This window comes from Amphibalanus amphitrite, unplaced genomic scaffold (genome assembly GCF_019059575.1).
Source record: "Amphibalanus amphitrite isolate SeventyFive unplaced genomic scaffold, NRLGWU_Aamphi_draft 001905F_arrow, whole genome shotgun sequence".
Lineage (NCBI taxonomy): Eukaryota > Metazoa > Arthropoda > Thecostraca > Balanomorpha > Balanidae > Amphibalanus > Amphibalanus amphitrite.
Genome location: NW_024883398.1, coordinates 110 through 72,198, shown reverse-complemented (window position 1 = coordinate 72,198; position 72,089 = coordinate 110). Strand labels below are relative to the sequence as shown.

The 72,089-nt window shown below is 49.0% G+C and overlaps 1 protein-coding gene across 1 annotated transcript; it reads left to right on the top strand.

Moving 5' to 3' along the window:
• Positions 1 to 25,538: 25,538 nt before the first annotated feature.
• LOC122375728 (mitogen-activated protein kinase kinase kinase kinase 3-like) lies at positions 25,539 to 70,434 on the top strand (the record flags this gene model as incomplete). The annotated part of the gene is made up of 8 exons (XM_043355227.1): positions 25,539 to 25,803; positions 27,023 to 27,200; positions 36,368 to 36,509; positions 57,484 to 57,541; positions 68,224 to 68,379; positions 68,616 to 68,719; positions 69,604 to 69,732; positions 70,171 to 70,434. Coding segments are annotated over exons 3-8 (819 nt in total), but the record flags the coding sequence as incomplete, so codon positions are not given.
• Positions 70,435 to 72,089: the final 1,655 nt, after the last annotated feature.

The following is a 72,089-nucleotide window of genomic DNA, read 5'->3' as shown; positions in this document are numbered from 1 at the left end:
ACGAAAAACGTTTTTTTTCGGTAATAACTTTTGACTCAAACGAGCCACGACATTACTTTTGCCAGCATCGTGTTCCTCTCGTCGAGACGCGTCGAATGAATTATAGGTTGACCTTGAAAGGTCATTTAGAAAATTTTACGTAAGGTGGTCATGACCTGACCGGAAAGGGTCATGCTGCATATCAGTCGATCCGTATCGTCGAGCACGAGCTGAACACATCTGACGTGTTTTCACCGCTCTAGCACGTCTCTATCAAAAGTTATAGTAAAAAAATCTGCTGGTGAAGTGGTGACCGTTTTCATGTCACTGTTTACATGTAGGTAGCCCGATGTTTGAAGGTGCTAAGAATGACCCGCCCAGACCAAATGAGACGACTTTCAATTTTCTCTTATTGACTTGTTATTAGTATTATATATACGCCCGGTTATATATGACAAGATATAACCGGTTTTTCCGCGACACTACGAGCGTCTTCTCAGTTCTCTGGGTCGGCCCCGGAGCCGGGCCGGCCTCTGCGAGCAGCGTTCGGCGGCAGGCGGGCGGCCGCCTGCGCCCCCGGGCGGCAAGGCTGCAAAGTGCAAGGCGGCGGCCTCCTCTGATTGGCGGAGCGACTCGTGTCACGTGACGGTGACGGCGCGGGGTTTGAGTGCATTTGCGCGGTCACTCTGTTCTAAGCCGCCCGGTCTGACGCAAGTCAGCAGTGTTCTCGCTCTGTAATGTTTTTGCGTTTACTGCGGTCGTGTTCAGTGGAAACTGGAAGACATCAAGGGGAGTATAGGTTCAGTTTTTATATAAATGCTATATTGATTGACGAGGATGTTTTTTTTCCTTTCGGGGTTTTTGTTTATTTTTTACTGGTTTGTTGTTTCTGTCTGATTTTTTTTTTCATTTTCGGCATGAGGTTTGGTTATTTTGTGCTAATGTTATGCTATCACGTTAAGAAAAGGGTCGATGAGCAATGGGTCGGCAAATGCCCGGTATTATAATTTATAGGTTCTTTGAAGGTTAGATAAAACAACGAAACTTGGACTGCTGGTAGGAATAGGCTTGGTGTGTTTTTTTCAGATTTTGGGAGATTGAGTGTAGGTATTTGCTAGGTGAAACATAGCTGTAACTGTTTTTTTTTTCTTCCCTGGAACGGAACGCCCGGACTTTGCCATTCTACACTCCGTGTGAGTGAAATCAGCTCATGCTTTCTCGGTGTAGCAGCTCAGAGTGCACGGCCTGGCCGGCGTAGGGTTTGGTGGCCACGTGGTGTTGGCCGGTGGTTGTGCAGAGAGTTGGTAGAATTGCCGTTTTGTGGTGCCTGGTGTTGGTTGAACTGTGGTTCCCATACAGGTGAACGGTTACTGGCGTAAGGTGTGCCAGGTGGGCGTACCCCGTGGAGAATGAGCTGCTGGTGATGTTGGCTCTGTCCGAGCGTGTCCGAGCGGGGTTTTCATTAGTGGGTTAGGTATTGTTGATAACAAGGGTACCAACTGCCGGGTGAGACTTGAGAGGGTAAATGGAGTTCATTGTAAGGATAACCAATGCAATGGTATTGGTCTAAGATGGCATTGTTATCTGATGTTAGGTTGGGATGAAAGGTTTAGTGGGTGATACAGAGGTACAGAGGTGATGATACAGTGGAACCCAGTTTGGGTGTGATAAGTCTCGGCGGACTAAGATATTATGGATTAGATGGGGAATTATGTAAGGTGGTTTTGGGATGCATTAGCGATAGCCTAGTAAGTTACAGGCTATTGCCCAGAGGAAGTTTTCACACCCATGTTTAAAGGCTGCAGTAGGTATGCCATTTTCTAGTATGCAGGTTTAGGATAGCCCGTGATTGTGTGGCTCTCAATCTGCATTGAGGTACGAGTTAACTGTGTTTCGTTTTTTATGGTAGTGGCGTTTGTAAATCGTTTTTTTTTTTTTGCCAGAGTGAGGTGCCTTCCTTGTCGTTGGTCATTAGGGCATTGCCAAGGCATGCATAAGCGACATCTGCAATATGCATATCCGGCCGATATGTCATCACACGCATTGTCAGATAAATGGCGCCAGTATACTCGTATATAGCCCCTTTTTGATACGAGATTTCGGCTAAAAATGGTTATGTGACACAATCGGTTTTTTTTTTTTCTTCCATGGCTTGATGGTTGGCATCAGACTCTGAACGGCGACGGATCGGCACACTCGGCGGGGCCGGCCCGCTTTGCCAGAGTCTTCTTCGGCCGCTGGAGGATTCCTTCACAGCTCCCACGTCAGCTGAGGGAGTCCGACCCCTCCCAGCTCATCTTGCTCCAGTGGTGCTGCCTAGCAGGTCTTACGGGACATCGTCAGGTATAGGCCAAGGTGGCCGGGGTTTTGAAAGGTACGTTATTCCATGTACGGGGCCCGGAACATATCTGTTAATGGAGGTTCTAGGGGACCCGATAGGGTGGATAGTAAACGCTTGGGCATGGCGATATCGGCATTTTTGAGGGGATATCTGGTTCCACCAATAGGGACATGAGGGCAATGCTGGTGGAAAGTAAGATGCTAAGATAGTAATAACATTGTGATAAAATCGTTAGGCGAAGCCCGAAGAGAAAAAATGAAATCTAGTCAACTCTAACGTTAGACGTGTTTTCAACATTAGTTTGCTGCTGCTGCTGCTGCTGCTGAGGGTTTTTAAATCGTCTGTAACTATCTTCAAAGCGGTCTATTTCTTAGCAAATTATTTCTACTTGTCGCTATAGAATATGATATGACCTTTCTCCTGCAAAACAGCGAATGAACATTGAACATACAGGTCAGTTACTATCATTAACACGCGCAGTGGAAGGGTTGCGAGTACTACGCCCAGTGGAAGGGGGGGGGGGCGGATGTCGCCCCCCCCCCTAAGATCTCAGCTCCCACTGGAGCTAGAAAGACGAAATTTGGAGGGTAGGTGGGGGCTATGGGTAACTCTGTTGTGTGTGAATTTCATGACCCTAGGTCAATATCTTCAAGGTCAAATGAGGTCAAATGAGGTCAAATCTGCCATATTAGCGACTTTTTTGCGTTTACACGCCGATAACTCAAAAAGTTACCGGCCGATTTTCTTTAATCTTTCACTATACGAAAGAACAAACATTTGTGAGTATGTATGGTGAATTTCTAGATAATCCAACAATAAATATGGCAGTTAGAAGCCTGCTAAGGGTAAGATGTCGCCGGCTGAAGCGGGATCGGCCGACGCGGGAAACGCGGCAATCACAATTTTGTGTTTACACACTCATAACTCAAGTTGTTACCGGCCGATTTTCAAAATTATTTGACCATATGATTGCCTGTACATTTCTCAGTCTTCTCACCGAATTTGACGCGAATCCAATGTAATCAGCGGTAAGGAGCGTGATGTAAAGACGGAACCGTCCCGCCCCGGCACAGTCTACAATTCAGGCGGCGCGTAACGGCTAGCGCCGGCCGCCGCGCCGCCGCGCCGCCGCGGCGGCAGGATGTTTGACTTTACACCGCTATTATTAGAAAAGTTGTGAACCGATTTTCTTACTTCTTGCACGAGAAGATCCGCAATTCAATTCTGGACAGGTAGCCGAAATTTGACATTGATATTATGCTTGCGGCGCGAGTTATTGGCGAAAAACAGGAGGGGTGGGCGAAATCCGCCCCCCCCCCCTTCCACTGCGCGTGTTAATAGCTAAAATGAAGTAGGTCAGTATGCGTTGTTAGGACTGGGAGTTCCCCTCAGTGTCCCAAAATTGTATTTTGGCTTGGGTGTCAAAGGAAAATTCCTAGGGGCCCGGGAACGATTTTCAAGGGGGGCGAGCATATAAAATACCTGACATGATGCATATGAAACGGTGGCGGCTAGGGGTCTAAGGGGACACGTAGGCCATATCGAAGGGCCCCATGGGGCTCATTAGAGCACCTCATGGACCCTAAATTGCCACACTATTACTAAGATCTCTTTAAGGGCCCCACGCCGGATTCTGAGGGCCTCTTGTGCCTTTTAAGGGCCCTTCAGTGGTCTCCACAGGCCCCTTACTGGCCTCTGAAAGTTCTTACCGGCCTATGAGGGCCCAGTTCTAGGGGCATTTCCCGCCTGTGATGGTCCCACAATTATTTTTCTGAGAGCCCTATAACGGCAACTGTGGGGGCCCTCGTCGGCGCCTATGGGGGCCCACACCGGTTTCTCTGAAGGTTTAACACCCCCAATTCTGAGTGCCTACACTAGTGCCTATTAATGCCCTATATCGGCGACTCTGAGTGAGGACCCGAATCCCTACCCAACACCGGCGCATCTAAAGGCCACCCACTGGTGACTTCTGAGGGCCCCACACCGGTCCGGTGACTCTCAGGGCCCCACCGGCGTCTGATAGTACCATGCCGGTCTCTAAGGACCCCGCAGAACTTCTTCTGCTGGCCTAAGGGCCTCTTGCCGGTCACTGAGAACCCCCTGCCGGCTTGTAGAGGGTTCGCGTCCGCAGCTCAGGCCCCACACCCGTCTGTAACGGCTCCACACCAGCGTCTATGAGGGCCCACAGCAACGCCTGTAAGGACCCTCACCGGCGCCTCTGAGAGAATCACACTAGCACCTCTGAGCGCCCACACCGGCACCTGCATGACATTCCCACACCAGTGCCTCTAAAGGCCCCTTGCCGGCGGCTCTGAGGGCCCTACGCCGGTGATTCTGAGGATGCTAACGATATCCGAAGGCACCATACAAGCGCTTAGTGTCGCTGAGCTTTTAATCTCATACCGGCCTTCCAAGGGCACCACGTCAGTGCACTCATTGCCCCACACCCCTCCCTTACACCCGGAGCGGGTAAACTGTTATACCTATAGCAACGATTTTACCACAGTTGTACGTTAGGTATTTCTCAAGGTTGACTCAAAATGGTCCAATGTAAAAGCTGGCCTGCCAAACTTATGGCCAAGGCCAGGCCCAAACAAAAGCGGGATGACAACAGCAGATGTCAAATCGACACTGTAACAGCAGAAACCATTCAGATGGCAAGGAAAAGGCCGTGTGTTTATGTTTAGATATATAAAGGAAACGAAGTCCGGAAAAGGGAGGGAAGATCCTTTCTCGCTGCCTCAATGTTGAGGGGGCGCCGCCCCCTCGGCTCTCAGGTTGGGGGGGGCAAGCGCCCCTGCTGCCCCCCCCCCTGTTTCCCGGGTCTATGAAAATTACTCACCAAATAAGGGAAAAGGGTGGAAAATTGATGGTCAGATAAGGCCTAAAGAGTGGAAAAAGAATGTACAGCAAAATTTAATACAAGGCTGGTATGTGGGAAGTCAAATGGCTATCGGTCCATGCAAATGCTTTTTCTTGGCAAAATTGGGAGTGGAAAATGGGCTTAAATAATGGAGGCGAGTGAAAAGTGATTTTCATTTGGATGTCGTTTCCCACCTAAATCAACAAACTTTGGAGCACTGGTACGGGGTACCCCTCGCCAGCATCAGGGTTCACGCCACTCAGGACCTGCCTATGGTTGGTTGGTGGGTGAGTTACTGTACCTTCTATGGGTGACATTGAGCCAGCTCGGCGTTTGGAGGCAGTAAACACCTCCAAAACGTGTCGAGCTAGGAAGCAACGGCAACCTTTATACCCATATTGGCCTGTTTACAGCGTAGGGGCTGTCTGTATGCCGGTCATTTGGTCCCTGATCAATCCGGAGCTTCGCGGAAAGGCAAGCTTGTTGCCCGTGGCGGGTGATGCGGATACTATCAGATTTCAAAAACGGGTATTTTTGGTATTCAGGTCGGGTAATTGCCTTGAACATTCGGAGAATCTTGGGATGCCCAATTCTGCAAGTCCCGGGTGAAGCTCGCTAGTCTGCCCAGGGGTGTCCCCCTCTACAACGACCCCGTGGCAGCTCGCTAGTCTGCCCAGGGGATGTCCCCTTCTACAACGACCCCGGGGCAGCTAGCTCGCTAGTCTGCCCGGGGATGTCCCCTTCTACAACGACCCCGGGGCAGCTCGCTAGTCTGCCCGGGGGGGGGGGGTGTCCCCTTCTACAACGACCCCGGGGCAGCTCGCTAGTCTGCCCAGGGGATGTCCCCTTCTACAACGACCCCGGGGCAACTCACTAGTCTGCTCGGGGGTGTCCCCTTCTACAACGACCCCGGGGCAGCTCGCTAGTCTGCCCGGGGGTGTCCCCTTCTACAACGACCCCGGGGCAGCTAGCTCGCTAGTCTGCCCGGGGATGTCCCCTTCTACAACGACCCCGGGGCAGCTCGCTAGTCTGCCCGGGGGGGGTGTCCCCTTCTACAACGACCCCGGGGCAGCTCGCTAGTCTGCCCCGGGGTGTCCCCTTCTACAACGACCTCGGGGCAGCTCGCTAGTCTGCCCCGGGGGTATCCCCTTCTACAACGACCCGAGGCAGCTCGCTAGTCTGCCCCGGGGTGTCCCCTTCTACAACGACCTCGGGGCAGCTCGCTAGTCTGCCCAGGGGATGTCCCCTTCTACAACGACCCCGGGGCAGCTCGCTAGTCTGCCCGGGGGTGTCCCCTTCTACAACGACCCCGGGGCAGCTAGCTCGCTAGTCTGCCCGGGGATGTCCCCTTCTACAACGACCTCGGGGCAGCTCGCTGGTCTGCCCCAGAGTGTCCCCTCCCACAACGACCCCGCGGGGCAGCTCGCTAGTCTGCCCGGGGGTATCCTCTCCTGCAACGGCCTCGGGACAGCCCGCTAGTCTGCCCGGGGTGTCTCCTTCTACAGCGGCCTCGGGGCAGCTCGCTAGTCTACCCGGGGATGTCCCATTCTACAACGGCCTCGGGGCAGCTGTCTAGTCTGCCGAGGATGTACTTTTCTTCAACGGCTTCGGGGCGGCTTGCTTGTCTGCTTGGAGGTGGCTGCCGCTGGAACGCCCGGTAGCGCGGGTAACCTTACGGCGGCTTAGAGCGCTGATTCCTGGAGCGGGCCGAGAGCCCTCCCCTTTTTTGCTGGGCGGCTGTCAACGACCTTCGTTGATACTGTTCTAACCCCTTCCAAAGTTCTGGGAAAATTAATGGTCGCGCTGATAGGCATGTGGTGCATAGGGTTCAAGGTAAAGGAAAATACGGCTTCTGTTGTCAGATGCCTCAGAACTCATGGATGGTTGTTTTTTCGGCGGGTATATCGAGGGCCTTTAGTTGATGGAGGCTATCATCGCGGTAGTGGCTAATGCTACTGGTTGTTAGTCCTGCTGAAAGGGCTTCGGTATAAATGCCGTAATATTGTTCTTCAGTGGTGACCGCTGTGTCGCTCACATTCATGTTGGCAGGTTTTAGGGATCGTGGCGTTTATGGTAAGCTTCGGGCCAGGTTGAGGAAATAATTACCTACCTTCAACCAAGTACGTATTTGAGTGGGTTCCGCCGCTGGTCTCGACACTGGCGGCGACTATAGGTCTTTTGTGTTAATTTGTATCCCCCATTCGGTCTGCTGGTCTCGGGAAGGGGGTGTTTTATTTTGGCGCATTGGTGTCTGGGTGGATGTATTGAATGGGTGGGGACACCATTGCGCCGCGCGGGGGGAGGGGTGGCGGCCCGTTGGCAGGGCAGTCTCGGTTGAGACATGTATACTTGCTAGTATGTTTGTGTCGTGTTCATTTGGGCTGAATATACCAATAGCCCCTTTTTGTACAGCTACAGTGTTTTCCTGGAGGGACTTGGTTGTGAGGTTTGCGCTGAGATTGGTAACGCATAGCATAGCTAATTGTCTCTATGTTTGCTGGCAGCTCGAAGGGGAAGCGGAAAATACGCCCGGTTATATATGACAAGATATAACCGGTTTTTCCGCGACACTACGAGCGTCTTCTCTGGGTCGGCCCCGGAGCCGGGCCGGCCTCTGCGAGCAGCGTTCGGCGGCAGGCGGGCGGCCGCCTGCGCCCCCGGGCGGCAAGGCCGCAAGGCGGCGGCCTCCTCTGATTGGCGGAGCGACTCGTGTCACGTGACGGTGACGGCGCGGGGTTTGAGTGCATTTGCGCGGTCACTCTGTTCTAAGCCGCCCGGTCTGACGCAAGTCAGCAGTGTTCTCGCTCTGTAATGTTTTTGCGTTTCCCACCCACCCACCACTATTTTTGGGGCTTTTTTTTACACGCACCACACTCTTAAATAAAGATGGGTTTTTCCACAAAATGTGGTTTTTTCCCCAACTAGGTCCCCCGGTTTTTTTCTAGTTAGGACTTTTTCCGGGGGAGGACACACACGACAGGGTTTCTAGTTTGGGTGGGGACACCATTGCGCCGCGCGGGGGGAGGGGTGGCGGCCCGTTGGCAGGGCAGTCTCGGTTGAGACATGTATACTTGCTAGTATGTTTGTGTCGTGTTCATTTGGGCTGAATATACCAATAGCCCCTTTTTGTACAGCTACAGTGTTTTCCTGGAGGGACTTGGTTGTGAGGTTTGCGCTGAGATTGGTAACGCATAGCATAGCTAATTGTCTCTATGTTTGCTGGCAGCTCGAAGGGGAAACGGAAAATATTATTATATATAGAGATAGAGAGTATTGAGTATTGAGTATGAGGCAATATATAGGGTGCAAAATGACCTGACCTGGCTCTAAGCCACAGATATCTTGAGATGTAACACGTGGCTAAACCAGCCTCGGGGCCAAAGCTATAGTCACTGTTTAGCGGCACGCTGTTACCCAGTACCTCAGATCATCAGGTATGGGTGCCTCCGTTCCTATGGAAACGTAAGCAAACTTCACAATGTTACCAACGTCTTTATGGAAACCGGCTAAGTGTCGATACCTTGTAGCGGCGGGGAGGGTCGTATCGTGAAACAGGGGCCGAGATCCACCTATAGTCACGTTACTGGCCAGCTCGTTGGATTTGCTCCGATGTTATCTACTCCAACTGGTAGCCGGTGACCGTCTAGATAGGAGCAGGGGATGAACTCGTACTATGGGCAGACGGATGAGGAAAGGTCTTCGTGCACGGCCAAAAACGACGTTAAAGTTGCGAGGACGTGCTTCTTGCTCATACAACTGAAGCATAACTAGAAACATTTGGATCATTATGCATGCTCCAGCTGATTAGGGAATAAAGTATGTTAACATTTCCATGCTATGGTAACATTTCAGCTGTTAGAGAGACTCTGTAATTTAATCCGTTCACAACCTTTGTTTGTTTTTGTTTTGTTTTGTTAGGCCCTTTCGGTCCATTGAGACCATTGCAGAGCCGGAAGGATTATAGGAATTGGGGGAAACATTGGTCTGGACAGGCACCCTAGAGAGTCACCGGGGCTGAGCCCGTCCGAATGGACAGGCCGACCAGCCCCCCCCCCCCCCCCCCAGGCACACTCTGCGCCCGGCTACGGGTGTGCTCCCTCGGGAGCAGCGGTGCCGCTTCAAGGGAGCAGCCCGCATGAGATAAAGTTGCCTGTCCAGCCCGGATCGAGAGTTGCTGCGTGGAGAAGAAGGATTTGAACTTGATCTGAACATCCTGAGGATGGGAACGACGGACGGGTGTTGCGTTCACACCCGTTTCCCCGTGCCTTTTAACACTGGTTGCGGCGGGCGGCCGGCTCCCCTCCTTAGTGAAGATATCCGCGCCGCTAGATGGCAGCCCGCTCCGCGGGTACACCGATAACAATGGGAAACGGGGAGAGTTGCCGATCCGTTATGTGATCCGTGCGTCCACGTTGGCCGCTAAGAGCCCACATCGACCTCTGAAGCCCCACATCTGGCCTATGAGTGCCCCTAACCGGCCTCAGGGGCCCCAACCGGCGTCTGAGCGTCTCACACCGGTCTCTGGTGGCCTTATTTCTGTCTCTGGTGTCCCAAGACGAACCTTTAGGTGCCAATGAGGGCCCCGCACTGGTTGCTAAAGACCCGATGCCGGCCTCTAAGGGCCTGCATTGCCCTCTGAGGAGGGCCCATCTTGGCCTTTGAGGGCCCTCTGCTGGCCTCTGGGGTCCAACGACGGCTCATGCCGGTCTTTTAGAGCCCCACGCTGACCTCTGAGGGCCTCCTGTTGGTTTGTAATGAGTAAGGACCCTGCACATTAGCCTCTGAGAGCCCAACTCGGTCTCTGATGGTCTCAAACTACTGGCCTTTGCAGTTTGCAGGCCCTGTACTGGTCTCTGGGGGCCCTAAACTGGCCTCTAAGTGTGTTGCGATTCCAAGTTAAAGAAGGTATAAATACACCAGGCGGATGTATTTTTGATCATCCACAAAATTGACAACAACCATGGCAGGACAGGGCTCCGACTCGGCCCAGTACAAAAGCGGCACCAAATCCAAGAGAAACCTACTTTATGAAATGAGAGCCTCGTTCATGAATCATGGCTCCCCAACCCGTGAATATCCTCCCTGAATAGGCGCGTTGCCGTATGAATAGCGACCTTGCAAGGCACGCTCAAATGTTACGAACAGCTCCGTGAATATGCTCGCCGAACAGGCCGCTCAGACTAGTAAGGCTTACATATTCACGGCGCTGTGCTATCGGTGGTTGGGGCCAAAAAGCGAATGAGGAACGAGCCGGACAGACTCAGTCCCAGATTTAGACCCTCGAATGTATATGCGTCGCCGAGTAAGTCGACAGCAAGCCTCTCAGACGAGTCTGCCGACGTCCCCAGCAAACGCATATAACATTCGAGGTCCCAACGCACCAGCCGCGACAACAGACATTGCCCGACTGCCCTCCGCCGGCGCGCCCTCACCCGACCTCACCTCACAATCACGTGGTCAGCAGCCGACCAATCACTGCACGAGTCTGCGCCGCACAGCCCCGCTCCAGCGAGAGATGCTGTGCCGCAATACAGCGGCCGCGCGTCGGCTGGGAAGCTCAGCCGGCGGCCGGGCGAATCACTGATCACAGCAAGATACAAATATTACTTTTAAACCACTCATGACCGAATTTCAACATTCTCCCCACCAAAAATGGGGTTCACCACATTTTTTCACACTCAAAATTACTCGGGAGAGTACCGCTTCACTCGCATGGTCCTCTTAGTCGCGCCGAAATACCACTGTCCGTGACATTGCGATCGAGCTTTCTGGAGCGCCAGCGTCGCTCGAGCACCTTCGGGCGGAGAAGCAGTCACTCCGACGCGCCGAAAATGCGGCACGTTCAGGTGCGGCACCGGCGCATCTTGACACGGTGCGGCAGCTTTGTCGATTTAGCAGCACCGGGCGCTTGGTCGCATCCCTCGGGCGGAGAGGTGGTCCTTCCGACGCGCCGAAAAAGGCGGCCCGTCCAGGCGCAGCATCGACGGCGTCCCGGCACGGTGCAGCAACCATGCCGGCTAGAGATTGCAATCCCGGGATCGGGAACCCGGGATCCCGGCGGGATTTTAATCCCGCTCCCGATTCCGAAATTCCGCCAATCCCGGGATCCCGAAAAAATCAGTTTTTCACCATAAAAAGAATGTAGCCGCTGCACGAGTCTTGTTTACACTGTTCATAGTGCTGCGTGACATAAAGCAGAGAAACAATTTAGCTGGCACCCCGTATCGGCCGTCCACAATCGACCGTGTTGGTAGCTCCCGGGTATCACCCACAGCAGTTAAGCCGCTCAAATGTGTACGAAAAAGGGTCCCGAACGCCAAAAAAAAATGCAGCATCAGTGCTGCAACATCTTTATCAGGATCACGGATCGTTCAGCGATTCTGACTTGTCCGTGCGTGGCCGGAACAAAAGAGGTCATCAAGACAGTCTTTGAGCTCGTGTCGCAGAAAGATGTCACAGATGTCACGCAAGTGACGGCAGAGCTCACTGATTTAAACGTAGAAGACGGTAGAGTGGAGCTCTCCCAGTCAGTGACTCTGCCCTCAAAGCGACTTTGGAGCAAAGTCGCTATTAGTGATGAACGTGACCAAGACATTAGTGATGAAAGTAGAACCGGAAGGAGGTGAAGTGACCAAGCGACGTCTTGAAAATATTGTGAAATAGGGAGCTGCCAAATTTGGCGTACACTGGTCGCGGGTTTTAAAATAGACAGACCTACCAGCAATGACTTAAAACTGTCGCGCTAAATACGAGTAGCGTAGACGAAGAGTGAGTGAGGCGTGGATGTGCTGGAACGGCCGTCTTAATGACGAGATGAGGTAGTAAACGCACTGGTCGACGCGCAGTTTTAAAAAGGGCAATTGGGAATAAATGCTAATCAAATCGAAACGTTTCCTTCGCAAATTCAATCGTTTTTAATGCAAATGACATGATCTAAGGATGGCGTTTGGTTGCCTCTTTGTTTGTGGTAAGCTAAAAGACGCAAAATATGTCAGTAGGAAATTATTCTTACGACCTTTAGTGACTAGACCGGGATCCCGGGATCCCGAAATAAAAACTTTCGGGATCCCGGGATTGGCAAAACGTTCCGGGATTGCAATCTCTAATGCCGGCCCAGCAGCCCGGCGTACGGCGGGTAAAGGAAACTGAAAATAAGAAAGAAACAAACACTTCGTAAGTAGAGGGCAAACATAAACATTTTGAGGCAATCATGGCAACAGGGCCACTGCCAAATGGCCACAGACTCAGCCGCCAGACTGAGTTTGCCCTCACAAATAAACAACATTCATACACTTATCCTAAGCAATGAACAGATAACCCTCTTTCTCAGAGAATCAAACGGTCCATTCTCAGCTGGGGATCTGTCAGGGCACCGTGGTTCATGGCCAGTTCTTCCGGGAAGAACTCTTCCCCACAGCGCGTTTCACTGCCAGAAGCCTCCCCACCATGGGACAGCCTCGGGGATGAACCCAACTGGGGCGCGTTGCGGTGGGTTCACCCACGACGGCGCCACCGATGCCACCGCCAGATCCCGCCGGGGTGCTTCCTCCGCACGGACGGGATGGGTCGGGGGCCGACGATCGAGGGCGGCGCCTCACGGCACCACGACGGCCGGGAGCGGCGGCCATATGTCGGCCTCTCGTCAGAGCCCCAGATCGGGGGCGGCTCATGCAGCTTCTCACTCCACATCAGTTGTGAGTTGGAGCGAGAGTCGTTCAGCTCGGTATCACCGATGCCAGTTGGGCTCGCGTCCAGGTCGGCAGCATCGTGCCGACTTGGAACGCACTGGCTCATGTGGGGACCACCATTGTCTCCACCTTTACAACCATGGATCGTCTCGACGGCTCTCGGCCCGTCAGCAACCTCCAACTGATCCCGTGGGACGACCTGATACACGTTATCAGCCTCCACAAGGATGTCAACCTCACCACCCTGGAAATCATCAGCCGTCTGGATCTCAGACGGCAACCGAGGTGGCTGAGCAGTTGGGAGCGGTGAGCACAGCACGTCTGTGCTCTTCATGTCAAGTTTGACTGACGGTCCACCGAAACGACTTTCAAGGTCAACCTGATCTCGATCATTGGTACAAGGCTGCTCGGTTCTCTCATGGAACCCGATACAGGCAAATCCTTCGGAGCCCTTCTCAGGTAGTCCCAGCTCCTGAGCCAGGGAGCTCCTGACATAGGAGGCGTCACATCCTCCATCAAGGAAATCACGTGCCGGCGTGCGGCCATTGGGACCTGCTGCCACAACAGCAGCGGTTTGCAAGAAGCTCTTTCCTGTAGAGCTGACATTACATCGGTGACGGCTGGGCAGCTCAACACCGTGTGTCTCAGCCTCTGCACAAGTACCCGGAGCAGGAGGCTCATGAGGCTGGAGTGGTTCAGCATCAGGGCTCAACTCAGAAACTGCTGAGGGTGAACGCTGCTTTCCAAACTCCGCATCATGCAGCAGCGAGTGATGCTGGCGGCCACGCTCAGCACACGGACTGCCCAGACATTCCCTGGCCAGGTGTTCAGAGTCGAGGTCTCTGGTGGTCACCGAGAACGTTGCTGGTGGGTCAACAGCAGAGCATTCACTATTCGGGCCCCTAGCAAGCTCTCTGACCCGAATTTCCTCCTTCAAAAACACCAGGAAGTCATCAAAGTGGTGACTCGATCGCCGGGCCCACTCCAGACGCCAGTCTTCGGGGATATTGCCCTTCACCATGGGCAGCAGCAGGCTGGATAGGCTCTCTGAGGAGACACCCAGAGTGCTGAGAGCTCTCGTGTGCGCAGACAGGTGATCTATGAAGGATCGCATGGCCTTCAAGTCACCGTGGCGGACTGATGACATGTTCATCAGCTCCTTCAAGAGAGTCTCCCGTCGCACATTCTCGAGGTCAAATCGCGCTTTCAGAGCTGACACCGCCTGCACATACCCGTCACCCGTGACTGGGATGCCCTGGATGGCCCTCAATGCCGCTCCGGCAAGATGCGACTTGAGGACCACGAATCTCTGAACGTTTGCGTAGCCAGGATTGTCGTGAACAGAAATCAAAAACAGTTCCCAGAACTCGGGCCATCTCATCACATCACCATCGAATGTGGGAATCGCCACGGTGAGATATGATTTCAAATCGGCGCTACCAGCTGCCTTCATCGACTCTGTCCTGAACTGGGCCTCCTCTGCCTTCTCGAGGCGAGCCAAGAGGCGAGAACCGAGGAAGGCCTCATCCTCTAGAGTCTGAACATGATCCGTCTCATCGGCTTGACCCAGTTTGTCCAGCTGGACCTGCAAGCCCTGCAACTCAGTCTGGATCTTCTCCACGTGGTGGAGTTTTAGGGCAAGTTGGTCCGGGTCTAGCGCTTTCCGATCTCCCTCCCTGTAGGCTCGGAGATCATTGCACGCTTTAGTAGCCTTTGTGCGGAGACGCGACCTAGCAGCCAGTAACTCCTCCATGTTTCAGTGAAATGGGAACTAAATAAAAGTACAAAGTGGACTGTATGTTCAAAACAAACCATCAATTTACCCAGTGGACTCAACAAATTAAATGTCCGGTAGCCCTGGGGACTGTGTCCTCCACTGAATAAATGATCCGGCCCCGGTGGACTATGTTGCGATTCCAAGTTAAAGAAGGTATAAATACACCAGGTGGATGTATTTTTGATCATCCACAAAATTGACAACAACCATGGCAGGACAGGGCTCCGACTCGGCCCAGTACAAAAGCGGCACCAAATCCAAGAGAAACCTACTTTATGAAATGAGAGCCTCGTTCATGAATCATGGCTCCCCAACCCGTGAATATCCTCCCTGAATAGGCGCGTTGCCGTATGAATAGCGACCTTGCAAGGCACGCTCAAATGTTACGAACAGCTCCGTGAATATGCTCGCCGAACAGGCCGCTCAGACTAGTAAGGCTTACATATTCACGGCGCTGTGCTATCGGTGGTTGGGGCCAAAAAGCGAATGAGGAACGAGCCGGACAGACTCAGTCCCAGATTTAGACCCTCGAATGTATATGCGTCGCCGAGTAAGTCGACAGCAAGCCTCTCAGACGAGTCTGCCGACGTCCCCAGCAAACGCATATAACATTCGAGGTCCCAACGCACCAGCCGCGACAACAGACATTGCCCGACTGCCCTCCGCCGGCGCGCCCTCACCCGACCTCACCTCACAATCACGTGGTCAGCAGCCGACCAATCACTGCACGAGTCCGCGCCGCACAGCCCCGCTCCAGCGAGAGATGCTGTGCCGCAATACAGCGGCCGCGCGTCGGCTGGGAAGCTCAGCCGGCGGCCGGGCGAATCACTGATCACAGCAAGATACAAATATTACTTTTAAACCACTCATGACCGAATTTCAACAAAGTGAAAACATACCTACATGGGTGGGCTTCTGAAGATCAGAGGGCTTACGCAGACTCCTGCAACCTGCACAGCCTTACGTTGGTCCTGATCGAGATCACTTCTGATGGTCCCGCGTAGATTCCCTCATATTTCGACGTCGGGACCCCATGAGCCGTTGTGGGTCCTGGGGCTGGCAACGACAGATGAAATCCTAAGGGCTCAGGGCCAGTCTTTTTAGCATGAGGACTAGGCAGGTTGAGTGAGCCCCAATAGAGCCGTTGCGAAGCACGCAGGAGTCGCGCGTGGCCCTCAGATGCTAATTTTGAAAGCCAGGAACCTTTGGTCTCCACTTCTCCAGAGGTCGGTGTACCTACTCTCTCCCGCCGCCACACAACTATGTAGGTAGGTAGGTATATGGGTAAATGTCATAGTCTGAAAATGCTCTCTGGGTTTCACAATTCACATGCTTGTTCAAAGCAAGAGGTAGGTATCTGTACTTTTCCGAATTGTTTTATAGTGGTAAGGTAATGAATCCGCGTGCCCGACCTTCCAGTATATGTATGCTACACCGATCCGTCGCCATGGTGCAGTGGCCCGACCGGTGGAAACACCGTGGGACGGGAAATGGTACTGGTGATTTTGCCTTAAATTTAGCTTAAAGATTCCACGCAAGAATGAGAGATGGGTGAAGCATAAGTAGTGCCAACTGCGCGGCGCCTCGTGGACGTAAAACATTATCCGATAACCCCCCCCCCCTCCGGTGACGGATAAATGTTATGTCCCGCGAGTGTGATTTTGGCCCCCCCTTTTGCTAGCGGCTGCGACCGCCAGTGTTAGAGGTGGGTGGTAATTCATATCCCCCCCCCCCCTCCACTTAGGGCGAAGTTGGCTGAGACCGCCACTGGGGCGCGGGCTAAAGCTGGTATCTACAAATTCGCCGTGATGGTATATATCTGGGAGTTGGAACTCCGCGATTGTAGGTAATGTCCGTTGCCCTTATGAAGGAACAATTTTATGACAGCACTTGGATTTTCTCTCACGTTATTATAGCCAGAATGTGTTAATTTAACTGGAAAAGTAATCAAATGTTCCAAAAAGCGTCAAACGATCATTAAGCCGGCGTCGAATACCTACTGTCTACTTATGAAAGCGTCTAGGTTGCAGTCTTTCCTCGAGGCATAGGCCTCAGAACGGGGAGGGCACCGGGGCACCGTGCCCCCCTTTGGCATGGATGAGGTATTCCTCATCCTCCGTAGGAATAGCTAATCCATGCCTTTGATTTTGGCATTTTAACATTAGCCCTGTGGGCGTTGGATGGAAAGAATGGGACCAAAAGTCGGCAGTGCCGCCCCCCCCCCCTACAGTCAGGGGCGGATCCAGGAATTTTCGGGAGGGGGGGCGGCAAGTCGAGATAGGGGCGACCTGGCAATCCGGGGGCGCTCCATACAAAGGGGGCGCCAAACCGTCAAAATCGGGAGCTAAAAGCCCGCGGCGTGCTAGGGGGCGTTATCGCGCTCCCCCTAGTCAGGTTTTTCGCAAATATCTGAAAAACGGCTGCGCGCAGCGCCGCCATTTTCAGCATACCTTATCATGCATCTTTTTTGCACATGTTGTAAAAATGTCTGACGCGGGTCATGGAAGGTCAGGTCACCAGGTTATGCCAAGTGACCTAGCCTAAGAAAAAGTTCAAATGATTACCATTGCTATACCGACTGAACGATTGCTTTGAACCTTTCAGCGATTGATGAAAGCAACACTGTTCATGAAATGTATATCTCGGAATTTCGATATCTGTGACCTAAGGTCAGGTCAGTTGTGCGACGTCTCCATTAGGTAGGTAGGTCCATTAAGTCTTTGGAAGAAAACTGAAAAGCATCTCTTTTGGACGAGCGCCATTCTAGACAATATCAAGCATTGGGATACATATAAAATTAACACACTGAATAAGAACATTGCACCTAGTGTGACCACTCATTATGTCCCAGAGGTCATCCCATGTCATGAAAGGTCCTCAGCAGTTTTTTTTTAAAATAACTTTTGATGAATTCAAGCTAGAGCGATAAAAACACCTCAGCTGTGTTCAGCTCGACGATACGCATCGACTGCTATGCAGCATGACCTTTCCCGGTCAGGTCATGACCTTAAACTGAGGTCAAATTCTCAAAATTACCTTTCATAAGGTCAATCTTTAGTTTGTTCGACGTGTCTCGACGACAGAAACGCAATGCTGGCAAACGTAATGTCGAGACTCTCTTGAGTCAAAAGTTATTGCAGGAAAACATTGTTCGTAAAAAGGCTATTTCTAGAGTCTTTTGCCCTCTGAAGGCTAAACCGTTGACCTGAGGTCAAATCTGAGCGCAGCTTGCAGAAACATCTTTAAAAGGGCTATCGACTGCGCTTTTCTGCGGCGCTATAGCTCTAGTGGTTTCCGAGTTATGTGCCGCTGCTTCGAAAACGGAAAAATGTTGAAACAGGCAACATTTTACCTTTGATGACCTCTGGTGACGTGACATTCGACCTGGCCTAAAAAATGACCGTTTTGTTTTCGTCCTGTTTTTTGACGATCTTTCGAATGCCGCTTATCGCGTGTCACTACGCGGCCCAGGAGCCGAGTTAGACGAGGGAGTGTGCCCCCCCCCCCTCCCGAGCAGGACACGGAAAACTCAGACCACCAGCACGGCACGGGTTAAAAGTCGTAGATGGGCACCGCTACTCTAGCAAAAGATATTAGCAAAAAGGTGGTCTCCATTTACTGGTGCAGTCCTTCTTCTCCCGGTGATGCCCCCTCCTTTTTCTGGAAGCGTCTCACTTATGCTGGTATGCCTCACTTCCTGGGGGGCCCAACCTCTGCTTGGATCGCCTAATCCATTATGGAGAGACCCACTTTGCTTAAGTCGCCTCATTTCTTCCTTCTAAGAACGACCAATTTGCTGTAGGCGGCCCACTTATCTGGGACGCCCATCTTCTGCTAGAACTCAGAAGTGCCCCTCTTCTCATGGGCGTAACCACCGCGCTGGAACGCTGGAAATTCCAGCCCATTTTTGGGATGCTGAAATGCCGCCCCCGGTAGAGGAAAACTGCAATTGCGGGACTCGCGGACTTTAAAACCAAGAAAAAAGAAACGGCACTGCTCGGTCCACTATACGCCTGACGTCAACGTGCCGCTCCTCACTAAAATAACTAGGTGCCCTCTACATGCCGCCCCTCCCAGATGTCCTTCCGCCCCTCCGCACCGACTCCCCCTCAAGTTCCTCGGAGCTCTCATGTGCCGCCCCTCACAGAACCCCGCCGCACTCAATGTGTCGCCCCTCCGCATATAGCTCTATCGCCGTCTGTGCCGCCCTCCCCAGAGTACCTCGGCGCTCTCTATGTGCTGCCCTCGCCACAACTTCCCGCCGCCCTCAACAAGCCGCCCTATGCTCTATCGCCATATGTGCGCCCCCCCCCCCCCCCAAGTGCCTTGGCGCCCTCTATGTGGCGCCCCTCACCACAAACCCCGCCGCCCCCAATGTGCCGCCCCTCCCCACAACGCTTTACCACCGTCTGTGCCGCCCTCCATAAACGCCTTGCCGCCCTCCCCAGAGTATCTTGGCGCCCACTATGTGCCGCCCCTCGCCACAACACCCCGCCGCCCTCAACAAGCCGCCACTCCCCACAATGCTCTATCGCAGTCGGCGCCACCCTCCCAAGGCACCTTGCCGCCGCTACGTGCCGCCCCTCCCCAGACGCCTTTCTGCCCTTACGCGCCTCCCCTTCCCAGAATGCGTCAAAAGGTTTAATGATTCGCCCCTCCCTATAACGCTCCATCGACGTCTGTGCTGCTCTCGTCAGGCGCTGTGCCACCTCTCCCCGGAATGCTAGCCCTCGCTGGCCCGGGGGGGGGGGCGTTTTTCGCCCCTAACCCTGGCGAATATTTGCGATAGCTCAGTCAGGAGTGCTTAAATTGATGCTGTTTACATATAATAACTACGCATTGACTTGGCGAATTGTGCTGAAACGTCTCCGATAGGTGAACATCGTGCGGACCGGGGGATTCATAACTCCATGCCTAGGTATCACAGTTTGGTTGCTACTCTTAACGTGCGCAAATGAAGGTCGTGCGCACGTTTTGGCGGGCTCTGTATGCTGCCCAACACAAAGTGTTACATTTTGGGCTCGATAAGTCTAAGGAATTCGCCTATGCGAATTCAGCCCATGAGAGCGTCAGGTGAGACGCTCTGATCGCAAACAACCATCGAAGTCGCGAAAATGCCCTGTATAATTGCTTGATGTAAACATTCCGAGCCAACGAGTAGTGCCCTGAGCGCGCAGCAAGACTCAAGAGTAAAGCTGAGCACTTGAAAGAGTCCTCGGTCTACTGTGGGGCCCTTGAGTGGGTGAGGTCCTTGGCTGGATCCCGTCCTGCAGGCTCACGCCTGGAATGGGTCCTCTTTAGGCAGGCTCGAAAGCTTAGGGGCCATTAGAGGCCGGTGTGGGGCTCTGAGAGTTAAGCGTGGCTGCTTAAAAGTTGCGTACTGCTTTCAGAAGGCCTGTGCGTTGGGCACCCAAAGACCAGCGTGGTGTCTTAAAATGCCAGTGTTACGCCCTCAGAGATGCACTGGTCAAGCCCTTTGAGGTTCTCAGAGGCGTCGGCGTGGTGCTCTCACAGGCGGGTGTGTGATCCGTTGAGGTTTTGGCGTGATACCCTCAGAGGCCGGCGTCGCGTGGTGCTCTTAGAAGCTGGTGGGGGCTTCCAGAGTCTTCAGTGTAGGACCCTCAGAGTCACCGGTGAGGACTCTCAGCATCACCGGTGAGTGGCCGGGCCGCGTGGGCACTGGGCAATGAGCCGGTATGGGACCCTCAGAGGAAGGCACCGGTGTGAGACTCAAGAGAGGTCAGTGTGAAGCCTTTACAGTTGCCCGTGTGGGGCAGTGAGTGCACTGGCGTGGTGCCTTCCGAAGGCCGGTATGGGATTGAAGCTTAGCGAGGTGATAAAGGACTTAACCCTCGCCCGTATTTGTGTTTTTCCAGCCACGAACGTATAAGGGGGGGGGGGGTCCGTTGGCCCCCCTTGCCGTTTCGCCCCTGATCGACCTAGAGCTTCGCGGAAAAAAACGAGCGTGTTGCCCGTGACGAGAGGAAGCCGATGATACCCAATTTTAAGGTCCTAGATTATCGGTTGACCTTCCAGGTCAGGTCAATGACCCAAAAGTCGGGAAAATCGGGACCAGTTAGAACGTCGTAAAACGTGGTTACTATGGGGTTTTTAGGGTGCTGATTACGAATATCATGTTGGTTATGATAATAGATGATGTCTTAATGCATTTAGGCCAGGTCGAGTCAGGTCAGGTCAGGTCAACCAGTAAGGGTTTGCCGGATATTCGTAGTAGGTGGCAACCGCCTCTGACAGCTTCGTAACATGTTACGAAGGCACCAAAACTACTTGGTAAATGTTCAAATGGTTGCTAAATTCGAATTCAGCTAAAAAACTAGCCTAGAAACATGTAAAACTCGAAAAAGTGAACCGAGGTCATCAAAGGTCAATGACCTGACCTGACCTTCCGGTGACCTTGACACCCACCCTAATGCATGGGAGCAACATCATATCCCATGTTTGAAAGCTTGAAACCACGAAAAGACTGCAAACGCGCGGCTAATGCGAGCCGACATCAGCCGAATCGCGATTCCGGCCAAACATGGTCTCGAAAAGTAGGTCACAGGTCAAAGGTCATTAGGGTCAGGGTCATGAAATTTTAAGGGTAGGTGTAAAATTGATAAACGCGAGGGCACTCACAGTTTCGTCGCGATCGGCCGCTTTTTACGCGATTTATTCGCGAAAAACCATGGGGGGGTCCGTTCGACCGCCCCCCCCCCTATACGGGCGAGGGTTAAGTGGTGCCTTCGGTAGGACCGGTTCGGAAGCATTATTGTGGGGTCCTCAGAGGTATTATTGATGACTGAGGCCAAAGAGGTGCCGGTGTGGACCCTCAGAAGTGCTAGAAGCTAGAAGTGCTAGAAGTGCTAGGGCCTCACACAGGCCCTGAGAGACGCCAGTGAGGTTCCTCACAGGCGCCGTTGTGGGCCCTCAGAGACACTGGTGTGGGGCCGTCACAGACGAATGTGGGGCCCATAGGCATAGAGGCTAGAGCTGCTGGTCTGAACCCCTTACAAGCCGGCAGGGGGCTCTCAGAGACCAGCAAGGGGCCCTCAGGCCAGCAAAGGGCTCCCATAGGCCGGCGATACCTTCAGAAGCTCTGTGGGGTCCTTAGAGACCGGCACAATACTTTCAGACGCCGGTGGGGCCCTCAGAGTCGCCGATGTAGGGCACTCAAAAGTCACCGGTGGGTGGCCGTCAGATGCGCTGGTGTGGGGCCCTCAGAGGCGCCGATGTTGGGTCCTCAGAGCCGCTGATAAAGGTCCTAAAGAGGCACGGTGTGGGGCGGGCCCTCAGGAGTGCCAGCGTGGGGCCCTCAGAAGCACTGGTATGAGGCCCTCAGAGGTGGCAGTGTGGGGGCACTCAGAAGCGCCGGTGTAGGACCTGCACAGTCGCCGGTGAAGCCCTTCACAGGCGCCAATGTGGAGTCCCTCAGAGACACAGGGCCATCAGAGGCGCGAGCTGCTGTTGTGGACCCTTCATAAGCCGACAAGGGGATTTCAGAAGTCGGTGGTGCCTTGAGGAGCCCTGTGGGGTCCTTAAACACCGGCATGGTTTTCTCAGATGCTGCTGGTACCCTCCGAGTCACCAGTGTGAGGCCGTCAGAGCCACTGATGTGGGATCCTCAGAACCGCCGATACAGGGCCTTTAGAGACACTGGTGTAGGCCGTCAGAGTTGGGGGGGGACCCTCAGATACGCCGGTTTGGGACCTCATAGGCGCCGGTGAGGGCCCTCAGAGTCGCCGTTATGGGCCCTCAGAAATTTGTGTGGGGCTATCACAGGCGGGTTCGAGGCCACTAGAGGTGGCCCGTAATAGGCCGGTAAGGGCCCTCAGAAGCCAGCAAGGGATACTCAGAAGGTGGCGTAGGGCCTTTATGGAGAACTTAGTGTCGCTATTCAGGGGCCCATGGGATGTCCTTACGAGCCCTGTGGGGCACTTCTGAGTCGAAATATGACAGAAATATGGTCAGTAAACCCTCAACGGCCAATTGGCGCCACAGGGCCCCTCGTGCCCGTGTGAGGGACCTTCGGGACCTGTTTAGGCCCTCAGAGGCGCCGGTGAGGGCTATCAGTCGCCATTACGGGGCCCTCAAAGAAATTGGTGTGGGACCGTCACAGACGGGTGTGGCCTGGGGCCCCTAGAGCTGGCCCCTAATGGACCGGTAAGGCCCCTCAGGCTGGTTAGGACGCTCTGGCCGGTAAGGGCCCTTAGAGACCGCTGAGGCCCCCCCCCCCTCCCGCTTTCGACGCCCATGGTCAGATCCCATTGCAATTGAACTCACCTGAATGAAGTGAACTATTGAAGAGTGTGCCTATCATTTATCAATCCGGTGCGTAGTAGCAAAGTCAAACTGACAGCAGCGGGCTGACCACCCATCTTACGCATGCATATCTACCGCATAAAGTACCAGTATCTCGAACACCAGAGCTGTGGCGTGTTCTTTGCGTCTGCCCCTTATAACGTGTAGTCAGTTGACTGCTGATTATTGTTCGTATTTCACAAAGCGTAAGAATTTGACACACAACAGCGACACAGTAAATGCCCTCAAGTACTCACCTCTGGCTCCCGAAACACAAGTGCCGCCCTTCCCTTGGCATTTGATGCCGCCCCCGGAGGGAGCTATTTCCAGCCCATTTTTTGAGGAGTGATTACGCCCCTGCCTCTTCTTCCTGATGCGTCCCACTTCTACTACGAGTGCACCTTTTCTGTTAGGGCGCCCCTTTGCTGCTGAGGAGTCTTTTTCTACTGTGAATAGGGCGGCCCTCTCCTGTTGGCTGTTGGGCGACCCCAAATTCTGCTGAAGGCGCCCCACTTCTGCCCAACTTTTGGTGGGGTGCCCCTCTCTTGCAGGGGGCACTTCTCTTTTGCTGGAGACGCCTCTCTTGTGGGGGCGCCCTTCCACTGCGGAGAACGTCTCTCTTCTGCCAGAGGCACCCCTTTTCTTCTTATGGGGCTCCTGTTTTTTTTTTCTGGGGCGAGGCGACCCTCTGCTGCTCGGAACGGGGCACACCTCTCCTTTTACTGGGGCACCGCCCCTCTGCTGGGGTTGCCCTTCCGCTGTCGTCAGGGGCGCCCCTCTTGGTAGAATATACTCCTTTTCTTTTTGTAATGGGTCGCCCCTCTTCTACCGGGGGCGCCCATCTGCTGCTGGGGCGTCTGTCTTCTGCCGGATATTGTCAATGGGGCGCCCATATCCTGTTTGGCGGGCCCAACCTCTGCTGGAGGCTCCCTATTTCTGATTAACTTTTGCTGTGGCGCCTCTCTTCTGCTGGGGCGCCCCTCTTCTGCTTGGGGCGCCCGTCTCCTGCTGGAGACCCCTCTCTTCTGCTGGGGCGCCCCTCTTCTGCCAGTGGCACCCATTTTCTTATTATGGGGCTCCTTTTTTGCTGGGGCGCCCAGCTGCTGTCAGGGCGCCCCTCTTCTCGGAATGGGGGCGCCTCTCTCCTTTTGCTGGGGCGTCAGTCGCTCCTCTTCAGGGGGACACGTCTCCTGCTAAGGGTGCCCTTCCGCTTCCAGGGGCGCCCCTCTTGAACAGAAGGTATTTTATATTCTTGTAACGAGACGCCCTCTTCTGCTGGGGCGCCCATCTGCTGCTGGGGCGACTCTCATCTGCTGGGAATAGGCAATTGGGCGTCACTCTCCTGCTTGGTGAGCCCAACTTCTGCTGGAGGCGCCCTATTTCTGCTGAACCTTTGCTGTGTCGCCGCTCTTCTGCTCGGGGCGCCCTCTCTGCCGCGGGATATGGGCGCCTTTTTCGGATGGCGGGGGGGGGGGGGCGGCCGCCCCCGTCGCCCCCCCCCCCTGGTTCCGCGCCTGCCTACAGTGCAGTGAAGGTGTTTCGCCGCTACTGCCTCGAGGTAGGTATAAACTCACTTTTGGGGGGCCGGGGATACGTAAGGGGAAGATATATTCCTCAAAATAGATACATACATACATGACGCGATAAAAACAACGCACTGTTTTCATGCCGTGGTGCTTCGATTTTTTCAAACGACTCACATTTTTAATTTGCAGGTCACGTTTTTTTAAGTTTATATTTCATATATGACGCAAATGCTACAGACAGATTTGGAATGAAAGCAAATGAAAGCTATACGCAACCGAAGTCGTGACGTCACGATAAGTGGCTGGGGCATAATCAGCTGACGGCCCCGTGTTAAAGCAATGGGGCAATACTTTGCCGATCTTTCCTTAAAAAACTGGACCGAGTTAGATAGTTTTAGTAGCTGGATTTAGGACAACGATGTATGGTCTATTTTTCTATGGAAAAATATTGCAAAATCTAATAACGCAAAGCACAAAATTTGGTGAAAACCTAATTTGCGGCGAAGTTGACGCAGAAATACAAAACATTTCTGATCAAGAGGTTTAAAATGATAGATAAAAAATAAAAAAGATTTATAAAATAACTAATATTGTAAATTTTCTCCTTTGCTTTTTACAAATAAAAAATATTTAACCAGCTCAAACTCAAATCTGTCAAACTTTTCGCACCAAAATCCTACAACGTGGTCGCAGTTCGCGTCTTCAAGGTCATGTATTTGGTGCGTCAAGTTCGCCGCCGGTAACAAATTCCCGAAGTTCGGCCCTTTTCGCTTTAAAACATAGCATTTTTTGGGCGTAGAAAAATAGAATATACTCAGTTTACTTAGAAACTGGCCCCCAAACTATCTAACTAGGTCCAGTTTTTGCTAAAAATACCGATAAAATTTCGTCCCATTGCTTTAACACAGGGCCGTCAGCTGATTATGCCCCAGCCACTAGTCATGACGTCACACTTCGGTTGCGTATGAAAGCTACAATATCGTTCTCTCGCAACCTTCATGCGAACGATACCAAGCAAACGCAAATCAACGGGCGACATTGCAAAGCGTGATAACCAATTAGGAGAGCGGATAAGATATATTTTCATTGAGCTCTGCTGTCTAAGAACACTAGCAATATCGTCATGCGTTGTTATCAAGTTACAATGGGTCCGTGCCGTGCGGACTTTGATTTGGAGGATTTGGACTTACACCGCTTACACCTCAACTTTACTTCAAGTTGCTTGGTCGATTTTTAATGAAGGGTGGTTGGTTGCCGATATGAATTGAATTGCTGACGAATTCAAAGCTTGGTTGTTTTGATTTGATATCTTATGTCACTATGCAAATGTAAGTAACTTGTCTCCCCAAAGTAGGTACTTTCTTGACGGCCAACAGATCGCTTGTGTTGAGAGACACTTCAACTTGGACTTGGGCGTTACCATTGACTGCCAATTAAAGTTTCATGAACATATCAGGGATTTGGTTCGTAAATCTAGTGGTTTGGCAGTGTTGGTGTGGCACATAATCTGTTGAAGTTGTCTGCCGTTCGTGCGAGTTTATGCTGTTCCTGTTGCTTACTCGCATCCATCCAATGCTTGAATATTTTTTTTTCTACACAGCCACCCATAAATAGGTGATCAGGAGTGTGCCCTCCCTCTATCCCAGCGACACACAGAACCTTACGTTAACACCAGACCAAACTTAATAGGTATGACAAGTTGCGGCACTCCCTGCTAAGAGTAAGGAAAAAACGAAACAATAGAAAGCAAATAGCTGTGGAGTGAGCATGCTGTTAATATGTTAACATAAGAGAAGCAAAGTGGTCACAACTGCAAACAGTTAGTGACTGCCCTCCTACACCCCTGGAATGCCCACAGATACACACTCATACAGGGTAATGTTAGTGGGAGGAAGGTGATAGAGGGGGAGCAGTCATACAAATAAAGTGGATGGTTGAAAGTGATCTTTCTGGTCAAATTCGAGCAGGATCAGTTATTGAACCCTGCAGGGCCGTCCAACTAAGCAAGGCTTGTTGTCGGACAGCCCACAGAGGCCAGTTCCGAGGTGACAAGTGTAGAAGTAAAATTTAATTTAAATAAGTAAGTAAGTAAGAATATTGCTCTTGTGTCTGGCACACTGGCTACATGGAAGATATGCGACTCTTGGAGAAGGTTCAGCGTCGCTGGACTAAGCAAATCAATGCGCTAGCCTCATTGAGTTACGCTGATTGCTAGCGGTAGCTGCAGTTGTATTCGGTTCAGGGTCGATTGACACACGCCGATCTCATTCAGTGTTGGAAGGTCTTCAATGGAAAGTCTTGTATTGCTGCTAATGAACTGTTCCTGTGTCCCCAGACTCTCCCAAGAGGTCACTCTCACAAGATCTTTCCCTTGCAAATACGCACAGATGTTAGGAAGCATTTTTTTCATCGCGAGATGTGTTAATATTTGGAATGGCCTCCCCACGGAGGCAGTATGTGCTCCAAATCTTTCTAGATTCAAGCAGGCCCTGCATGACACTTTGCATGTGAGTTTGTTCACCTATGTCTAATCTTGAATTTTTTTAGGCTCGGCTCTGGCACAGGCTCCAGAGCTGCTGTTTGGTCCTGAGTCTGACAATGCTGTTGAGAGCTGCTGAGCTACCGCTCGGTCTGTGCGGCAGCCACGACCACCCGGTCCGCCCCGCGGAGGACGACCGCGTCACGCGGAGCTCGTGCCGCACCGGGAAACAATGCCGGACGGCAGGTGGGCACTGGGCAGCTTCGGCGGCCAGCTACCCAATCTTTGATGCACATCATATCAAATTGGATATCAGCACCCCGAAAACCGCACAACGTTCGTTTAAGAAGTTCTTGCGGGGTTCCGATTTGCCCGACTTTTGGGTTATTGACTTGACGGGCGTTGATCTGGAAAGGCAACCAATGACCTAGGAGATTAACCCGCGCATGACTGGGGGGGGGGGGCTCTACAGAGCCCCCCTCCCGTTTTTTGGCAATATCTTCTAAATCGTTTGACGGATCAACACGAAATTTGCAACAACCTGAGCGGCATCAATTTGACACCTTGTGTTAAAATTTCAACTTTCTAGCTACCATAGTTTGGCCGGAAATGACGTCAGAGTGACGTCATGTCGGCCGATTTTGATGCAAAATATATAATTACGTCAAACGCTCTCAGGAGCTTAGTTTTAAAGCTAGATCGAATTTCTTTGCATCAGTGGACTACAAATAGGTACACGTATCTATCAAACTACTGTCTCGATTTTTCGAAATTTTGAAAATTTTGAAAAATATATTTTTATAATTACAAAAAATATCTTTTTTGATTTTTTCAAAAAGTTTTTGATATTTCGCAAAAACCGGAATATATGTGATAGAAAACACACTGATAAACTACTCTAGCAAGTTTTAGCTCAATACCTTCAAAAATAGCCAAGTTATTTGCATTAGGTATTGTCAAAATTTTAAAATTATAATTTTTTCAAAACCATTTTCAGTACGTTTTTGACATTGCACAGCAATATAAATGGCACCATCGTGTTCCTGAACGCAAACAGCATCTGATAGGCACCTTTTTGTTGAAAGATTTCATTTTCGAAATTTGACCTTTTCTGACCTGAAAGTGACCTGACCTCCGGTAAATTCAGCTGAAATTGACCTCAAATGACACAGACGATATTGTTTTCGAAAACTACGAGTAGAATGGACCATAACACATGCGTTACGTGACCGATCCATGATATATAATTTTCGTGACCTAGGATGACCTGACCTTGACCTGAAAAATTCGAAGTAAAAGTTCGGTACCCTCAGGGTATCTAAGGCATATATCAAGGAGTGCGTAAACCAAAAATAAGCTTGATCGGACTTGTCAGCCGGCGGTCAGAGCCTAAATTGTGAACAAGCAAAAATGCTCATACTTTTTACTTTGACCTGATCTGTGAAGTCATCGGTGACCTCGAGGTCAATAAAAATAGGTTTCATTCGACAGTTTTTCCAGGGCTATCAGACGCCGTTTGAATTTTGACGATCGGCCCAGTAGTTTCGGAGATAGCAGGGGAGATAGCTCTGGAGCTCTGGAGAGCTCCAGAGCCCCCCTCCCCCAGTCACTCGCGTTATGGAAAATACCCCAATCATGCGTGGGTTAAAATTCGTTATCATCGGCTTTCTCTGGTCATGGACAACAGGCTGGCTTTTTATGCGAAGCACTAATTCGATCAGGGGGTGGGAGATATATTTATTTAGCCCTTGATGTGGCCTAGTGGGTAAGGTGTGGGTTTCGTGCGCCAAGGACTTCGGGGCCGGATACTTCCAAGGCGCATCACTGGCGAACCGGGCGCTGGGACTGGAAAGGTCGGGTGGTTGGTCTGTAGGGGCATTCGTAACAAGCAATGCCCAGCTGACACCACAGTCACCCTGTACCCACTCATCCATTCGGACTGGATTTGTATTAGAAATATACCTACCTGGTGTCTGATGGGCCGGGACAAAATAGATGCGCTGGCGCCGTGACGTGAATATGTGCCCGGCGCAGTACTACGCGCCTGGTGATATTAAAGACACGGTAGAATGCACGGGCGTAGGAACGTCATGAAAAGTGGGTGGGCCACCCTGTCAAGGGGCCTCCTTTTCCAGGGGGCCTCCTATTTTCAGGGGCCTCCAACTTTTGCCTCGTCCTGCTGGCTGCTTTCAAGTATGACCTCCAAATCTAGCTTCTGAGCTCGGGCAGATGTACCCAGGGGCGTAACCGCTTAAAGGAAGACTGCCACCTTCAAAAAGTTTTCTCAGATCGGCCTATGATTTATTCCCTGGACAAAACAAAATTTTAGAATTCACCTGACAAAGTATCATCACGTGAATCGCGAAAAAATTGTCGATTATCATACAATTATCAATCGGTTAATGTCTAGCGACAATGTTTACACATCACTAGACTTCAAGGTCATAAGATTATTACATTTTATTTGAAAAAGTAAGGTATTTTATGATTTACTAATATATGATTTCATAAGAAATTGGCCATGTTTAATTTATTTTGCATTTAAGTTCGTAAAACATTTAAAAATCATGGCTCATTTGGAATGGGTCTGGCCCATGTTAAACCCCATTTCCCACACTTTTTTTTTGGAAAAAATGAACTACTGAATATATAAGTTTAACTTTTATTTTGACACTCCAAAATTCTTCTCTGATCTCGAAACAATCAAAGTTTTGACATATATTTACCAAAAGATAAGAAAATTCATTTTTCAAAATTATCGATAAACAGTAGAGATGTCGGTTTTCTTGGACTAAAAAATGGCATCAAACTGAACTTTGGTCTCCGATTTCTCGCAAACGGGTTCGAATTTCGGAAAACCGACTTCAGTCTGGGACATAGGTGGCTCAGCTCTAGTGAAAACCGTTTTGTGGAAAAAAGGTGGCAGTCTACCTTTAAGCGAACAGTGCGGAAAGTCCGCGCACCATTTTTAAAACTTATTCCCCCTCCGATTTTTTTAGAATCTATTTGCCGCAAACGGCGCATGACCCCTGAAAACCCTTACACAAATGTCTTCCTCGTTTCCCAATCCCAGGTGCCCCCATTAGCTTCATAGGCGCCCTCTTTGGCATATAAGCGCCCTATGTATAGTCATCAGAGACATCCCTATATGTCCCACAGTCGCCCCGTTGTCGCATACAATGTGCGCTTATCATAGACGTCTCTCTTTTATGGACACTTGAAGGCGCCTCTCTTTGCCATGCCGGCGCTCCTGTTTCTTATGAATGCACCCCCAGGCCCCATGGCATTGATCAATTGCAGTCTGCAGATCTCTATTGCATGTGGACGCCCATATATGTAGGATTCAGAGGCGCCCCTCTTTCGCATTGAGGCGCCCCTATGGGCTTCATAGGCGCCCCTCTATTGCACGTAGGTGCCCTACTGTCTCAGAACCGCTCCCCTTTGGCGTGCAGACGCCCATCTTTCGTACGGAGGAGCCGCTGTGGTTCTTAGAGATTAGACTTAGAGGTGCTCCCAGACGCAGATGGGGCTCTCGGAGTCGACAGTGTGGGACCTTCAGTCGCTGATGGGCGCCCGCCAGATGTGGACCCTCGGAGACGCCGGTATGGGGCCCTCAGAGATGCCGGTATGTGGCCCTTAGAGACACCGCTGTGGAACCCTCAGATACTTCAGTGTGAAGCTCTTACAATTGCTGGTGTGGAGCTATGAATGCGCTGGCTTAAATCGCTCAGAGGCCGGTACATGGACATTAGAGCTCAGTGAGAGCTTGTGTGGTGCCTTCAGTGGCCTTGTGGAGCCGTTAGACATCAACATGGTGCTCTCAGGAGCCGGTGAGTCCTCGGAGTCACTGGGGGCCTTCAGAGCTCCGAGATACTGGTGTGGGGCCCTCAGAGGTGTCGGTGTGGGTCCTTCAAATGTACCTATAGAGCCTTGAGATGCACAGGTGTGGTGGCCCACAGTCCACAGAGGCGCCGCGCCGCCGGTGTGGGGCCCCCAGAGCCACCGATATAGGGCCCTAAGAGACACCAGTATGACCCTCAAAGGCGCCGCTGTGTGGCGCTCATAAACACTGGCGTGGAGCCATCACAGGCGGGTGGAGCCGTTAGAGGCCGGAAAGGGCCCTTAGATGCCTACAAGGAGCCTTCAGAAGCCGGCGTGGCATCCTTATGGGGATAAGCGTGTCTACTTAGGAGCCCTTGAGGTGCTCTCATGAGCTCTGTGGGGCCCTACCGAGCCGTAATATGGCCACGGCCAGTTGCCGCCGCATGGCTCTTCGGACTATCATTCTCAGGGGCCTCATCTGCTTAGTTTGAATAGAAGGGCCTCTCAGACCATCAGTCTCATGGGCCTCCTCTGGCTAGTATAAATAGAAGGGCCTGTTAGACCATCAATCCTAGGGGCCTCCTCTGGTTAGTATAAATAGAAGAGCCTCTCAGACCATTAATCTCAGGGGGCTCCTGTGGACAGTATAAATAAAAGGGCCTCTCAGACCATCAGTCTCGGGGGCCTCCCTAGAAAAGTGTAAATGTGGATAGAGGGCCCCCTCAGATTCATTAGGAGTGGACCTCTCTGACTATCAGTCTCAGGGGCCTCTTGTGGCCAGTATGAATATAAGAGCCTCTCAGACCATCGGTCTCAGGGGCCTCTTCTGACTAGTGTGGATAGAGGGCCCTCCCAGACCACCGCTTTCAGGGGCCTCCAGTGGCCAGTTATATGAACAGAAGGGCCTCACAGCCATCAGCCTCAGGGGCCTCTTCTGACTGGTGTGAATATGAGGGCCTCTCATACCATCAGTCTCAGGGGCCTCCTCTGCCTAGTGTGAATATAAGGGCTTCCCAGGCCATCAGTCTCAGGGGACTCTTCTGGCTGGTGCCGGATTGAGGGACCTCCTAGACCGAAAGTTTTGGGGGTCTCCTCTGGCCAGTATGAATAGAAGGGCCTCTCAGTCCATCAGTCTCATGGGCCTCTTCTGCCTGGTGTGATTATAAGGGCCTCTCAGGTCATCAGTCTCAGGGGCCTCCTCTGACTACAGTGTAGATGGATAGGCCTCCCAGACCATCAATCTCAGGGGCCTCATCTGACTATTGAGGATAGAGGGGCCTCCTCTGACTAGTGAGGGTAGGGGGCCTCGGCTAGACCGCCAGTGTCAGGGGCCTATTCTGACTAGTGTGGATGGAGGGGCCTCCCAGACCACCAGTCTCAGACATCTGACTATATAGTGTGGATAGAGGGGCCTCCCAGACTGCCAGTGTCAGGGGCCTCCCCAGACTAGTGTGGATATTGGGGCCTCCTCAGATCCACTAGGGCCTCTCAGGCCATCAGTCTCAGGGGCTTCGACTGACAAGTATGAACAGAGGGCCTCCTTGGATCCATCACGGCCCCTTGGAGTCCGTGCATGGGGATTCGTGGAACTTATTTTTACGGAGTTTGTTTATTCTGGAAGGTGACGACGTCCTCTCAAATCGAGACGAGGGGCCTCGAGTAAAAAGTGGGTGGGCCAAAACACATGGTTGGCCCCCCCACCTCGAAAAGTGGGTGGGCACTTGCCCACCTGGCCCCCCCTGTTCCTACGCCTATGGTAGAATGTCACAATGGTCACAGACGCCAAACTTTTGCCGGACCTTAACGATTCATTAATATAATTGTTAGGTATGCTATTAATAACCTTGTGCTCATACTAGTAATTGTATTCAAAAGAAAAATACATATTAATATATTTCGACTTGCGCCTTCATCAGAATATGAGAACAATTTGTCGACATACGAAACCAGTAAAACGCCTTTTGGGCGAAGAACGAGCGAGCGAGATAGTGAGCCCTGCACGTGCGGAAGGGCGCGAGGGTACTTCCAACGGCCTTATGCAAAGCACCCTTCGCTAGCTGGTCGCTAGCGGTGTGCCAAATTTGAACGCAATCGGCCCAGCCGTTCCTGAGATCTGGAAGCGGCATTCTGCACGTGCGCACGTGCAAACGGGGTCCAAGCTGACTTTCGCATGGCACCCTAACAACCGGTCCCCAATCGTGTACCAAATTTGAGCGCAATCCGCCCAGCCGTTCTCGAGATCTGGAAACGCCCCCTGCACGTGCGCACGTGCAGTAGCACCCTAACCGCAACACATGGGAATGCATGGCCTGGTGGGTGCTTACTGCTTACTGCCTACCTGTATGCCAAGTTTCAGCGAAATCGCCCCATGAATTACCGAGTTATTGAAATGGGAACAAATTTGGCACCTCTTCTTTTTGCATTTTGCACGTGCAGTGGGGGTCACTCACATAGATCAAAAGTATCCGACCTTTGGTAGAAGGGATGCAGCTACCCTACAAAAATTATCGCAAGACAATCGCCCAAGCGGCTGCTGAGATATGAGCCTCTCAAAATCACTACTTTTGCAGAACAGCTTAAACACCCTTGACTTTTCACGTGGCATGTGCCACGACGGTCACTGAGATGTATCAAAAGTAGTCAATTACGGGGTAGAAGGGATAGGGCTACCCAACAAAAAAGACCGCAGGCCAATCGGTCCAGCGGTTGCTGAGATATAAGCCTCTCAAAAGCGTTACAGGCCGGGCCGGGCCGCGAGTTAAAGTGTGGAACTACCCAGCGCCCAGCCGGCCGGATGACGTCACATCACGGCCAGTGCCGGCGCGGCGGCAGACTGGCCGAGATTGGCATGGTCTTAACTTGGCGAAGAGGCATCGGACGCCAAACTTATGCTGCAGCTATTAATCACATTTCATTTTAGCGCATTGTGTTTCTTCCATGTGTATGAGCTATAAAGTCCTTCAAATACCTAATGTGTAGGGGAAGGTGGGGTAAGACGTCCCAGCGCGGCGGGGCAAGACGGACCACCAGCCCTCCCGGCTGAACCGCTGCTGGTATCTACTATGGACGTCAAACCCCTTGAGACCCCACTTTTTTGCGATAATTTTTAAATGCGTCAACTCTCGTTTACAATATTCTGGCAATGTGTGTTTCAGAACCTGCCGAAACTTTTATTACTAAGGTATTTTGACGCCAAACGATTATGAAAGGTGCTTCTCATTCACTCGTAATGTTAAATTTCACGGAACGAATCTGTTGTTTGGGTAGAGGCTACGCGCTCATGGGGCGGAGCCACGTAATGACGTCAGCGCTAAGCTCCGCCCTACCCCTCCGGCGCTCCTTGCCCGGCGACCGGTCACTCGCGTCTCTCGCTCCATTCAGGCTTGATGGTGGGCGGTAGCTGGTAGCGGTAGCGGGCGCTGGGAGATGACATTAAGAGCAGATGGCGCTGGTGGCGGGGCTCGAGTGTGGCCGAGCGCAAGCCTCTGCCCGGGCCTGAATTGACCTTAGCATTACGAGTGAATGAGAAGTACCTTTCATAATCGTTTGGCGTCAAAATACCTTAGTAATAAAAGTTTCGGCAGGTTCTGAAACACACATTGCCAGAATATGGTAAACGAGAGTTGACGCATTTAAAAATTATCGCAAAAAGTGGGGTCTTAAGGGGTTTGACGTCCTTAGTAGGTACTGCTTTATGCACTCACTGTTTGTTTTCCTTCGTAACAATGGCCACCTTGAGCTCATGTTGCTAGGATGCATAGCTTTTGAGTTATTGAGAAAAATGTTGTTTTTCGTTAAACTGATCTAATATAAGAGGTCTACGGGTGATTCAATTACGGCGCCTTTCTTGCATGATTAGTTTCTATTTTGCACTTAACTGTGAAGAACAAAGTTATAAACTTAGTTATAGTCACACTTTAGGAAAGGCAAGGTTTTGCAATGTTGGGCTATTTGACATATACGTCATGATAATGACAGAATTTAGATTTGGGGCAAGACGGACCACTGTGGTCCATCTTACCTTGTGTCTTTCCACTGACCCAAGCAACGCGGGCCTGTCAGCCTGAGGACTTGAACACCCCGTCTACCCGGCGGGCCAAAGTGTCATCAATGTAGGGCAGTGATACGTATGTAGTGTCATGCTTGTTTTTGATGTCTTTGTTCGCTTTCCTAGCTGATGTCTTAGTGTTGTGGCCAGTGGTGTCGCTAATTACTATGTGTCTGGTTCTCTGTATGAGTCGATGTGGGTAGGGGAGAGTGGGGTAATTTGGCCGGTGGTGTAAATTGGCCGCCCCCACCTGTACGAAAGCTGATAAAAGTGAATGAAATATCTTTAGTCTCTATTCATTTGTCGTCGGCAGAACTAACTCGAGAACAAATGTCAAAACTTTCCCCCTCTTAGTTTTATTCAAAATTAATAAAACGTGAATTTCGTTAGAAAATGGTAACTTTTACTTCCGTTTAAAAATTTGTATAACATGTAGTATTTGGGCTGTAAACGAATTCCAACATTATAGCGCCATTCTTGAGGGTGTTCAGCGGTTCCAAGAGCAATTTCATCTAGTTCTGTACAGCCATGACGACTTTATAGACAAAAATTTTCAGAATGGCAATGTGGGGTTATTTGGCCGGGACTAGCGGGGCAACTTGGCCGGTGCGCTTAGAGTCACTATGCTGGGACGGCCGAGTTGTCACGGTCAATTATACCATAAAGGACATAATTCATGACCAACTTTGACTACCTCGATGCCATATTTCCTATTGGACAGCTGTAAGGGCATGTGACGTCATCAACGGTTACCTAACGGTTTTTTGCTAATAAATACTTACAGAAAAAAGATACAGCCGCGCAAATGGTCTCATTGTGTTCAGCTCGTCAAGGCGCATCGAATGGTATACATGATGACCTTGAACTCACGTAACCTTGAGGTCAAGCGACCTGAGGTAACGTGACCTGAAGCCAACCTTTGACCTTGACCTCTCGAGGTTAACACATACATGTTTCGATGCGGAATGACGAGAGAATTACGATGGTGTTTTTAGTTTTGGCCTAGCTTGATTACTTTAAAAGCTATTCGTAAAAAACTGTCATCGCATCTAGAGCCGCTATTTTGACTATTTTCGACCCCTGTGACGGCTGAGTCAACCTCCAAAATGCTTCAAATGCGTCGTAGGACACGCGTCATTGCTGAATGTGAAGCTGACTCGCCGATAACAAAAATCATGGCCTCAAACTAACACCGGCCAAATTGCCCCACACCCCCGGCCAAATAACCCTGCTAGTGGGGCAATTTGGCCGCTTTGCAGACCTTTGTAATACGTCACAATTTCACTATAAGCAGTTACCCTATCATTTAAAGTTTACTGTCCAGGAAAGTAAAATGTATGCCACACCTGTCAGCGTTGAGAAAATGTAGAAATGTGTTGTCGATTTTTAGTTACATCGTTTTCTAAAAAAAGCGGCCAAATTACCCCACTCTCCCCTATCCATTGTGCTTGAACAAAGTTTCGATTCATCAATATGCTCATTCACAGCATTCAGACTGGCTTCCGACTGTTTGGTCACTCCGATGTATTTTATCTTTTGCCAGGCATAAAGTGCAATAGTTTCCTGCAGCTAACAAGATGGCTGGCAAGCAAAAGCTCTGCGCAGACATAAGTCGCAGAAATCCTCAGGAAGATTACGAAGTGATTCAGCGGATTGGAAGTGGAACATATGGCGATGTATACAAGGTAGGTGCTTATACAAGTTTCCAAGTACCATGACGGAATAGGGGACCATGCGGCTCCCTGAATACTCATGATCCCTGTTAATCTGCGTGTGATTGAGCGTACAACCGAACTCTGTTGACCGAGGAGGTCGAGGGCGTTACAACCCCCGGATTTTCTATTATATTGACGAGCGTACCGAGACGCGCGAGCGGTGTTGGAAATGTCTCATCAAGACGCTCTCTTGTATTCCCAAAGTTGAATTTTGACGCCACGTAATATGTTTACCCGCGCCGGGCCGGTGCTCCGCGACTTGCACGCCGGGCTGAGGGGGGGGGGGGACGGGGGGGTCTGAACACCCCCGTCTAACTCAGCTCCTGGGCCACGTAGCGACACGCGGTAAGCGGCATTCGAAAGAGCGTAAAAAATAATGACCGAAACACTTTCATTTTTGACGAATCACGGTCATTCTTGGGTCAGGTCAAAGGTGAGGTCGCCAGAGGTCATCAAAGGTCAAATGTAGGCCATTTCAACAATTTCGGCAACTGCCAACGGCTAACTCGGGAACCAATAGAGCTACATCGCTGCGGAAAAGCGCATTCGATAGCCCTTTTACAGACCTTTCTGAGTATTGTACTCAGATTTGACCTCAGGTTAACGGTTTAGCCTCCAGAGAGCAAAAACTGTAAAAAAATAGCCGTTTTCACCAAAAGCAGTTTTTCGGTAATAACTTTTGATTCAAGCAAGCCACGACATTACTTTTGCCAGCATCGTGTTCCTTACGTCGAGACTCGTCAAATGAACTATTCGCTGACATTAAAAGGTCATTTTTAAAATTTGACCTCAGGTCAAGGTCATGATCTGACCGGAAAGGGTCATGTTGCATATCGGTCGATCCGTATCGTCGAGCTCAATACGTCTGACGTGTTTTCATCACTCTAGCACATCTCTATCAAAAGTTATAACCAAAAACTGCTGGTGACCGCTCGTGACCTGAGATGACCTCAGGGGCACACAGAGGGGTCACAGGTGCATTTTTCTGTATCAGTGCGTCATGTTTACTCATGAACCGATGTTTCAGAGGGTTTTGAACACTATTCGTCCACAAGAGGCGCATTTCAATTTTCTCCCATTGACTTATAATGGAGAGGTCCCAAAATTGACCTGAGCCGATAGGTCACCGATATCAAAATTCCGAGATATACATTTTGTACATACTGTTACTCTTATCAATCTCTGAAAGTTTCAGGGCGATCGTCCAGCCGCTGTAGCTCTGACGAGGATTATAACTTTTTCTGAAGTTAGGTGAGGTGAGGTGACCTGGAAGGCTCTGGGTATGAAATTTTCACATATGCGGAAAAAATGCATGAACTGCGCGGAGCGCCGTTCATGCGCCGCCGTTTTTGAGATATCTGCGAAAAACCGCGTGGTTTTTTTCGGGAACAACCGTTCGATGCCCTCGGCGGCCAGCCGGGCGCGCAGCTCGGGGCAGAGCTCGGGGCAGCTCGGGGCAGTAGATTGGCCGGCGCCGGCCTCCGGTCGCCAATCGGCTGCGGATGCGCCACCCAGTCGGGCAGCGCACGCGGTGCACGGCCCGTCGGCCCGAGCGCTCCACCTCGTCCAGCACGATGAAGTCGTCCGCGGCGGTGTCTCCGTCCGACTCGGAGGTGTCCTCACTGTCGTCATTAGCGACGGCGGCTGCCGCTGTGCGCTCAGTCAGGTCGGCCACCACAGCATCGCTCGCCGATGATTCAGCGTCATCGAAACCGTCGGACGACGGTGGATTCACCAGCGTTTTTGCAGCGGAGGCTGGAAAAACCTCAGCAACAAACAAGAAAAAAACCTCACAACATGCCACAGCTTGCAATTGTGCATATTGTCATTATATTACTCACATGACAGAAAACATTGGCTGCTTTATTCTAGGAACTGGCATGAAAAACATAAGCTAAAATCAAGCTATGTCCCACCCAACCCTCTCTGTTTCGCCTTCCAGCATTTCTTCAAGCACCTTCGAAAATGACCTTCCATCATTATTTTCCACTTCTGTGTGAGCAATTAACTTGTAAGCTGACCACTAGTTAATACACTATCATCTTACTGTTGGGTGCTTGTAGCAAATAGATGATATAAAACGAAAAAAATAACACCACAACACCAAACACCAGTCTTGTTGGTTCCCTTTGGTTCTGCCTGAAGACAAAGGCTCTTTCTTTACGCAATATCATGAGTATTCCTCTTCTTATCTTGAAGCCCAGATGCTTTACACATTGGCTATGAATGATACTAAATTATTATATTAACTGAGAAGCGCAAATCACGATAATTAGTAACAAATTAGGCCGATTATTCCAACATGACATCAAAAAAATAGACGGGGTCGCCTGAGGAACTTGGTTGGCCCACCGCCCGTCAGCTGTTCGAAATCCACTCACTCAATTTCCTTCACAAAATACGCTGCACTGGAGAGCCGGAGACTATATCCTCTCCAATCCTGACCAACTCTTCCCTGCGTTCACGCGCGACAAGGCGAGACACTGATCTGGCTCTCCCACGCGTGAGGACCGAAGCAGGAAGGCCCCGTCTGCTCTACAGCATCGCCCAATTATATAATCGCCTACCCCATGATTTAAAGGTAGTGTGCCACCTTCGAATGATTTCCCATTTTATTTTTCCTAGGATAAGAAGCTTCTGTTTTTACCTAATATCGCAAAAAAATCAAAAATGGGCCTAAAATAGTGCTTTTTCGCCTAAAAGTTTATCGGTTTTTCGATATGTATAACAACTGTAGTGGGCTGCCTTGCAAACAGGCGTCGGCAACAATCACGAATGCGGCGCACATGTGACAATAAGCAAAGGTCATTATAGAGTTACGACGTACGGGAATGAGTTATCAGCTGTCTAATCGTAGACAACACAATGTCGAATTTAAACTGTACGCCTGTATTGGTATTATTTCTTTAATTTGGCTGTCAAACATTAATTTATGGTTTGAAATATTATTTTATGTAAAATAATTGATATGAAACAACCGTCTCTAAAGTTATGACCCCATCTCACCACATGAAAGTGGCAGAAATGACAATGATCAGCTGACGCATTTTTCTTGGCCGAAGTCAGAGCGCGCGGCCCGACGCACCACCACCGCACCACAAAGTATGAGCAGAAGCCGCGCCCAAAGCCAGGGCCCCGGTAACGTGAGGTAGCCGAGTCGGGGCAGCGTGCGCTGACCCAAGCCGGGGCCGCGGCTTTGGGCGCGGTCTACCGCATCCCCGCGGGCAGCCCGGGGCTATCACATGACACCGGGAGGAGGCGCGGCCCCGGCTTGGGTCAGCGCACGCTGCCCCGACTCGGCTACCTCACGTTACCGGGGCCCTGGCTTTGGGCGCGGTCTACCGCACCACCTAACAGGCGTGTTCGAAACCGCAGGAGATGATGATGAACGGGTTTATCGAAACTTGATTGGATGAGCCTATCGGTAATAGCGATTTCAGTGTGTGCATTTATTGTTCATAGTGGTGTGAAATGTGGTTGGGGTACGACCGACAACCCGTCGGGGCGAATTTCGCACTGGGGTGCTCAAAATTTGAAGAATTTAAGACGTTTCTATGAGTTTTGAAGGTATGGATAAGTTCTAAAAATCCGGTTCTACTTATCTGGGCCATTAACTCCATACGGTCCAGGAAAGCTGGCACACTACCTTTAAGGAGCCTGTCTATGGGAAGTTTTAAGCGCTCTGTTTCCAAGTGGTTTTTACGTATTTAGGGATGAGTGAATGGTTCGATATGTTTACTGAGTGCTGTGATTTGGGTGCATTTTAACCCGTTTTCCCCTTTTAACTCGTTTTCCTAGACGCGACACTCAGAATAGCCATTTTAATACATATGGAGAGTGTTTTAATTGTCAATACAATACAATACAATACAATATTGTTTAGGCCGTTTTTCTGCATATAATGGCGCAGATAAACACTCCATTAACCCGCGCCCCAGTGGCGGTCTCAGCCAACTTCGCCCTACTGGGGGGGGGGGGGGGGCATATGCTACTAACTCAAAAACTAAGAGGGCTAGAAAGACGCGGTAAAAAGCAGTCGATAGCTCTCAATGCGTACGTTTGAAAGTATTTCGGTCATTTTTCATCTAGATTGGGGTCACTGGAGGTCATCGAAGGTCAAAATTTTCCAAATATTATATTTCTCAGAAAACATGCATTTATCTCAGGAACTATGATAGATAGAAAAACGCTTGGAGAAACAATCGATAGCTTTCGAACTCTTCTTTCGATAAGGTCATTATCAAAATTGACCTTAGGTCAACGGTTTAGCCTCCATAGGGCAAAAACTCCAAAAATAGCTCTTTTTACGAAATGTGTTTTTCGACAATGACTTTTGACTAAAAAAAAAGCCACAACATTTCTATTGCCAGAATCGTGCTCCTCTCGCCGAGACGCGTTGAATGAACTATAATTTGACATTGAAAGGTCAACTTGAAAATTTGACCTCAGGTCAAGGTCATGACCTGACCGGAAAAGGTCATGTTGCATATCATTCGATGCGTCTCAACAAGACAAACACAATGAGACCATCCCCAGCGTCCTATCTCTTTCCAATCGAGAGTTTTTGGCAAAAATCTGTTTGTAGCCTCAAATGACCTCGGATGACCTTTATCAGCAAAAAAGACACCTTGGTCGTCACAGGTGGTCCAAATCATTGTGATTCTGAAATATTTGGACTGTTCCTATGCGTACACACGGATCTAGAGGCATTTTCATTTTTCTCCATTGACTTATAATGGTAAGGTTACGCCACTGACCTGACCTTAGGTCACGGATATAAAAAATCCGAGATAAACAAATTGTAGGCGCCCGTAACATTATGTAGTCCACCAAGTTTAAAACCTTTCTGACAAACATTGCAGGCTGGACATGATTGCAAACTTTTTTAGGCTTGGTCAGTTAACTTGACCTGGTGACCTGACCTGACATGACCTGGGGTCAAAAATTTTACACCTTGTCCAAAATTGATGTACAAAAAGATGCCCTAAGCGGCGCGGCGCTACGCGCCGCGGTTTTTTATTCACACGCAAAAAAACGCGACAGGGTGGTAAGTGTTAACATATGCCGCCCCCCCCCCACTGGGGCGAAGGTTAATGCCGCATTTGCCGTTGGTGAAACTCGTTGGCTATTTTGCTGGCTGATATTTTTTCACGCCGGCGGATATTTTTACGCCTGGATGGTGAAACTCGTCGGCGTTTTTTAATAGAAAAATTGCGCCAGGCGGCTATTTTTCTGTTGGTAAAACTGGCCTCAGGAGGAGAACTGGACGCTGGACCATTCATGTCCCACCACCTCTCCTTTGGCGACTGCCTACTCCTGTGACTCTAGGCTGAGTCCGTCACTGCTGAGTAGGACTCCCCATTTGCTGGTAGATTATGCGAGGAATGATTTGCCAGTGACCTGGTAACATGATAATATTTATTTTTAAAGGTAGTGTGCCAGCTTTCCTGGACCATATGGAGTTAACCCGGCAGTTGCTGGGGTATTTCGCCACCCACCGTTTGCTGGGGGGGGGGGGCGTTAAACGCCCCCAGCCGATAACTCGAGAACCAATAGGCGCAGCGAAACGCACGAGGCGGCAAACGAAAGAGCGCGACGAGACGCTTCAGATGAGTACTTTAAAGTTGAATTTTGAGGTCACAGGTCGGGTCAAGGTCAGGTCAAACACCTGAAATCGGGCTTTCAGTAGCATGGACTTCAGGACTTCGCAATGGGCGCCTCTCGCCATAAACTCTGTCAAAACGGTGCACAATCCATCTTATAAGGCCTACAAGAGTGTCAGCTCCATGTAGGGGTTAGTCAAGCATAGGTCAGGGTCAAGGTCAGGTCAACCGGGTAGGCACATATCCCCGAAAATCAAAACTGATATTCGCAGCCTGTGACACATGTTTTATAGGTAATTTGGGGCGTAGAACACGATGGTGACATTCATTTTATCATATGTGTACGTGTTTGGCTCAAAAAGTTCAATTTAAGAAATTCATGTATCATGGTCGTGAAGTAGTCACGAAAAATTGCCAAGATTCAGTTCAAGATTATGGAAAATGCGGAACGATAATCAATAATCGAAGATAGCCATTTGATTGATCATGGTATTGGCAGTCTAATGGCGTTTACGGCATGTCTGTATGTCTATTCTGTGATTTTATATGATTTTTTGAACATATGCCGTTTTTGGTCGAAAACTCAGAAATCATGACGTCACTAAAACCTCGATATCTCAAAAATTTTCCGACCGATTTTTTTGAAACTTTGTCACAATAAACTTCAATCAATTCCCTACAGGTACCCAAAATTTGGCGCGCCTGCGGCGCGCCGTTTTTATGCTATGGCCCGGCGAAAAAAGTGGGGGCGTTTAACGACCCCCCCCAGCAACTCGCGGGTTAATGACCCGGATAAGGAGAACCGGATTTTTAGAACTTATCCATACCTTCAAAACTCATGAAAACGTCTTAAATTCTTCAAATTTTGAGTACCCCAGTGCGAAATTCGCCCCGACGGGTTGTCGGTCGTACCCCAACCACATTTCACAACACTATGACCAATAAATGCACACACTAAAATCGCCATTACTGATAGGCTCATCTAATCAAGTTTCGATAAACCCGTTCATCATCATCTCCTGCGGTTTCGAACACGCCTGTTAGGTGGCTTCTGCTCATACTTTGTGGTGCGGTGGTGGTGCATCGGGCCGCGCGCTCTGATTTCGGCCATTTCTGCCACTTTCGTGTGGTGAGATGGGGTCATAACTTAAAAGACGGCTGTTTCATATCAATTATTTTACATAAAATAATATTTCAAACCATAAATTAATGTTCGACAGCCAAATTCAAGAAACAATACCAATACAGGCTTACAGTTTAAGTTGGACATTGTGTTGTCTACGATTAGACAGCTGATAACTCATTCCCGTACGTCGTAACTCTATAATGACCTTTGCTTATTGTCACATGTGCGCCGCATTCGCGATTGTTGCCGACGCCTGTTTGCAGGTCAGCCCACTATAGTTGTTATACATATCGAAAAACCGATAAACTTTTAGGCGAAAAAAGCACTATTCCAGGCCCATTTTTGATTTTTTTTTTGCGATATTAAGTAAAAACAGAAGCTTCTTATCCTAGGAAAAATAAAATGGGAAATCATTGGAAGGTGGCATCTCCCTTTAAGCCCCGGGGCTTTAGTCACAGACCACAAAGACAGTCATATTATTGTCTTTTACTACACCTTTTTTCATTAGAATTAATCTTTATAAAATTCAATTTAATCTTTGAAACATTTGATTTAAAACATGAAACATTCATATTAATCTATGTAAAGTTCATTTTCAAACTTATAAAGTTTGATTTAAAACATATAAAGTCCTATTTAAACCTTATAAGATTCATTTTAAACCACACACACATGCATCGCAAAGCCGTCTTAGGAATCCACAAGTACGTAAGTCCACTCGTGGGTTGGAGTGGAACGTGTGCTTGGATTCACTGTTCTCGTATAAACCTGTATATCATGTTCACAACCAGTGGCGTAGCCAGAAATCAGCGAAAGGGGGGCCATGGTGTTCGAGGGGGCGACTTTTTCCCTTGAGAGGGGCGCCATAGTGAGCTAGTGACAGGGGGTCAGTCTAAAATGTAACGTCATATATTCATGCATGATTTACTAGGTGTTACTACGGAACCGGCACGAGTATCAGAACTAGGTTTCGCTGATTTTTCATAAAATCCAATTAATGCAATTTGCAGCTCAGTGTTTTTCATCAAAAGCGATAAAAAATATGTATGCATATTTAGCACGATATAGGAAACGAGCTCAGGCTACGGACATGTTATTCTCAAAATACACACCCATTTGAATTCGAAACGGTAAAATATGCGTTGATCGATTGGCACAATCTTTATTCTTTGCAAAAACAAAACAAAACATACAGGTTCACTCACTGAACCAAAGTGACCTGTGGACTGCAGCCTCTGGTCGACCGGGGTGGCCGTGCTTAGAATCTCAGACACTCATGACTGCATGAGTGCCAGATGGGTGAGGCGTGAGACTGTCCCATATAGTGGCACGAAGGTTAAGAATGTCTTCGGCCGGCGTAGTATAGAAAACGACTTTTGATGATGTGAGTGTGCATTAGGGTTGTTAAAAAAACCGAATTTTGGAAAAGTATACGGGCTCATGGCTCATGTGGTGCGGTATTCTTTTCTGAGTCCAATGATGCCCTTTTTTCTGAAAAGTATTAACTGTTAGGGGCTCCTCAAACGGCTTAAAGAGGACCATGTTACGCCCGCCGACCGGCCGGTATCAATAAGGGCGAGAATTCGACGCCGCGCACAGGCGGCAGCGCCTTATCGGCACCGCGCGGCACGACACCTGCCGGGCGGCCGGCCGGGCGGTGGGAAGTTATCAGTGGGTGGTCTTTATCACGCGATCGGGGTGAGCTATCCCATGTTTTCGGGGCGGAAAGCATCAGTGCAGCATCGGTGCGTCTGCCACGGTGGTCTGTGTCGATGGTACAGAAAATAACTCAAACAGAGCTCAGAAAAGACTGAATGATTCTGGGTAGTTGCCTCGAAACAATCCGTTTCAATAATACAGCTGCCTTCTTAACGTACTGTATCACTTGTTAATTCTTGAAAAAGCAAGCTCTGAGCAATAACAGACTTCTTTGCATTGCTGTTGACAATTCAAGCTGCTTTTGGACGGTGGCTCGCAGCCCCAATATGCTGCCGCGTAACTCTATTCCAACGACGAAACGGCAACTTAGCGAGAATTGAAAATCTAACGAAGTAGGTACAACAGGAGCTGGCAAGGCTCCTGCATTGGTCTATAAGTCATGAGTGACACACCGGGGTAATGTGTCACGTCAGGGTAGAGCTGTGTTCTGTGCCGGGTCTGGATTCGGGTCTTGATCGGCATCGTAGGGCACGGCCGCCCTGGCCGGACTACCGGCGTCGCTTATACTCGAAGGATTGGATAAACGGCGCTTGATTTATATGAGTAGGTACTCCGGCTAATATCTCTATTCATGTCTCACTTCGTCACACTGTCAGGGTGGCCACCCTGTCATTCCCAGACATGTTATGTTTTCTTTCGACCTGCTAATCTAAGTTAAACCCTGGCGTCGATTCTGTTGCCCCAGCATCTGATATCAACGTATCTGAATAATGACATTGGTGACTCCTATGCTCGTCAAAGCCACCTCCAAACTTGGGCCGATGACTGTCGGGTCTCCTCTAAATTATGTCCTTGTGCATACTGCATTGTCAGCCCCTGCTGTACGCATATCGTGAATTTTCGATTCTCGCGAAGTTGCCGTTTCGCCGTTGGAATAAAGTTGCGCGGCAGCATATTGGGGGTGCGAGCTACCGTCCAAAACTAACGTAAATTGTCAACAGCAGTGCAAAGAGGTGTGTTATTGCTCAGAGTTTGCTTTTTGAAGAATTAACAAGTGATACGGTACGTTAAGAAGGCAGCTGTATTCTTAAAAGGGATTGCTTCGAGGCAACTACCCAGAATCACTCACTCTTTTCTAGCTCTGTTTGACTTATTTTCTGTACCATCGACACTGACCACCCGGTGGCAGACGCACCGATGCTGCACTGAAACTTTCCGCCCCGAAAACATGGGATAGCGCACCCCGATCGCGTGATAAAGACCACGCACTTAAAACTTCCCACTGCCCGGCCGGCCGCCCGGCAGATGTCGTGCCGCGCGGTGCCGATAAGGCGCTGCCGCCGGAGGGCGTCGTCGAATTCTCGCCCTTATTGACACCGGCCGGTCGGCGGGCGTAACATGGTCCTCTTTAAGCCGTTTGAGGAGCCCCTAACAGTTAATACTTTTCAGAAAAAAGGGCATCAATGGACTCAGAAAAGAATACCGCACCACATGAGCCATGAGCCCGTATACTTTTCCAAAATTCGGTTTTTTTGAACAACCCTAGTGTGCATGGTCGACCTTGAATAAGTGCCATAGAAACCTGCTGATCTCACCGAACATTTGCCTTGCGTAATCCCCAGACCAAATATCTTCATTGAAGGCCAGGTCAATTTTGCGACCTCTCTATAAGTACCTATAAGTTACCGATTATTACCTATAAGTTAACCCGCGCCGTGCTGGTGGCCTGTGCTTTCCGTGTCGTGCTGGGGGGGGGGGGGTTCACGTCCCCCCTCTAACTCGGCTCCTGGGCCACGTAGCGACACGCGTTAAGGGGAAATCGAAAGAGCGTCAAAAATAATGACGGAAAGACTTCGTTTCAATTTTTAGGTCAGGTCAAAGGTCAGGTCACCAGAGGTCATCAAAGGTAAAATTTAGTCCATTTCAACAATTTTGGAAGCTGCCAACGGCTAACTCGGGAACCAATAGAGCTACAGCGCCGCGGAAAAGCGCATTCGATAGCCCTTTTACAGGCTTTTCTGAATATTGCTCTCGGATTTGATCTCAGGTCAATGGAATTTTTGCCTCCAGAGGGCAAAAATTCCAAAAATAACAGTTTTTATGAAAAGTGTTTTTCTGCAATAATATTTGGTTCAAGACAGTGACGATATTTATTTTGCCTGCCTCGTGTTCCTCCCGTCGAGACGCGTCGAATGAACTATACGTTGACCTTGAAAGGTTATCTTAAAAATTTGACAAAAGGTCAAGGTCATGACCTGACCGGAAAGGGTCATTCTGCAGATCAGTCGATCCGTATCATCGAGCTGACCACATCTGACGTGTTTTCACCGCTCTAGCACGTCTCTATCAAAAGTTGAAGCCAAAAAACCGTTTATGGTGATAAAATAGGTGACCGTTTATGACCTTAGATGACCTTAAGGGCACATAAAAGGACACATGTGCATTTTTACGATTCAGTGTGCTATGTTTACCTATGAACCGATGTTTAAGGGGGTTTTAAACGACATTCGTCCAAAAGAGGCGCATTTCACTTTTCTCCCACTGACTTGAGGTCCCAAAATTGACCTGACCTTAGGTCACAGAAATAAAAAGTCCGAGATGAACATTTTATGCATATTGTTAGTCTTATCAATCTCTGAAACTTTCAAAAGTGATCGTTCAGTTGGTGTAGCTATAGCGGGTCTTTTAACTTTTTTTAGGTAAGGTCACTTGACGTGCCCTAGTGACCTGACCTTGAACGACCCTCATCTGAAATTTAACAAGCTGTGTAGAAAAGATGCATGAACATGTGTACCAAAGACAGCGCAGGCGCTGCGCGACGCCGTTTTTGAGATGTTCGCGAGAAAAAAACCTAAGTGGGGCGTACCCCACCCCCCTCCAGCACGGCGCGGATTAATGGGAGACAATTGAAATGCTCTTCTTCTGAACGAAAACAACGTCAACCATCGGGATGCAGGTAAATATGACACATTTAATCGTTAAATGTCACTCGTGAGTCGTGATGTGACCACTTTTATGTTACTGAGGTCATCTCGTCATGGAAGGTCTCCAGCAGATTTTGGACAATAACTTTTGATAGAGATATGGTAGAGCAATGAAACACCCTATAATTATTTTCCTTCTCGAAAATATGGATCGACTAATATGCAATATGACCTTTACCGGTTAGGTTATGACCTTTACCTTAGGTCAAATTCTCAAATGCCCTTTTAATGTCAAATTCTAGTTCATTTGACTCGTCTGTCTCGAAAAATGGAACACGATGCTGGTTGAACTAATCACATGCAGGTCTGAGCCAAAAGGTATTACAGATAAACGTCCTCCGCGAGAACGTATATTTTGAGGCTAAAACGTTTATCTTAGGTCAAATCTGAGATAATCAATAAGTGAGAGCATAAAAAAGAGCTATCGAATATGCGCTTTGCTGCGGCGCTGTAGTTCAATCTCTTTCTGAATCCTGACTTATGCGCCGCTTTGTCGAAAAATGTCGACATCGGCGAAATTTTGATTTTCGGTTGTCGCTGGTGACCTGACCTTCGACCAGTTCGACCTAACCTTAAATTGATCTAAGTAGTTTTGTAATAGCTTTTGACGCTCTTTCGAACGCCGCCTACTGCGTGTCTCGACGTGGCCCACAAGCTGAGTTAGAAGTGGGTGTTCAAACACCCCCAGCAGGTTCAATAAAAAAAAAAAACGCTTACGCTGGGGGCGGCACCCCACTGCTAGGCGCTGTCGGCATCGCAATAATGGGCGGCACAGCGCTGAGGGGCGCCACTTGCATTGAGGAGTGGCATTGTACGGTGAAGGGGCAGCGTCGCGTTGAGGGGCGGTATCGCAACGAGGGGTGGCACTAACGAGGCTGCCTAATAAGGAACGCTTGGCACATCCAAGCCCAGCTCGGCGCCGCCTAGCTGCTGCATCTTGAAAAGGGTCATTGGTGTCGATGAGACAGCCTAGTTGTCAAATAATTACCTAGCGTCAGTGGTTTCTGGGGTGGTGGAGGGGGCGCTATCGATCTTGAATAGGGCGGGGCGACTGAAGTCTCCATTCAGATGGGCGTCAGTGACTACTGGAGGGCGTCAACGACCTCGGATAGGGCGAATGTGATCTTCAGAAGGGCACCGGGTGCTCTAGGGGGGGGGGGGGGTGCAATGCTTGGATGGGGTCACTGCTGCCTTCATTAGGGCGTCGGATGCTCTAGAGTGGCGCCATTGATCTCGGATGGTCCGACTGGGATTTTCAGAGGAGCATCAGTGGTTTCAGAGGGGCGCCATTGATCATGGATGGGCCGACTGAAGTCCCTGTTCAGGTAGGCGCCATTGGGCATGGATGGGGCCACTGTTGCCTTCAGCAGGGCGCCGGAGGCTCTGGGCGCCTTGAGCTTGGGTGGGCCGACTGTAGTCTCCAGTGGCGTTGTCTCGGATGAGGCGAATGTGATTTTCAGAGGGGTGCCGGGTACTCTAGAAGGGCGCCATTGGTTTCAGAGGATTATCATCGATCTTAAGATGGGGCAGCTGTAATCTTCGTTTAGATGGGCGCCAGTGACTTTTGAGGGGCGCTAGCGACCTCGGATGAGGTTAACTGTGATCTTCAGATGCGCACCGGACGCTCTGGAGGGGCGTCATTGGGCTTGAATGGGGCCACTTTAGTCTCAAGCGGGACGACTTCAGTCTCAAGGGGGTGGGGTGCTAGTGGCTCTTGAGGGCGCTATTGATCTTGGATAGGGCGACTGTGATCTTGAGAAGAATGCGGGTGCTTTAGAGGGGCGCCAGTGGTTTCAGGGATCGATCTTGGATGGGTCGATTGGGGCAGCTGTGAACTTCAGAGGGGCGCCGGGTGCTCTAGAGGAGCGCCATCAAGCTTTAATGGGGCGACTGTTCCGTTTAGGTGGGTGCCAGCGGCTCTGCAGGGGCGCTGGGGGTTCGGAATATTCTGGTTTCCGGAGGGGCGCCCTTCAAGATTTGGGGGCTCAGGTCGTATTTGGGGGTGCCCCGGAGATTATTTAGGTGTCCAGGCACCCCCAAAGAGATGTTGAGTTCGATCCCTGCCTGCACATCACTTTTTAATTCATGTTCTCTCTGTAAAACGGCATCAGCCTAGTCGGCGCTAATTGGGGCGCCATTTGGGCGGCTGGGCGGAAAGGGGGGGCCATGGTCCCCATGGCCCCCCCCTGTCTACGCCACTGTTCACAACCTTCCTAACAGGGAAAGTGGAAGTTCAATATTAAAGGAATTATTACTTAGTATTGGAAAGGAAAGGACTCCAGTCTCCATAACTACTTGCCTTGGACATAGACCCCGTTAAACAAAAACAGGGGTCTATGCCTTGGAACATTGAAAATGACTTGAATAAACGTAAACGGAAACAGTTGATTAACTATATATGAAAAATTAAGCACTCGCACTATTGGCGTGTTCAGAGCCACAAAGGTAATGTTGGGATGGATAGGTCTGCAGCCGTTCAGCCCCTGATCGTCCTAGAGTTTCTAGAAAAAGCGAGTGTATTGCTCGTCACCAGAAGAAGCCCGCGATCCCTCCCTTCGTGTCATTTTTTTACATTCTTCTCCAGTAGGGTGTGTCGACAGAGGGGTTTTTCTCACAGATTCGCGTTAGACAAAGATATAAATTGGCGCGAGCATGCCAAAACACTAGCCCTGCAGTTGGTTTTGCGTAAAAATGCGATTTGACGAGGCTCGGGCAGGTCGAAGTTACAGCGAAAAAGTCGCAGTCGACGGTGCTGCCACCTACATTGCCGATAACGGGCACTATCATATCGTTATAATTAGGGTAGTTTCAAATGAGAAATGACTTCTATTTTTGTTCAAACTGCTTAAGAAGAAATAAAACAATTCGGAAACATACATTTTTCCCAAATATCGCGTTCCATTTTTTCCTGTTGAGTTGTTAGGAAAGTGGTAAATTTCAAGGTTGACGGCTAAAAAAACGAAACAGGAGGAACAGAGCAGGAATCACCAAGACGTGTGCCGCGCCGATGCTCAGCAGGGGTCGGCAAATGGTGGGGCATGCCCCCTTTGGGGGTAATGGAGCCCTTTCGGTGGGGGTAATGAGGGATTCTGAGAAAACCTATCTTTTTAGAGTTAGGGGCTCCATTGATGGAACCATCGTGACTGTTGCATCCCAGGGTTCAAAGATTAGCCCAGGCCAAAGGCACAGCACACATTGATAAGATACCAATTTTCACGTAGCTGCTCGCCTCACCATCCCACCGCGGTTCCGTACAGTCGTACAAAAGCAGCTGCAATTTTTAACCGTCGCCCGTCTGTTGGCGTTTCAACAGCCGCTAACGTAAGGGGGAGGAGTCGATCGGACCCCCGCGGCCTCTCGGACTCTGAGATGGAGCTGTGCATAAAAAAACGAGCGTATTACCCGTGACTATAGGAAGCCGCTGCTGCCCATTTTTAAGGTCCTTGGCCATTTCGTCTCATTCCGGAGGTCAAAGACAAGTGTCGAGAAAATCGGGACCCGCTATAACTTTTTGAAGTGAGATTTTATGGCTCAAGATGACCTCCAGAAAAAGCTCATAAGCCAATGATCATTATGGGTTCAGAGGCCAGTTTTACCGACAGAAAAATAGCTGCCTGCCGGAATTTTTCGCCTTAAGACCGCTTCACATACGGTCTACGGAGCGTAAACGGTAAAGCCCTATCCACTTACATGCTCATCGCGCTTACGCTCCGTATGTGAAGCCAATGATTACGTAAACGTAAACGTAAACGGTAAACCCTATCCACTTACATGCTCATCGCGCTTACGTATGTGAAGCGGTTTTTAGGTAAAAGCTCCGGCAGGCGGCTATTTTTCTGTTGGTAAAACTGGCCTCAGGAATTCCCGGGCAGGTTAAGAAAAAATGATTGGCTCGAGGGTACAATTTGGTCGTGATCCAACGGCTTTTACGTGAGCTTTTAACGAAAAACCACCCGCCGCCCCTATATGTACGAGGGTTAAATGGGATATACTAAATGCTTTGTGGAGGAAGTGTCATGTTTTAAATTTGATGCATTGGAAATGCAGAAACACTCAAAGAGTTCCAGAAAGGTATGGAATTTCAGTAAACTTGGTTGTGACAGCAATGGGGTCTGGTAGGTGGGGGTAATGGCCCTGCCTGGCGCCTAAAAAGGGGGCACAACCCCGAGTGACCTGCCGACCACTGCGTAGCCTGTAGATAAGGGGTGAGCAACAGAACCAGCATGCCTAACGATTTTAATAAGTAAAAGACTTTTTTTCTCTAAATGAAAGACTATTAGCTCAGGCAAGCCTTCTAATATAGTTATCGACAGGGTTGCGGTTAAAGGTACAATCGATGGCACATTACAATTATTCTGAGCTGGGAAACAACACTCTTCAGATACCTACCATCAACAACCTCACTATCTCCTATATGGGAGCTATATCATCTGATTCCAGCGCCCTGAAAACAAACAGGTTATCACCAAAAATCTCTGTATTAGCGCCTACCGACATATGCTGAATGACGCTATCAATACCCGACATTTGTAAACGGTGATTCGCCACACAGCCCGCCGGCGTCGGAGGGGTTGAATCAGTGAGCCAGATTGCCAGCGACTCACCGCTGAACTACCGGGCGTATCAAAACGGACGATGCGACATGACTCAGAGATCATCACAGACGCGACGGTAAGCCGCCAACAGCTCCTCTGATGTATGCTTTAAAAATGTTGGCCAAAATTTAAGATTGATATTATCTAGTGCTAATATTTGGGTTTTCGGTTTTTCTAATCCCCTCTATTTCGCCTATTGCTTGAAAAAAGCTAGAGGGTTTCTTTTCACCGATGTCAAGTGATTTTAGTTCAAAAGATTGGTGGTGCTGCTACTGGCAACATTATTGGCGCAATATAACCGTTCTTTAGACCGTGTCAATAATATTAACACAGTCAATGACAACCGACTCTCACTGAATGTGTCTTCCTGTTCCGCAGGAAGCTGAGCTGTGACTGACTGGCCATTGCGTGTCATCAGTTCGGCCAGTAGCGGCGGAATACCTTCAATTAAGGGGGGCACTGCCGACTTTTGGTCCCATTCTTTCCATGCAACGCCCATAGGGCTAATGTTAAAATGCCAAAATCAAAGGGGGGGGGGGTGCCGCGGTGCCCTCCCCGTTCCGCTGCCTATGAGTTCGGCTTGACAAGGGAACCGCGAGGTGGCAGATAGCGATATTACGTATCTGAACGAGGGTTCCGCACGAGCTCAGATGGCCTTCGGTTACATTTGTCGTTGCGTCTGTGATGATCTCTGAGTCATGTCGCATCGTCCGTTTTGTTATGCCCGGTAGTTCAGCGGTGAGTCGCTGGTAATCTGGCTCACTGATTCAACCCCTCAGACGCCGGCGGGATGTGTGGCGAATCACCTTTTACAAATGTCGGGTATTGATAGCGTCATTCAGCATATGTCGGTAGGCGCTAATACAGAGATTTTTGGTGATAACCTGTTTGTTTTCAGGGCGCTGGAATCAGATGATATAGCTCCTATATAGGAGATAGTGAGGTTGTTGATGGTAGGTATCTGAAGAGTGTTGTTACCCAACTCAGAATAATTGTACCTAATGTGTCATCGATTGTACCTTTTACCGCAACCCTGTCGATACCTATATTAGAAGGCTTGCCTGAGTTACTAATAGTCTTTCATTTAGAGAAAAATATCTATCACTAATCAAAATCGTCAGGTATGCTGGTTCAGTTGCTCACCCCTTATCTACAGGCTACAGCATCGGCGCGGCACACGTCTTGGTGATTCCTGCTCTGTTCCTCCTGTTTCGTTTTTTAGCCGTCAACCTTGAAATTTACCACTTTCCTAACAACTCAATAGGAAAAAATGGAACGCGATATTTGGGAAAAATGTATGTTTCCGAATTGTTTTATTTCTTCTTAAGCAGTTTGAACAAAAACAGAAGTCATTTATCATTTGAAACTACCCCGATTATCACGATATGATAGTGCCCGTTATTGGCAATGTAGGTGGCAGCACCGTCGACTGTGACTTTTTCGCTGTAACTTCGACCTGCCCGAGCCTCGTCAAATCGCATTTTTACGCAAAACCAACTGCAGGGCTAGTGTTTTGGCATGCTCGCGCCAATTTATATCTTTGTCTAACGCGAATCTGCGACTATCGACACACCCTATTCTCCAGGTCAAACGGCGTTAATGCTGCAACTTTACAGAGAAGTTTTCTGGGTTATTTACCATTTGGGTCTCCTGGCTCTAAATTTAGCAATCATCTTGCTCAGTAATAATGTTTTTGTGCATTTGGAGTCAAGCGTCCCGACCAGTTTCTTAGTCATATGTGTTAATTGAACGTTATCGATAGCTTTGCCACATGTGGCATCAGCGATTTGAAATACAATAATTTTCCTACAATGTAATAATCCCCAAATGCTTAAATGAATAGTAAATTCGATACCAGTTTTGAAACACCATACAATGCTGCACAACTGCAGAGCTGAAAAATTCAATCGAAAATCTGGTTCCGCTAGAACCCTAAATATAACTGTTTTCGGTTCCTTTGGACGGTTTCGTGGTTTATGGTTGCTTGGTTTAAAATGAAAGTTATAAAGTTTAAATACGATTTTATAAGTTTTAATACAAACATTATAAGTTTTAAATCAAACTTTACTTAGATTGATACTAATGTTACATGTAAAAATCAAGTATTTCTTTATTGTCATGACCTTTCCTCCTTTTCAAAAATATGCTGAGCCAAAATTATATTGTTTTAGCGTTTTCAAATATATCGGCCACAGGCCTTCATCAGTGAAATATCCAAAAGGATATTTCACTTTGAAATATCCTTTTGGATATTTCACTGATGATTTGCGTCAATATAATGATTGATTATATGATTATAATGACACTGATGATTACGTCAATATCCTTTTGGATATTTCACTTTGAAATATCCTTTTGGATATCACTGATGAAGGCCTGTGGCCGATATATTTGAAAACGCTAAAACAATATAATCTTGGCTCAGCATATTTTTGAAAAGGAGGAAAGGTCATGACAATAAAGAAATAGGGTAAGGTGCCTAATTAGCGACCCCCTTAATTTGAACGTCATTGCTTACGCTCTATGGGTGCCACTGTAAGGCTTGATTTTCGGAGAGATCGTTCATTTTTCTATTAAAATCTGCTCATTTTCTGCCCCAGTATCTACTAATTTATTTGAAGTGAGCATTTTGGCAAACCATTGCAAAAAACGCTAATAGGGAACTCGTCTCGATTAGCGACCGGGGAGGGTCGCTAATAAGTCTATGGGTTTTCCCATATTGAAAATGGCAAAAAATGCGACGCCTGAAAAGATGAAATATGATCCCAAAAAGGTAACCTATACGCAAAGCACTCAATCACTAGAACATGAGCGTTTATCCAACACGTTTACGCAAGTTAACCCGCGCGGGGCTGGGGTCTCCAGCCGAACGCGCGGGGCTGGGGGGGGGGGGGTAAATTTTACCCCCCTGTTATCTCCCGAACTAACGGTCCGATTTGGAAAATTCAAACGCCAATCGAAAGCTCTCATCACGAACTACTAAAAACATGTACTTAATTTAAAGTTTGAGGTCAAGGTCAAGGTCAGGTCAAGGGTACAAATTGCAAGTTTCTACAGTATCGGCCTTGCACCGTAGTTGCCGAAGAATGGAGTCATGGACTGAGACTGATCGCCCAAAACGTGTTTTTAGGCTACCAAGACAATATTCGTTGCATACAATGTCATTCAGAGGTCAAGGTCAAGGTCAGGTCAGGTCAGGTCAGGTCACCAAAAAACAAAATATAGAAAAGGGCATGTGCGACACATGTTTTATGGGTCATTTTACTCATAGAATTCAATAGGCACACTCAATAAGTGATATGGACCACCTCTGGATGAATTTCAGGTCGAGGTCAGGTCAAGGTCAGGTCAAGTGAGGTCAAATTTTGAAGTTGGTTGTTAAGGCCTAAAAAGGTGTCTATCTGATGCAGTTTTTCACGGCGAATCGAATGGTGCTATTTTTGTTTCCGTACGAGGTCTAGAACTTCCAAAAATGTCATTTTTCAAAAATTTTGTGCGTCGTGACGTCATAAAATTTTGAATAACTCCCACATTTTTGAACCGATTCTTCTAAAATTTGGTATGTAGGTGCACATAGACTACTTCTCTGACATATATTCCGGTTTTTTCGATAGACTCAAAATTTTGGATTTTATAATGATTTTCCCAAAAAAGTCAGTTTTTTGAAAAAAAATTTTGGCCAAAATCCAAAATTTTCAAAAAACCGAGATAGCCATTTGATAGACAAAGTAAAATTACGTATAACCTTTTTTGTTACGTCTTGATTCCTTTAAAAATGAAGATGTTAGCGGCGTTTGAACTTTTGCCGTTTTTGAGGCGAAAATGACGAACATGACGTCACTAAAACGTCAATTTCTCAAAAATTTTCCGACGGATTTCGCTCAAATTTTCAGGGAACGTGTCAAATTGATGTAAGAAAAGGTACTGAAAGTTTGGCGGCGCTGCGCGCCGCCGTTTTTGAGATATCGCAAAAATTCGCGAGGGGGGGTAAAATTTACCCCCCCCCCAGCCCCGCGCGGGTTAAAACTGATAACGTGATGCACCAAAGGCAAAAAAGTGCGAAATCCCAAATTTTGCGGGCTATCTCGTATGGTATTCGAGGCCCGCGCTGGATTCGGCAACCCCAAGTATTCGGTGACGACATTTGGCATCCCCCGCCACACATTGCAAGCTTCAGCAACACCTCATTTTCATTTCTCTCTTTTCCCTTGTCTTTCCCTTCTTGAGCTATTTGCGACCATGTTGGGCGCAAATAGGAAATATGAGTTGCGACACATTTTTAACCACCATGCAGTGCACAGTTAAGCGATTCACTATTGGAAAACGGCAATCAATTGAAAAAGGATTGTCGATTCAGAATAAAAAAGGTGTATCATCCTAATATGCATCGCTTTTCATCAGGGAGGGTCCAAATACACACGTTTTGGATAAGAAACTCGTCATTTTTATTTAAACTCACCTGAAACGTCCCACTAGAAACACCGACAACCGGAAAAGAATTTAACATGATAACCAAAGTATGGCTCACCTTTTGACAATGTTTTTATCCCGATTTCTCCTGCCAGTTTTTCTGTAGGGAGGTAGGTCGCAAAAAGGAAAGGGTCGCTAATTAGGCACCTTATCCTACTTGATTTTTACATTAATAATGATCCTCCAACAAGCACTAAAACAGATACAACTAATGTTACATGTTTTAATACAAATGTTCCAAAGATTAAATTGGATTTTATAAAGATTAATTCTAATGAAAAAAGGTGTTGTGTTTGGAAAACACCTATTTAAAAAATGAATATTATTGGGTCAAATTAAGTTTTGTTGCATTGTTTATGCATATTTCCTATCTTATCTTATCGCTATATTACATATATTGCCTATATTTGTGAGAATGTTTCAGTGAGTCAATAGTTGTTGGATTGCAGTGTGTTGCTGGTTGGCGGCATGACCTAGCTCAGCTGAACGGTGCCGGCGTTGTTTCAGGCCACTCGACTGTCCACCGGAGAACTGGCAGCCATCAAAGTCATCAAACTTCAGCCAAGTGAGACGAAATCGCCCAGTCGCCTCGCTCGTTGACTTGTTGATGTCCCTCTCCCCAACGCCCAGAAAGGCTGGAACACAGCTCTCTCTCTCTCTCTCTCTCTCTCTCTCTCTCTCTCTCTCTCTCTCTCTCTCTCTCTCTCTCTCTCTCTCTCTCTCTCTCTCTCTCTCTCTCTCTCTCTCTCTCTCTCTCTCTCTCTCTCTCTCTCTCTCTCTCTTTCTCTCTCTCTCTCTCTCTCTTTCTCTCTCTCTCTCTCTCTCTCTCTCTCTCTCTCTCTCTCTCTCTCTCTCTCTCTCTCTCTCTCTCTTTCTCTTTCTCTTTCTCTTTCTCTTTCTCTTTCTCTTTCTCTTTCTCTTTCTCTTTCTCTTTCTCTTTCTCTTTCTCTTTCTCTTTCTCTTTCTCTTTCTCTTTCTCTTTCTCTTTCTCTTTCTCTTTCTCTTTCTCTTTCTCTTTCTCTTTCTCTTTCCCTTTCTCTCTCTCTCTCTCTCTCTCTCTCTCTCTCTCTCTCTCTCTCTCTCTCTCTCTCTCTCTCTCTCTCTCTCTCTCTCTCTCTCTCTCTCTCTCTCTCTCTCTCTCTCTCTCTCTCCCTCCCGACTACTTCCATTGGAATCCCGGACATATGTTTCGCTCCCAGCTGGCAGGGACGAGCTGGGAGCTGGGATTCCAACGGGAAGAGGGAGGCGCGAAGTGCACGCGTGGGAGCCGAGGTCCAGTCTTAACGGTTTTAATCCGTAACAATAGGGGTCCCAGTTTTATCTCACCTGTACGGCGAATCCTTCATACAAATTATCCGACAGTATGAAGTCCCAGTGTTCTCAGCTTACCTCATGAAGTCACAAAACTGATCACAAACATTCGGGTACTTAATGCTATATATTTCCGCTGATATGGTTTTGTACTGAAAGCTTTTAACTGCGCCCCGTTGAGGTCTGGCAGGTTTCAGGTCCTGTTGGGGGGGGGGGGGGGGGACAAAAGCCTCTTCATTGTATCACCGGAACCAATTGTCGGATCGGAAAAATTCAAACTGCATTCGGAAGATCTCATCGAGATGAACAAGTTGCAATCTCGATGACCTCGATTTTTGACTTTATACATCACATAAGATCAAAATAAGCAAATCTGTCCAACTTATCATGATGTGCAGTTTGTCATTAAATTCTAGGTTTCTTAAATGAGTTTCGATGTGATGAATATTAGGTATAGATCTGACCCGTGGATGTCATCTTAATGGATATGACCTGTTACGTCACGATAGAGGTCAGCCTCGACCAATCACTAAACACATGCCTAAATCGTATGGAACGGCATGGCTGAATTGTGAATATTTCAGTATTTATGATGTCTTCAAATCATACATTTGAAGCCGCAGCACCCTCGCCGACCATTTTTCTTTGACCTATGACGTCACGGGAACGAAAAAAGTCCAATTTTACCGGTTTTCGATGACAAACCTTTTATTACGTAAAAATGACTTTAATCAGGTAGAAGCGACGACAACCTTCATATTTAGTCAAGAGGAGATGTAAAAGTAGCATAATATTAGCATTGCCCTTTATAAATTACAAGTACAAACCAGCATGTATAACGCCTTTTGGGGCGACTAACGGAGCGAGCGAGAGGGTGTCCATCATAGTTTAGTCACACTTAGTCAGTACCGGGTGAGCCTCGGGCAGTGCACCTCCCACCTCCGACGTGGTAGGGACCAATCGCAACTGTGTAACCATATATGAAATGCTCTCCTGGCCAATAGTAAGTTGCCACGTAGGTTAGAAGGCTACGCCCTAAGAGTAGGATAGCTCTGCTGAAGTCACCCGATCGGGGGGGGGGGGACTAAGAGAAGACCTAGAGCCGCCATCGGCGCCGGACGTGTTACCAGTCCGGAAGACCACAGGGCTCCACAGCCGCTGGACGCATACCATCTGCTCCGCCTGCTTGGGAGAAGACCCCAGCCTCCGCTCACACCGGGCGTGTACCTGCAGCGGTCTCGACCGACACCGTAGCCGACCATCTCGCTCTGTGCTGTGCTCGTGAGACAATACATCTGGACCGGCAGATCATTTCTTCTGGCAAGGGCTGACAACAACACGACGCGCCCCGCCCTGGGCACGAGAAACCGCCGTGTTACAGTTTGAAATTGCGAGGGGGTACCTCTAACTGACTTGTGCACGGCACCCTACTAGCCGGTCTCTAGCGATGTGCCAAATTTGAGCACAATCGGCCTCGCCGGTCTCGAGATCTGGAAGCGGCACCCTGCACGTGCGCACGTGCAAAATGGGTCCCAACTGACTTGTGCACGGCACCCTGCTAACTGCTCCGTAACCGTGTACCAAATTTGAGCGCAATCGGTCCAGCCGTTCTCGAGATCTGGAATCGACCCCTGCACGTGCGCACGTGCAGCAGCACCCCAACTCTGGCACATGGATATGCATTGCCTAGTGGGTGCCTACCTACGTGCCAACTTTCAGCGCAATCAGCCAAGTAGTCACCGAGATATTGCAGCTATTACAAAACTGACACCTCTTCGTTTTGCACGTGGCACGTGCACAAGGGGTCACCCACATGCATCGGGAATAGTCCAATACTTGGTAGAAGGAATGAAGCTACCCTACAAAAATTACCGCATGTAAATCATGGCCGCTTATGCGGTTCCTAGGCTCTAAGAGAGATCAAGGTAGATACCAGCTGCGAGTATTATTTTCATTGTCGAGAAAATAATATGCAACATGGCACCGGCCCATATCTCCCGGGCCGTGGGCCATACCTCCCGGTGCATTTTGATGAATCGAAAAAGCGCATGATTTATTGAAAGTTATCTCGAGACAAAATAGTTGAGCGCAGATGCCTAATATCAGGCACACTTTGCAGGCGAAAGGCAATTTCACGTACACAGAGTGAAAACCGGGGTCTAGCCACTGCCCACTGGAAGAAAATTGCCTTTTCACAAATACGGTCCATACCTCCCGGGTCTCCCCTATAATGGAGAAGTCGGGAAATCGACCTGACCTTAGGTCATCGATATCAAAATTCCGAGATAAACAAATTGTAGCTACCAATGACCTAATAACATCCTGCGACTTTCAAGGGCCTCCGACATCTACTGTAGCTCTGACACGGTGACAAAGTTGCAAAAAAGCGACTTGATGCTGGGTCATTCAAAGTGACCTGGTGACCTGACCTTAAAAGTTAGGAGGTTGAAACTTGCACACCATGTGTAAAATTGATGAGAAAATAATCATACCAGCAGCGCCGCGGTTTTCCCGCTATTCACGAAAAACCTCAGGGGGGGGGGGTAACCGCCCCCCCCCGTCTAAGATCAATTATATGTACATGATGTAATAGGTATATATATTGATGGTATTTCAAATGGCTATATCTCTTGGAGCTTTAGGGATATTTTGTTGATTTTTGGCATGTGTAAAGGCATTAAGACATTTCCTGAATCCTGACGCATATTTAGGTTTAAAAAATCCCCAAAGTTCACAAATATTTCCAAAAATCTTAAGATTGAGTTTGAAAACCTCAGGATCTTGAAAGTTTATATTTTGAAAGTTGGAGATAGCCATTTCCTTTGCATTTTTTTTTAACCTACGGCTTGTTTTTGGAATCTCTAGCTTGATATCCTGATTGCTTATGACCAGGGCTGCGGGGCCGATGGATTTTCGGGTGACTCAGACTCCGGCTCGGACTCCGGCTTCAAAAACTGACTCCGACTCAGACTCCAGCTGTGACTCCGGACGTTCTTCTTAACCCTCGCCAGACAAGGGCATTTTTCATAGCACCAGCACATGAACCCAACTTTACTAAGGTTGTGTGATGCATGTTTTATGACCCATTTTTCATTTCCAACTCAATGGTGATGGTTATAAGACCATCAGGTACGGTTTAGGTCACTTTCTGTTGGAGGTCAGGTCAAGGTCAGGTAAAAAGGGTCACATTTCAAAGTTGATAGTTTTGCATAAAATGGGTATTGATTCGATGCAGCTCGTCACGGGGAGTCTAATGGTGGTCTTTGTTTTGCGCTATGAGGTCTAGAATTTCTAAAAATTGAGTTCGAAAATTTGACGTCATGAATTTTGAACAGTTTTTCGCTATACCTTGGCCAAAAAAGAGGTATGGATCTCAAATTTGGTATGCGGATAGAATGCGGTAAAGAATGTCATATATGTTCCGTTTTATTATTTTTCAAAAATATTTTTTTTTTTTTTTTGGGGGGGGGGGGGGGTCAAAATCCAAAACTTTCAAAAATTCGAGATAGCAGTTTTGTAGCCCTGTTAATTCTACACTTTTTATGTCTAAAACATTGTTCTATATCTCTAAAGCTGTAGGCGTGACAGATCTTCCCGCGATACCTTTTTTTTGGGTCGAAAATGACAGAAATGACTTCACTTCGACGTCATTAGCAGCCAACCTATCATAGCCTGTGGAAAATTTTGGTCACAATGTACAAAAGCTATTCACGGGAGGGTACTGAAAGTTTGGTGACGATCGGCGCAGCGGTTCTGGAGATATATCGTAAAACCTAAAGGGGGGGGAGCAAAAAAAAAAAAATGCCCCTTGCACCGCCTGGAACTTGGAAGGTTAAGAAACACCAGATTAACAGGTAGGTGGCCCCATAGAAAATCTCTTCACTGTGCAAATTTGTTGACCTATTGACTCTAGGTCAATATTTAGGGGGTGTTATTTATTGGTATATTTTGGTGAGTAAAAATGTAAACATTTTGCTAAAACCGGTCAAAAGCTTTTGGCATATAACTTTTGATGTAACCTTCGCCCGAGTGGGGGGGGGGGGGGGTTGGCCACAACTGCCAATTTTTTTGCGCGTGTAAAGAAAACCGCGCCGCGAAACTTTGTATAGCTTATCATACATCAAATTCGCATCATGTGTGGAAGTTGTGACCCAAGGTCACGTAAGGTCAGGTCACCAGGTCAAGTGAAATAACCATATCTCTAAAAGACTTTGTGATTCCTACAGTTTATATCCAAGAAGTTTGAAACTCGAGTTTTACACAAGGAAATCAGTAGGTATGAACGATTTGTTTATCTCGGAATTTTAATATCGGCGACCTAAGGTCAGGTCAAAATTGCGAACTCTCCATTATAAATCAATGGGAGAAACTTGAAATGGTCTTTGTTTGGCCGAAAACACCCTCAAACATCGTGAAATGGGTAAATATGACACACTGTACCGGAACATTGCACTGGTGACCCCTTTTATGCCTCTGAGGTCATCTCGGGTCATAGCTTTTTTACAATAATTTTATTGTGTATTGTGTGTGTATTGAAATATACCGTCCACAGGTGCACCCCATTTACAGACGGAGTCACAAGCATAAATATACGTCACATTTTCACACACCTACCTATGTCTATCTAACACATGTATAAATAAGGTTACAGGCTCGATACGAATGCCTTCACCTGACTTCTAAACGCCGCCCGGGATCCGAACAGGTCAGCAGTGGGCCGTTTCTCACAGACTGTTCGCAGCTCGTGGCAAGCGACAGAACAAACCGTTTCTGATTGTGTCAACCCTTGCTACAGGCACGTACAGCACAGGCTTGGAACGAGTTCGCGATGGTACAGCGAGTGAAAACATCGCAAGAATGTCACCGGAGTCGATCCTGCCGGTGAACACGTTCTGCACGAAGTTCAAGTCATTCAGAACAAGCCGCTGGTCAATTCGCAAGACACCAAAATGACGAAGCAGATCAGTATAGTCAAGAGAAGCACATGGACTGTTTGAATGCCTGCCCAACCACATCAGGAACTTGTGTTGGATACGCTCCAATCTCGCAATATGAGTTTTTGCTGCTCCGCCCCATATCACGCAACCGAATTCCATGATTGCACGAATGTGGGCATTGAAACCTGTCATTATAGGTCCTGGCGGTAGCCTACGGCCGGCGGGAGCTCGATAACTCTGAAGCGACCTCAAGTACATGCCCAAGGCGCGGTTTACCTTTCTTACAAGTTCATCAATGTGGGGGCCGAATGTCAACTTTGAGTCAAGCAGAACACCAAGATCACGCATCTGGCTCACACGTTCCAGTGCAGTACCGCCAATGTGGTAGGTTGTATCAACAGGCTTTCCACGAAGTATGAACGTGATACTTTTGCATTTAGATGGGTTCAGAGCTAACTTCCACGTACCTGACCAAAGACACAATTTATCTACGTCTGCTTGAAGAGCCAAAGAGTCACTAGCAGTTCGAATGCGACGGTACAATTTCAGATCATCTGCTACATCAGGCACCCAGAAGATATGTCGAGAGGGGCGTCGTTGCAAAATAAGACGAACAGGATTGGCCCACATATGCTGCTCTCCGGCACTCCTGACTGCACACGCACCCAGTCAGAACACTTGCCGTTCAACACTACACTCTGCTCTCTCCTACTCAGGTAAGAACGGAACCAATTGAGAGCGGCACCAGACAAATGGTATGACTTCTGTAGCTTATGTAAAAGCAGAGAGTGGTCAACACTAGTAAAAGCCGACGAACAGTCCGTATAAACTACGTCAGTCTGAGCCCCCTTGGCTATCGAACGCCACAGCTGATCGACAAGACAAGTAAGATTGGTCTCGCATGAACGTCCTGCTAAAAAACCGTGCTGTGCTGAGGATAAAACGGGCGACACGTGTTGAATCACTTGGTCACATATGATGCGCTCACATATTTTGGAACAAATCGGCAAGAGGGAAACCGGGCGATAGTTGCTGGGATTTTTGCGGTCTCCCTTCTTGTGAACCGGGGTAACGTACGCGCGTTTCCAGACTCTAGGAAAGGTGCCCTGGCTCAGCGAAAGTCGAATGAGTTTTGTGATCGGCACAGTGAACTCTGCTGCACACTCCTTCAAAATTCTACCACTAAGACCGTCTGGTCCACAAGCCTTATGCACGTCAAGGGTAAGTAGAATGTTTCTAACTTTGTCACTGCTCACAACAAACCTTTAGATAAAAACATGCTAGAGCGATGAAAACACCATGAATGTGTTCAGTTCAGCAATACGAATCGAATGACATGCAACATGACCTTTCCGTGACCTTGACCTGAGGTCAAATTTTCAAGTTGACCTTTTCAGGTCATCCTGTAGTTCATTCGACGCGTGTCGACGAGACAAACGCGATGCCGGTAAAATCAGCGTGATATAATTTTGGAGTCCAAAGCTATGATGCGAAAACCTTTTCCGCAAAAACGTCCAATTTTGATAGTTTTTGCCCTCTGGAGGCTAACCCGTTGACCTTAGGTCAAATATGAGAACATTTTTCAGAAAGGCTTTTGAAAGAGCCTATCGAATGCGCTTTTCTGCAGTGCTCTAGCTCTATTGGTTCCCGACTTATGCGCCGATTTGTAAAAAGCTGTCAAAATCGGGTACAAAAATCATGAACAATTTATCTTTGGTGACCTCCAGTGAACTCAGCGAAGACCTGATAAAAATGACCTAGATGATTCTGAAAGTTCTTGTAGCGATCTATCTATTGCTTTTTACGGCGTCTTTCTAGCTTGGTTACTTTCCGAGATAATCTGGTGTGGCCAAAAAGGGTCTTTTTGACCCACCATGACGAAGTTGGCTGAGAGGTCCACCCGGGTGCGGGTTAAGATTGAGCAAAAATAAAGCACCAGTGAACTCTAAACTCAGCATGTCCGTGTGCACCGAATGGTTTACTTTCTTACTAGTTAAATTGAACTTAAAATTTTCTTTAACATTAAGTGAACTTCAAGAAATAATGAATTAAGTTCAAGTTAATCAAAGTTCATCATACCGCACGCCATTCTACTCGGCTGACCACATGGAACACAATGACACCATTTTTGAAGCTTTAGCCTCATTGTGTGTCAAGATATTAGCAAAAGCGTATTTTGACCTCAGTTGACCTGATTTGACCCGACCATAGCGGTATTGCAGCATGCAAACACCAGTTAGATGTAAACTAAGGTAGTACAACACAAAACGTTGAAATGGAGCACACATCTCTCATATTTTTACTATTGAAGTCATCCGGGCAAATTTCCTTAGAATTTGTCGTGACCTCTATGTAGATGACCTCAGGTCACCCGAATTCGAAAAACCGGAATGCATATGATGGCACTCGGTGAGCTTTTCATGTCCTGCAAGCAGGGCTGCGGAGTCGGGGTCGGAGTTGGAGTCGGTCGGAGTCGACAATTCTGCCCGGAGTCGGAGTCGGAGTCGCCAAAATCTTACCGGCTCCGACTCCGGAGTCGGAGGAGGTAACGCTGTATGGCTCAACGTAATGTACTGCACCTGTTCCATTGCATTGTGCTCGAAATTAGATTTTGCCGAAAAAAGTATAGTTTGCTGTAACAGGCTGTTTTGGACGAACGTGTTTACGAGCTAAAGAAAAGCTAAAGAAAAGCTCGTAGCTAAAGAAGCAGAAAACTGTGAAATCCCCAAAACCTGCTTTTTAATTCTGCATGTTATTTTGTATGCATATTTGCAACGCAATGCCTTGGAACGCACAAGAGTTTCAGGCAAGATAAAAACATCTCCATTATGAACTTCAAGATCGTGATATATATTTTAATAGAACCGTCCGGAGTCGGAGTCGGAGTCGATTTTTAACCCGCGAGTTGCTGGGGGGGGGGGGGGCGTTAAACGCCCCCACTTTTTTCGCCGGGCCATAGCGGTACCTGTAGGGAATTGATTGAAGTTTATTGTGACAAAGTTTCAAAAAAATCTGTCGGAAAATTTTTGAGATATCGAGGTTTTAGTGACGTCATGATTTCTGAGTTTTCGACCAAAAACGGCATATGTTCAAAAAATCATATAAAATCACAGAATAGACATACAGACATGCCGTAAACGCCATTAGACTGCCAATACCATGAACAATCAGATGGCTATCTTCGATTATTGATTATCGTTCCGCATTTTCCAAAATCTTGAACTGAATCTTGGCAATTTCTCGTGACTACTTTACGACCATGATACATGCATTTCTTAAATTCAACATTTTTAGCCAAACACGTACACATATGATAAAATGAATGTCACCATCGTGCTCTACGCCCCAAATTACCCATAAAACATGTGTCACAGGCTGCGAATATCAGTTTTTATTTTCGGGGATATGTGCCTGCCCGGTTGAACTGACCTTGACCCTGACCTATGCTTGACTGACCCCTGCATGGAGCTGACACTCTTGCAGGCCTTCTATGATGGATTGTGCACCGTTTTGACAGAGTTTATGACGAGAGGCGCCCATTGCGAAGTCCTGAAGTCCATGCTACTGAAAGCCCGATTTCAGGTGTTTGACCTGACCTTGACCTGACCTGTGACCTCAAAATTCAACTTTAAAGTACTCATCTGAAGCGTCTCGTCGCGTTCTTTCGTTTGCCGCCTCGTGCGTTTCGCTGCGCCTATTGGTTCTCGAGTTATCGGCTGGGGGCGTTTAACGCCCCCCCCCCCCCAGCAAACGGTGGGTGGCGAAATACCCCAGCAACTGCCGGGTTAAGTCGGAGTCGGGGTCGGAGTCACCCTAAAATCCATCGAGTCCGCAGCCCTGCCTGCAAGTTTGAATCAAATCGACGAACAATCTAGATTTCATTAAAAAGGTTATTTTAGTGTCATTTTGACCACGTACCGGTTTTTGTGACCTTGTGACCTGACTGGTCACTGAAACCCAAAACTTCCAGGACACGTGTCAAATGATTGCCCCAAGCTGTTTCTAAAATTTGGTGGCGCTACGTACCGCGGCATTCACGCTATAAGCGAAAAATTCTGTAGTTTTTACCGCTAATCTAATCAATTTTATCCTGACCTTGTACCGTTTTTTTTTTGACCTGGTGACCTGACCTAAAGTGACTGAGACCTGAAATTTTCAGGAAAGGTGTCAAAAGGCTGCCCCAGAGGGCATACCAAATTTGGCGGCTTGTTATTCGCGAAAAACCTTAGGGGGAGGGGGTTGCATCAACCCCGCTCGCCTGGCGAGGGTTGAAATTCATATGATAATAAAGTTCTTTGTGCAGATGCTTTGATTTTGCCTGAAACGATCTTTTGTGTGTGCCCCAAGGCCCTGCATTGCTTCAAAATGCATTAAAAGATAGTATGCAGAATTAAAAACGGGTTTTGGCGAATTCGCCGTCGTCTGCTTCTTTCGCTAAAAACAATCGTTCAAAACAGGAATATGACTTGTTCGACTAAATCTGATTTTGAAATTTCAACGAACTTAGGATTGCCGAGCAAACAGGTGCAAGGCATGACGTTGAGCCATGCAGCGATAGATCCAACTCCGAAGTCGGAGTCGGTAAGATTTTGGTGACTCTGACTCCGGGCGAAACTGTCGACTCCGGCCGACTCCAACTCCGACTCCGACTCCGCAGCCCTGCTTATGCTGTCCTGATACCCTTTGCCACCCCTCTCCCCTCCAACGGGCCGCGGGGAAGGTTTCAGTAGGTTCTAAGCTGGCCGCATTGTGCAAACAACACTACCATTTGTCTTGGCGATCATCACACACTGGGCGTGATTGTCGTGTGTCGTCTGAGACGCGCCTGTGACTCGCTTGTGACACGTCCGTTACCCGTCTTTGACCCGCCTGTGACACGTCCGTTACCCGTCCGTTACCCGTCTGTGACCCGCCTGTGACCCGTCCGTTACCCGTCTGTGACACGTCTGTGACTCGCCTGTGACTAACCTGTGCCCCGTCTGCTCCCGCCCGCCTGCAGCGGACGACTTTGGTATCATCCAGCAGGAGATTGTGATGATGAAGGACTGCCGGCACGCCAACATCGTGGCCTACTTCGGCTCGTACCTGCGGAAGGACCGGCTGTGGATCTGCATGGAGTTCTGTGGCGGCGGCTCACTGCAGGACATCTACCACGGTGCGCCGCGCCGCCGCGCCGCCCGCAGGGGGCCCTAGTGTGGCGGCACCATTTCTCAGAACTTGCCCGGAAACGGCTGAGCTAAAGCAGCCTCTGGCCTAGCGGCGAATCTCGCCTGGGAGGCGTGGTCACGTGGTGCACCCAGTGCACACTCACAGCCGGCGCGTCTGATCCACGTGAGGTGCGGGCTTCCCTGGTCACCGGGGCGCGCCTGACCCGCCCACCTCTGCCCACAGTGACGGGCCCGCTGAGCGAGCATCAGATAGCCTACGTCTGCAAGCAGACCCTGCACGGCCTGTCCTACCTGCACAGCCTGAGCAAGATGCACAGAGACATCAAGGTAGGCGCCCCGTCCGCTGGCTTGTATATAATTCATTTTTGTGGATGATATAAAGATGTGTGGTTATGGTGACTAAAATGGCCGGCAGTCTTATCTGGTGCTGTCACTGTCTGTACCTACTAGATGTCGCTGATCTGCGGACTGTGCACCGCTGATGCGGCCAGTTCTACCTCTACTGGCTGTTTGTCGCGTAACTGTGTAAATTTGTTTGTCGCATATTACGGAACTGCTGTTGTTGTTGTTGTGTTGTGTTGTCCCTCCAGGCTCTGGTGAGCTGTAGCCTAACGGCTCTGGAGGTACCTGGCGGCCCTCGCCAGGGCCGCCACCGCGTCGTCCCGTCGCACGTCGTACGGAACTGCTCGTATAACCTCTGATGTCGACGTTTTGACCGTAGAACTTCTGACGTCTGTGTGTCTGGTGGGACAGCTACTGACGTCTGATGGTACAGCTACTGACGAGTGACTCAGCCGGTGGGACAGCCACTGACGTGGCCGGTGGGACAGCTACTGACGTCTGGTGGGACAGCTACTGACGCGGCCGGTGGGACAGCTTCTGACGTCTGGGGGACAGCTACTGACGTGGCCGGTGGGACAGCTACTGACGTCTGGTGGGACAGCTACTGACGCGGCCGGTGGGACAGCTACTGACGTCTGGTGGGACAGCTACTGACGTCTGGTGGACAGCTACTGACATCTGGTGGGACAGCTACTGACGTCTGGTGGGACAGCTACTGACGTCTGGTGGGACAGCTACTGACGTCTGGTGGGACAGCTACTGACGTCTGGTGGGACAGCTACTGACGTGGCCGGTGGGACAGCTACTGACGTCTGGTGGGACAGCTACTGACGTCTGGTGGGACAGCTACTGACGCGTCTGACCGGCAGGGCGCCAACATCCTGCTGACGGAGGCCGGGGACGTGAAGCTGGCCGACTTCGGCGTCTCGGCGCAGATCACCGCCACGCTGGGCAAGCGGCAGTCCTTCATCGGCACGCCGTACTGGATGGCGCCCGAGGTAGGCGCGCCGACACGGGATGGGGTATGTACGCGGACATCGCCGGGTAGGCACACGGACACAGCGAGTAGGCACACGGATGCAGCTGTCGAGCTCCCATCCAGCGATGCGAAGCTGTCGTGACTAAAGAGAGAATGTCTTTCAGCTCTATCAGGAGTACATATAAATATTGCATAATTTTTATGATGGTGCATTTGGCACATATATTTTTTCTTGTCGTTTTTTATTTACTGACGATTAATATAATAAGATATATTCAGAGTATGTTGTTGCGTTTAGGAATGGTATGCCACCCCGGTTGTAGCAGCCACCAGCTTGTCTGGCGTCTGGCGGCATTTGTCCTCTGCGGCTTCTGTGGGTCTCTACGCGCGCCGTGACTGTGGACAGATCCCGTCAATCCACACCCCCTCCCCCGCCGCGACCCTCGGCCGCTGTCAGGTGGCAGCCGTGGAGCGGAAGGGCGGCTACAACCAGCAGTGCGACGTCTGGGCGGTGGGCATCACGGCCATCGAGCTGGCCGAGCTGCAGCCGCCCATGTTCGACCTGCACCCCATGCGCGCCCTCTTCCTCATGTCCAAGTCGGGCTTCAAGCCGCCGCAGCTGCGCGAGCGCTCGCGCTGGTCGTCCGCCATGCACTCCTTTGTGAAGGTGGCGCTCACTAAGAACCCCAAGAAGCGGCCGACGGCTGACCGGCTGCTGGAGGTGGGTGCTCGCCGCCGCGCAGCCCGGCCTCTGGCGCGCAACATGCGCCAACGTGTGCTGTCAACATTAGCTGCTGGTTGAGAAAGCCAAATGCGGTCCCTGGCTCTCAATTACTGGTTTGGGTACTCACAACATCGGGAAGTGCCTCAATTTGGGGATATTTAATTTCTAATTCTGCAGTTTTTGGATTCAAAGGGACCAATCCATTTGAAATGTGAATGCCCCCTTAGACTGTGTGACATCAGCGCGGATCTAGCGATTTTTGAATATTTTACTAAACCCTTAGAAGAAGCATGGAAAAAGACAGTTGTTGCTGTGGTGATATATACTGCCTTGCGCGCAACATCCGTCTCACTTTTAAGATACCAAATTATAATTGCTTTCAAATGACGTCATAGAAACAGCGGAGGCCCCCAGAAATAAGCACAAATAAAAGTATAACATCTAAAAAGAAACAGTGAATATTTTTTTGAAATTTGGTAGATATTTTTGCTCTTTCTGGACCACGATGCATTACTTATTTGCCAATTCATTAATTTTTGTGAAGTAAGGAACTGGGAGGGTCCCTTTATCAGAGCGGGGCAGGTATTGGCTTTCGGATGACCTTATGCAGGGTGTCCGGAAATGATTTGCTCCTCCATCAGATCGCCGCCTAATTAATAAAAAAGTGCCCCGGGTCGTGGTTTATTTCGCGATTTTACTATCCCCCACCCCGTCATAGGGGAGAGTGGAGTAAAGCGAACCACTAGGGCAAAGCGAACCACCCCCTCTGAAGCCCCAATACATATACGTAAATGGCCCCTTTCAAAAACAAAGATAGCCATTAACAATGCCTTATGTTGGCACATTTCTTGTCACAGTGGCTCGGCTCTAGGAATAATTCGTTTTCAACCCAGGGCCAGAAATGTGTTATTTTCAATTCCCCTTCTAATTTTAGCATGGAATATATACCAAAATTAAGTTTAGACTTGAGATATCAACCTAAGTCAGCATCCGCACTACCGTCACAGAGACACAATGGTACGCATTTTCGGTTTGGCACGAACCCGAAATGGCTCAGCACACTGTGTTGTCGGCAATGCCTACTCAAATGCAGAATTTGGGAGTGGGTTAAAGTGGACCATTAATAAACACACTCGCCCCTTTATCGGAAAATTCAGAAAAATGCGATAGGCTAAAATTGAATTCGTTGTAACTAGCAGATGAATTAGAGACGTTAAAAATGCTCTTGGAAGTAAGTGGCCCTTGAGGAAGAAAGAAGCATTGCGGTGGTCCACTTTGCCCACTAGTTTTTCGAATTCAAAATGTGTAGTGGTAATGTTCCACGAAGAATTAAACCACTTTCAAAGTAGCTAAACAAAACTCGCCTGCATGGAAGTTTGGGCTGAAGGATTAAGCTGACACGTAGGCTGGTTTAAACTAACATTCACTACCACTTAGCCTGCTATCTGACGCGTTTCTTAGCTAGTCCGCCTTACCCACTCTCCCTACCCAGTCCCTCAATCCGTCTGGCATCCCATAGATCAAGATGTCCAGAGTATCCGCGCTGATTCAGCCTTTCACAGGTTCCTCTGAAGTTCGTTATCTGTGGTAGCTGGTTCCATCTGCTGAGCTCGTCTTTCATGTTTCCCCAAAGGTTTTCGATTGGGCTTGGG